The 72,089-nt window shown below is 38.7% G+C and overlaps 1 protein-coding gene and 1 long non-coding RNA gene across 2 annotated transcripts; one reads left to right on the top strand and one right to left on the bottom strand.

Annotated features, from left to right (window-relative positions):
- Positions 1 to 27,417: 27,417 nt before the first annotated feature.
- LOC141408146 (PC-esterase domain-containing protein 1B-like) lies at positions 27,418 to 34,102 on the bottom strand. The gene has a single exon (XM_074008622.1). The coding sequence runs from the start codon at positions 32,025 to 32,027 to the stop codon at positions 30,810 to 30,812; it is 1,218 nt and encodes a 405-aa protein (XP_073864723.1). The 5' UTR covers positions 32,028 to 34,102; the 3' UTR covers positions 27,418 to 30,809.
- Positions 34,103 to 36,676: 2,574 nt separating this feature from the next.
- On the top strand, positions 36,677 to 50,257 carry LOC141408222 (uncharacterized). Its single transcript, XR_012421452.1, has 2 exons — positions 36,677 to 36,761; positions 45,302 to 50,257. It is a non-coding gene; the product is annotated as an uncharacterized lncRNA (long non-coding RNA).
- The last annotated feature ends 21,832 nt before the right edge of the window (positions 50,258 to 72,089 follow it).

The raw sequence follows: 72,089 nt of genomic DNA, 5'->3' as shown, positions 1-72,089 counted from the left end.
CCTCCCCCATTCAGGTCAGGCAGCGCTCTGTTTGCTAGAGCACAGGCAAAGCTGGCTTTCAGGCGCCATCTAGTGCCAAAAGAGAGGCAGCAACCTAGTGGGGAAAAAAGAAAAGGCATTCATCAGGTAAATTATAAAGACTCTAACCAAATGTATCCAATTATGAAATAAACAAGCCAGACAGAAGAGACTGGAATGAATAACGAATCCTTCAATGCACATACATAAATGTACATCCACAAGAAACAACAGCAAACAGGGAATCATGACCTCTCCAAATGGATAAAACAAGGAACCAGTGAATGACCCTAATGAGCACTATGTAAGCTCTCTGACCAAGAATTCAACATAAAGTGAAAGTCAAGTGATAGATTTGGGAAAGTTGAGCTACAATATAAAAAGAGTTCTTAAAAAATAATAAATGTGGAAAATATATAAATAGGTGGAAATATGAACAAAATGTATGACGAGTTTTTACAAAAGGGCAAGTGCCAGTGACCTGTAAACATACGAAAAGGTTCCTAGACTTCCAAGTAAACAGGGAAATTAAAATTAAAATGACAATTATATGATTTTATACACAGCCAATTGGAACATTTAAAAATGTATTAGCCATTTGTCATAGAGATTTGCAGAAAAGGATTCTTCTATACATTGATAATGAAAATGTTGTTATAACCTCTTTGAAATAACAATCTGGGAAAATCTATGAAAATTTAAAATTCTCTTTGATCCAGTAATACAACCCCTTGGAAACTGACCCATAAATATGAAAGGGTAGATGTAAAAGAATGCTTAAAACAGCATTATTCAAAATAGTAAAGTTCTCAAAACAAAACTTCACACCTTGGAATATCATGAAGCCACTAAGAGAAATGAATTAGAACTGTTGCAATTTACTCAGAGTTTTCCATGATCAGGGACAAAAGCAAGGTGTCCAGTCACATTACATTATAATAGGTTTGAATTTTATTTTAAACAACCACCACCACAAACAAGTAAATGCCCTGTATTTTCAACTCCAGTATTTAAGATGGTTCTCTACAGGCACGCCAGGGCCTGTTCCATCACTCTTAATATATAACTAAATCATTAGAGCATTAATGATATAAAATATACACCTGAATTATTAACTAGTTATCTTGGTTTTGCCACAGCAGATGCAGATTAGAGGATATGGCAGTGTACAAGTTGAGAGAAGGATAAGAGGACAGTAAAGAATAAAGAAAATTACTACCTTGGAAAATAATACAATATAATTATCTTTACAGATAATATTATATGTGTGCATATGAAGATATGCTATTGTGTCTTCACATATTATTTATTAGAAAAAACAGAATTTAGTTAATTCCTACATATTTTTGGGTGGCCATAATATATTGTTAACTGAATAAAAGGACACCCAGGGTAATGAGAATATGATGCTGTTTTGATGTTTTATTTAAAGGAAATCAAAACCTTCTGTGTGTATATGTGGCTGTATATGCACAGGTGTATATGGGTGAGTGCATGTATAGGGTGTGTATGTGTGTGTAGGAGAGGAAATTAAGTGAGAAAAGATAAAAATAATTTTGTAAACCCTCCTTATATTGTTTATTTTGTTACAACAGATATTGCTTTTATAATTTGGAAAAGGTCAAATGAATAAATTAGAATAAAAAGCTTATTTATTTTAATTATACTTTACGTTCTAGGGTACATGTGCACAATGTGCAGGTTTGTTACATATGTATACATGCGCCATGTTGGTGTGCTGCACCCACTAACTTGTCATTTACATTCAGTATATCTCCTAATGCTATCCCTCCCCCCTCCCCCCACCCCACGACAGGCCCCAGTGTGTGATGTTCCCCACCCTGTCTCCAAGTGTTCTCATTGTTCAATTCCCACCTGTGAGTGAGAACATGCAGTGTTTGGTTTTTTTGTCCTTGTGATAGTTTGCTGAGAATGATGGTTTCCATCTTCATCCATGGCCCTACAAAGGACATGAACTCATCCATTTTCATGGCTGCATAGTATTCCATGGTGTATATGTGCCACATTTTCTTAATCCAGTCTATCATTGATGGACATTTGGGTTGATTCCAAGTCTTTGTTATTGTGAATAATGCTGCAATAAACATACGTGTGCATGTGTCTTTATAGCAGCATGATTTATAATCCTTTGGCTAAATACCCAGTAATGGGATGGCTGGGTCAAATGGTATTTCTAGTCCTAGATCCTTGAGGAATCGCCACACTGTCTTCCACAACGGTTGAACTAGTTTACAGTCCCACCAACAGTGTAAAAGTGTTCCTATTTCTCTACATCCTCTCTAGCACCTGTTCTTTCCTGACTTTTTAATGATTGCCATTCTAACTGGTGTGAGATGGTATCACATTGCAGTTTGATTTGCATTTCTCTGATGGCCAGTGATGATGAGCATTTTTTCATGTGTCCGTTGGCTACATAAATGTCTTCTTTTGAGAAATGTCCGTTCATATCCTTTGCCCACTTTTTGATGGAGTTGATTTTTTCTTGTAAATTTGTTTAAGTTCTTTGTAGATTCTGGATATTAGCCCTTCGTCAGATGGGTAGATTGTAAAAATTTTCTCCCATTCTGTAGGTTGCCTGTTCACTCTTATAGTAGTTTCTTTTGCTGTGCAGAAGCTCTTCAGTTGAATTAATCTCATTTGTCAATTTTGGCTCTTGTTGCCATTTTTTTTTTTTTTTTTTTTTTGGTGTTTTAGTCATGAAGTGCTTGCCCGTGCCTATGTCCTGAATGGTATTGCCTAGGTTTTCTTCTAGGGTTTTTATGGTTTTAGGTCTAACATTTAAGTCTTTAATCCATCTTGAATTAATTTTTTATAAGGTGTAAGGAAGGGATCCAGTTTCAGCTTTCTACATATGGCTAGCTTGTTTTACCAGCACCATTTATTAAATAGGGAATCCTTTCCCCGTTTCTTATTTTTGTCAGGTTTGTCAAAGATCAGATGGTTGTAGATGTGTACAGTTATTTCTGAGGGCTCTGTTCTGTTCCATTGGTCTATATCTCTGTTTTGGTACCAGTACCATGCTGTTTTGGTTACTATAGCCTTGTAGTATAGTTTGAAGTCAGGTAGCATGATGCCTCCAGCTTTGTTCTTTTTGCTTACGATTGTCTTGGCAATACCGGCTCTTTTTTGGTTCCATATGAACTTTAAAGTAGTTTTTTCCAATTCTGTGAAGAAAGTCATTGGTAGCTTGATGGGGATGGCATTGAATCTATAAATTACCTTGGGCAGTATGGCCATTTTCACGATATTGATTCTTCCTATCCATGAGCAAGGAATGTTTTTGTATTTGTTTGTGTCCTCTTTTATTTCGTTAAGCAGTGGTTTGCAGTTCTCCTTGAAGAGGTCCTTCACATCCCTTGTAAGTTGTATTCCTAGGTATTTTATTCTCTTTGTAGCAATTGTGAATGGGGGTTCACTCATGATTTGGCTCTTTGTTTCTGTTATTGGTGTATAGGAATGCTTGTAATTTTTGCACATTGATTTTGTATCCTGAGACTGCTGAAGTTGCTTATCAGCTTAAGGAGACTTGGGGCTGAGACAATGGGGTTTTCTAAATATACAATCATGTCATCTGCAAACAGGGACAATTTGACTTCCTCTTTTCCTAACTGAATACCCTTTATTTCTTTCTCCTGCCTGATTGCCCTGGCCAGACTTCCATCATTATGTTGAATAGGAGTGGTGAGAGAGGGCATCCATGTCTTGTGCCAGTTTTCAAAGGGAATACTTCCAGTTTTTGCCCATTCAGTATGATATTGGCTGTGCATTTGTCATAAGTAGCTCTTATTATTTTGAGATATGTCCCATCAATACGTAGTTTATTGAGAGTTTTTAACATGAAGGACTGTTGAATTTTCTCAAAGGCCTTTTCTGCATCTATTGAGATAATCATGTGTTTTTTGTCATTGGTTCTATTTATGTGATGAATTACATTTACTGATTTGTGTATGTTGAACCAGCTTTGCGTCCCAGGGATGAAGTTGACTTGATCGTGGTGGATAAGCATTTGATAGGCTGCTGGATTCAGTTTGCCAGTATTTTATTGAGGATTTTCACATCGATGTTCATCAGGGATATTGGTCTAAAATTCTCTTTTTTTGCTGTGTCTGTGCCAGGCTTTGAAATCAGGATGATGCTGGCCTTACAAAATGAGTTAGGGAGGATTCCCTCTTTTTTATTCATTGGAATAGTTTTAGAAGGAATGGTACCAGCTCTTCTTTGTACCTCTGGTAGAATTCGGCTGTGAATCCGTCTGGTCCTGGACTTTTTTTTGGTTGGTAGGCTATTAATTACTGCCTCAATTTCAGAACTTGTTACTGGTCTATTAAGGGATTCAACTTCTTCCTGGTTTAGTCTTGGGAGGGTTTATGTGTCCAGGAATTTATCCATTTCTTCTATATTTTCTAATTTATTTGAGTAGAGGTGTTTAAAGTATTCTCTGATGGTAGTTTGAATAAAAAGTTTTAAGTGCTAATATCTGAGTAAGTTAATAGGAATGAGGTTCCTAATGTGTAAATGGAGATTATATTTAGGAGATAAGAAGTCAATGTATTTTCAGCCTCAGAAATCCCTAACTGTTGTTGTCCAGAGCCTGGCATCACCAATTGCTTGCATGTCTTCTTGGCATGTTGGGGAAGCTGCCAATCAGTATCTAGGACAATTCCCACACCCCGTATGGCTAGTAGCTAGAGACCTGGACTGGTGCTAGGTGCCAGATAGGGAGAGAAGCCTGAGGCAGTTGTCCTTCTGCTTCTCCACTTCCTGTCTGAGGAAACATGGAGCTGCTGAGAGAGTCAATGAATTTGCAGAGAGACCTAATGTTAGAGAAAGGAGGGGCAGCAGACAGGAAGTTGAGACACAGACCCCAGCAGTAGATACCACTCATCACCCCCAGCCAAAGGTAGATGGGGCCTTTCAAACTCAACAGTTACCAACCCAAAGAGCAGAACAAGGGAGTTACTCTGACGCCAGAAAATGTGAAAATGCAGAGAAAAAAGCTAGGATCGGGTTCCTCTTCACCCCAGGTCATGAGGTCACAAACACCTGTATGCCAAGGAGGAAGAAAATATGTGACTGGGCACTTTACCTGCAGACACTGAGTATGTATGTGAAATACTAATTAAAGATACTGGGTTGGCCTGAGTCTCCTGGGCTGGATTCAGTCTATTCTGCCTTGCTTCAGTGGAAAGATCAAATCAGTTAATTTTTAAAAAATTCTCATATTGTTTTTATTATTTAAATGCAGTAAAAGTGAAATTGAAACCTGGTTACAGAGGTAACTATTGTAAGACAGGCTTTCTATTTTTGACAGAAGAGAGATTTTAGAGCAGGTGAGTACTGGGCACTAAGGGTGAAGGTGGGTGGGTATCTCCAATCAGGAGAGAGCAGGGAAAAGGGAATATCCAGACATAAGCCAAGTTTTTCCACTTGACAATTTGCCTTTGGCCTATCCTGTCTGTCTTTATCTGGGCTCAAATAACTAGAAGCTGAAGTCAAGAGGCTTGTCCTTTGTTCTGCAGACAGAGCACAGTCCAGCCCAAGCAAGAATTATATTACAATCTATTATGGAGAAAAGAGAGGGAGAGAGAAGGTACACTTTTGTGGAGGTGTTTTCTTTCAAAATTCTTCTGCGTGATCTTTTTTCCCAAATATAGTTCCAAGGTGTTTATGAGTTCCTTTAAAATGTTTTCTTCTTTTATTATTTCCTTTTTCTTCTTTCCTGCTCTAAGCATGCTTATTTTTATTGATTTTGGACTTCAACCACCCTGGATTTTGTGGGAAATGAAGACAGTTAGAAAAGTGAGTCAATAAATTGAGTGCTAGGACAGAGGAAAGACATTCAACAGAGGATTATTGCCAACCTATTTGCCTAAATTCTCAATTTACTGTGCTAGGGATTTGGTTTAAGTAGTGGATCAAAGTGTTCAATGATTTTAGGAACGCATGTACAGATGCCACTCACTGAAATGTGAACATTTAAAATATGGTTTTTTTTTGATTCAACAAATATTTATTGAGCAATAAATATAGCCAGCTACTAGTGAAATAGCAGTGAAAAGATAAAAACAACAACAAAGAACAGATACTGTGTACCTGGTCCCATGGAGCTTTACTTTTATGTGGGGAAGAAAAAGAATAATCAAATAAATGAAACATAATGTGGCAGGTGGTATTAACCATTATGAAGGAAAAACAAAGCAGGTTAATGGATTAGATAGTGACTACCAAGGAGGAGAGAGAGGCTGTAACCATTTTTAAGAAGTCTTCTTATGGGCCAGGCGCGGTGGCTCACACCTGTAATCCCAGCACTTTGGGAGCCGAGGGGGGTAGATCACTTGAGGTCAGGAGTTCAAGACCAGCCCTGGTTAACATGGTGAAACTCCATCTATACTAAAAATACAAAAATTAGCTGCGCATGTTGGCAGGTGCCGGTAATCCCAGCTACTTGGGAGGCTGAGGCAGGAGAATTACTTGAAGCTGGGAGGCGGAGGTTGCGCTGAGCTGAGTTGGTACCACTGCACTCCGGCTCGGGTGATGAAGCAAGACTTCACCTCAAAAAAAAAAAAAAAAAAAAGAAAAAAAAAAAGTAGTTCTTTTCTGAGAAGGTGACTATTTATTTATTTTTTGAGATGCAGCCTCAAATTCCTGGACTCAAGTGATCTTCCTGCCTCAGCCTCCTGAGTAGCTGCAGCTACAAGCGGGTACTATCATACATGGCTAATTTTTTACTCTGTTTTATTTTTACATTTTGTAGAGACAGGATCTCACTATGTTGCCCAGTCTGGGTAGGTGACATTTTAGAAGAGACCAAAATATAGTAGGGAACCAACCACTGTGATGTTTAGAGGAGCCCCTTTTCAGGCAGAGAGACCAGCAAGTACAAAGGCCCTGAGGCTAGTGTGCCTGGCAGGAGGTGCTGGAGCAGTGTAATCATTGGGGAGTGGTGGCTCAGTTGGCCATGGGCAGGTCAGAGCAGAGTCTTTGAAGCCACTAGAAGGACTTTTTTTCCCAAGTTGATATAGGATGCCATGAAGTTTTGTTGAGCAGAGCAGTGAAATAAACTGATCTATGTTTTAACCAAATTGACTTTGCTATTGTGTTGAGAATAGATTAACAAAAAACCCAGAAATTAGATTTTAAGGAAAAAGGATAAATATTGAAATAGTCAATTTGGAAAGTGGGGAGGCAAATTGAGTTGCAATGTGTAATAGGATTGTTGGAGCACCATGAACCCACTTCAGGTGGTGGTCACACATTTCAAGTCACAGAAGTCAGGATGGTTACATGTTTTGTCAATTCATGTCCAGCTTCTCATAGCCAAGCACAAAACAAACAAAAGTTGAATTCAACGAAGGTGACATTTTGTCAGGCAAGTATACAATAAAGAAGAGAGGCAGCAGTGTTAGGGGACTGTGTGAGGCTGTCATTATGACAATGAATCATATTTTAACACATTGGGTGAGCAGGGAAGTGAGAATGTGAAGAGAATGAAAGACAGGCTAAAGACAGGCTACAATCTCTTTCACCACTAAAATGAAGCATCTTTGGATGGTGTATGAAAGAGATGAAAGTGAAAATAAATAAAAAGAGGTGGTCACAAAATGGGATACTTCAAATGGAGGTTGTTGAGATCTGCACTAGGCAACAACAGGATCTAGGATATAACCTGGGAGAAGGTGGCCGAGGGAGGTGGAAACAAAATCATTGGACATCAGGAGGTCAAGGCACTGAGAGTGAGGATAACAAAAGGATTTTCCACAGTGTCAATCGACATGGATATCACAATCACCAAGAATGATCGCAGAGTAATGCTGGAGAGTCAGTGAGCTACTTGCTACATTTTCACAGAATGAGGAGATGTGACCTCAGTGTCTGCAGATGATTTCAACAAGATGGGGTTATTGATAGGAGTTTGCCACATGGCATGAACTTCGAAGAGCTAGGATTTTGTGTGTGTGTGGGTGGGTGGAAAGATGTAATACTAACTTGGAAATATCAACAAGCAACAAAGGAGAGTGTCTACCACATCTTCTGATTTATGAGATAAAAGAGAGAAACATTTCACCATTTTTAGAGATTACAAGGAAAGCACTATTGGAAGTGCAACCAGGTTTTAATTATAGCAAGAAGGTAATGGAAACATTTAAAGAATTAAGATGAGTTTTCAGGAATCCCAGAGAGCCTATTGGAAGGATTTGAGGGAGAAGGGAGGCGCGGAAGGTTGTTCCAGATTAGGGGATATTCAAAGCAGTATGAAAGAGTTCAGGTGATGAGAGATGAATTGTGGTTCTTGGGAGTGACTGAAGTAAACAGGAATGTTGGGCATGATGGGTTTAGTCCTGAAATAAGATTTTGCTATCTGCAGAAAGGATTACTCAGCCCTCTCACATGTCGGGAAGCCTCCAGGGAAGTATGGAGAGGTGAGAAGGAGGATTTAAGAGTTGGTCATAAAAATGCAAACAGGAAAGGTTTAGATTTACTCAAAATGCCTGATTACTTAACACAGAACTGCATGTTCAGTACTACAATTTACTAGTAGAACCCTGGAGTAAATGGTCCAAATAAACTTACCATGATGATGATGACCTTCATATTATCACCAGGTATTGAGTGCTCATCATGCTAAGTGATTATATCTGCTATTTCATTTAATTTCATAAACAGCATTGTAAGTTGGTACAATAATCTCTATTTCATAGTTAAAAAAAAAGTCAGCCAAAGTTTGAACTTAGAGCTCTCTGACTCCAAAGTTAATGTTGAACAATGGTGAGGGTATGGAATTTTGGACAAGTTTTGGGTAAAGATGAAGTGAAAGTCTGGTTTTGGCACTAAATTCAACTCCACAAATATCAAGTGTCCATATTTCAGCAGTGCACTGAAATGAGAAAGATAAAAAAAAATTGGTCTTAGAGAATCTTGAAATCTATTGGACAGAATAAGTACAACAAAATTGTCCATATGACTTATGCAAAGATAAAAATGCTCCTGTCCAGACAGAGTTAGTACAGAGGAAGAAATGCCTAACCCTGTATCAGGAAGGTTTTGAGGGATGAATCAGAGTTGTCTAGGCAGACAAAGTGTTAACATGATTAAAGACACAGGTGGATTCCTTAGGCTTGAATGGAAAGAGGGGCCCAACATTTTCAACATTTCAGAGGGAAAAGGGAAGAATTAGTGAAGATATAGTCATGTGTATGGAGGGGGCAATGAAAAAGCTAAAGAAATACTGTACCTTGGATTTATATAAATTGTATAATCTTTCACATAAAAGCAGAGACCAATAAGAAAAAAATTAGAACTGTTCAGAGCTTCTCCTATCTGTAATCATCACAAGTAGGTCTTATCCCCATTATACAAATGACAAGGAAAGAGACAGATGTCCAAGTATATTTGACTCAAAAGTTCATGTGTGCTCTGCCTCCCACAAAGGAGAATCTCAAATATATACTACATTGCGTATAATTCATTTGGCCAAGTTAGGAACAGTATCAACAAAGAAGCTGGGAAAGAAAAAAAATAAAAACAAAAAATGAATCACATAAAGATACAGAAGAATTCTATAGGTAAAGATACAGATTGCCAAAAATTCTCATTCATCATCATGAACACTTAGTCTAATTTGATTAAGTGCCAAGAATACAAAAAGGCTTAGAACACCCTCTATATCTTGTGTTAGAAATAGACTACATATATGAAAACAATTTGTTTATTCATTCATTATTTCACAAAAATATATATATTTATTTAGGAGTTCATATGTGCTGGACCAGTTGCTGGTCACTGTGAAATATAAAAATGAGTAAGACAGATTGCCTGCCCTGCAGGAACTCACAGTTAAGTAAAGGAGACACAAACAAGTCATAGATATATGGAAAATGCTCTAAGAAAGTTCTTAGCTTGAGGGACACTTCATACAGACTTCAGAGAGAAAAAATATGTGAGTTTTCTGGCAAATGGTAGATACTCCAAAAGGCTACGGCTCGAAGTGTTGCCCAGTGGATGTGAGTAGAAGGGAGAGTGTCTGGTAACTTTTTGGTTTCTGAGTTTTGGCCTAGTCAACTAGAAAGTCAAAAAGGAGGGATCTGGGTATGTTGACAGTTTACATTTACCTGCCCCAGGTGATTCCTCTGAAGAGACAAAATTGGGAAGCCTGAGTTAAGACAGTGGCTTTTAACCACAGGTACACATTAGAATCATTTAGGGAGCTTGGAAAAAGTGCTGCCTCAGCTCCATTCCAGTCCCATTGAACTAGAGTCTCTGGAGGTGGGTCGCATGCACTAATATTTTTAAAACACAGCCTAGGTAATTCTAATGGTCAAAATGGAAACCCTTGCGTTAACAGGATTTGCAGAGAAAAGGATAGTCAAAACAGGAGGCTAAGAAACAGCACAAATGAAAGAGGAGCCCTAGACCTGGTGGGAGATGCAAGAAAAAATAAGTTGTAACACTACAGAGCCCTCTTAAAAACATGTGGTCAACTGTTAAATGTCAGAGAAACATCAACACGGTCACTGGATTTGAGAATCAGAAAGTAGCTAGTGACCCTGATGAAAACAGATTCAAAAGATAGTGGGACAAAAGCCAGATTACAATGGATTGCAGGATGAATGAAGGAGAGAAAGTGAAGAAAGAATATAGATGATTCTTTCAAGAAAGTTGTTTTGAAAGGAAGAATGAGAGGGTGAAATTTCGAAAAGGATGAAAAGTTGGTAAATAACAGATAATTGGTAAAAGTTGGAGAACCTGAGACCTAGAGCAAGTTAGGAGAAAAGTTAAGTTCTCCCCCTAGTAAAAGGCTTATAGAAGGATGTGGATAGAGAGAAGTTTATACCTTAGGGGCAGGAGGGAAACCTGAAGGAACTCATGACTGACGAAGCCAAAAAGTGGTGGATAATTCAAAGAAGCTAAGAAGGGAATTGAACTAAAGGGGAGATACAAAGACTTGCTGAGTGCAATTAAGGACACCGCCTTAGTAAGAGATATTAAAATGAACTAATTGTGCATATTTATTCAATACATTTCTGAAAAATGGGTATAGAAGCGAAACACTGGATAAATGAATTGGTTTGGAATAGGTGAATTATGGGATAAGTAAAGCAGACAAAAGTACTATCAGCATTCTTCTCTTGTAATATTAGGTACCATATGAATGATAACAGAAGAAATCTTCCCAGAGCCAGTGCAAGAGGGAAAGTCTTCCAGGGAAAACATGATATGCAGGAAAGGAGAGTTAAAATTTTAGGCTTAAGAGAAAGCAGCTCACCCCTGTAATCCCAGCACTTTGGGAGGCCAAGGCAGGAGGATTGCTTGAGCCTGAGAGGTCGAGGCTGCAGTAAGCCATGTTTGCGTCACTGCACTCCAGCCTGGGTGACAGAGTGAGAGACCCTGTCTCCAAAAAAGAAAGAAAGACATAAAAAAGTGTCAACCTCAATGCCAATGGTGGTAGTGCTCAGACCACAAACACATCAGTTAAGCTGGCAACAGTGACCATTTTGATTAGAGCAGACCACTTATGAGCATAGAAGAGAGGAAATAGGCAAGGCCCAATTCTTGAAGGGCCTTGGGTGATGGAAAAAGGAGATCTACACTGAATTCTACCCTAACGAAGAACCACTGTTTGTTTTTGATAATGGAAAATGGTGTGCAAAGTTGCATTTTAAGGGGGTTAATTTGGCAGCAACCTGTATTGCGCATCTGCATTTTAGAGTTGGCTGAAGTTTAGATTTTTGTTTTTGTTTTTGTTTTGGCTTTCATTATTGAGCTTCTCTAATAATTTATTCTCCCATTTTTCCACAATTTTCATTATTCAGCACCTCTTAGATTATTCTCAAACTTAATTCCCTTTGCCTTCTCTGCCTCATTCCACAGCTATGGAAAATTCCTCCTCCTTAGGCATCAGTTCTACTTCCATTTCTATTTATCAGCTGGCATTTTTTCTATCCCTTTAAAACTCCCTCTTCTTTCCTTCATCCTCCTAATGCAGGTTTCCACTTGGACCCTCCGCTCCTTTTTGTCTTCTTCAGCAAGCATTTTCCTTCTATGACTCAACCACCCCCCCTATACAGGTGACCTGCATGTCTATACCTCCAGCCATTACTGCTATCCTGAGTTCCAGACCCAAATTTTCAAATTCCTATGATAAACCTGCACATGCATTCCCCATGTGCCTGAGACTCAGTGTTTCAAAAACAGAATTATCATTATTACTCACAATAGTTTCTTTTCATCTCCAGGAAAGTTTTCTCTCTTTTTAAATTTTTGTGTCTCCTAGTAACATTAAATCTGTGTTTTTGTAGTAGTCTTTTAATTGACTTTCTTGATTCTGGTTTTTCATTGCTTTGATTTGAGCTATACACCTTTGTATAGGAAAAAAACAACTGTTTTTCTCTATATTCACACTCCATGCATCAGTGACCAAACGTGTGGGATTCTCCCCATACTGAGCAATTATCCAATTCTCTGCAGACACCAACTCTACGTCTTATAATCCAATTCAATTCTGACACCAACCAGAGTTAGCATGGACCCCATGGGTTAAGAACTCAGTTTCACAAGACTTTCTTCTACTCTTCAGGTGCCAATTGCAATTAGTAAGTCCCCAGGTTACCTATAACTTCTATCTGACTTGGCTACAAATTGGATGTTCCCATGACCCTCTCCTCAGATTTGATAATTTGCCAGAGCATTTCACAGAACCCAGGAAAACAGTTTACTTACTAGTGTTAATGTATTGCAGAGGGTATTTTAAGGATACAGTTAAACAGCCAGAGGAAGAGATATTTAGGTCAAGGTCTGGAAGGGCCCCAAAACATGGAAGCCTCTGTGCCCCACCCTCCCAGCAGGTAGATGTGTTCTCCAACATGTAAGCTCTCTGCACCCCATAGTTCAGGGATTTCTATGTCGACTTCATCACATAGGCATGTTTGATTAGTCATCTCCAGCCCTTCTCTTCTTGCCAGAGGATGGGGTGCAAGAGCTGTTGTTCCAAGCTTCTAATTATAGTTTGGTGTTTCTGGTGATCAGCCCATATCTAGGAGCTCACAAAAATTGCCTCATTACAATAAATGATGCTCCTATCAGCCAAAAAATTCTAAGGGATAGAAGCTCTGTGTCAGGAACTGGGTCAAAGACCAAATATTAGAACAAAAGATACACCCAGCACCGCTACTGGTCAGGAAATTACAAAGATTTTAGACACTCTATGCCAGAAGCCAGGGGCAGAGACCAAACATTTAATTTTTGTTATGTCACAACCTTACCAGGTAAATCTTCCTGAATCAGAATTTGATTCATATTCTCCAGTTGGTCCCATCCTTAGCCTTCCTGGCCTCTCAAGCTTTAATGGACCTTCCATTGTTCATTGATTCAAGTTCAAAAGCTTAAACTTCTGACCTCTGCAATCTGTCCCCATCTATTCCTCAAATCATTTGTTCTTTAGTAGCAATAATATTTCTGTTGATCTTTATGGTTTTCTGCATTGTTTTTGTGTCCTGAATTGAGTTCTATTAACCCCTCATCTTCATTTTGTTTGCTTGTTTATTTAGTAAGTAAACAGTTTTCAACATCTCCTGTAATTCTAACAGGAGGTAAGTGATTCCCACTTGGTAATTTACCTGCCTTACAGGTAATGTGTTCTCCGTCTACCCCAAACACAAGCTGCTCCATCTCCACACCCAACTCCCAAACATGATGGTTTCCTGAAGGTAAATGTGACCTTGCTCATAAAAGTGCACTTCTTTTTATTTATAATCATTTTTTTTTATAAGAGACTATGCTCTGCTAGTACTTTTTGGTCTACTGTTTTTTTGTTTGTTTGTTTGTTTGTTTGTTTTCTTTCTTTGACATAGGCTTTCTGGGCAGGTAATCTGTGAGGCAGACTGCCATGTCACTCACTACCTTCTTACACAAATTACTGCACACATAGTGAATGGTATACTCTGGGGCCTCTCCTGGCTTCTTACCTTTCTGCTTTCACAACAGTTCAGTCTCTACTTTCCTAAGTATGAAAGGATTTCTTTATGTGTGCATGTATTTGATGCCCAAGGCCCTAGTCTTTAGCTAGAATTTTAAAGCTGGCTCATGCTTCTGTGTTATGTGAAGAAATAATTAAGGATGCACCTACAAGGTTTCTGTACTCTGCAGGGTCCGGAAAGAAAGGAAGTGCTCTGATGGAAGTCCTCCTGGGTCTGGACACCTTTCATTGCACCAAGGCTGTTGTCCTCTGAGAGTTTTATATTAAACTTTCTTTTATCCAACTCCCCTGGTTGATTTTCTAATCATCTGAGTTTTAATAAATATAATTTCCTTTGTTTGTTCTGCCTGTAAAATACATTTTTAACAATTGTTTGAGTTTTACAGCTTAAATATTTATTTTGGCCTATTCTTTCTACTAAATTTTAAACATTGTTTAAATTATCACTTTTCCTAGAAATTACATGTTGCTTCCTGAGGATTTTAATAGAGAATAAGAACATAGTAAATATGAACTAATTTGCAAAACACCAGTTGATATTGTAACATTTTATGCATACATTTTTTTTCTTCCCTTCTAACATGATTGGAAGCTTCATGTAGGTAATCATCAATCATATTTTATATACTTTTTTGTATCCATCACTAGCACCTAATTGGGCCATGGAGATAGTAGACAGTAAATATTTGTTGGCTTTTTGGTTCAGAAACACAATCAACCAGTGTTGAAAATGGACTTTTCATAACCTTCAGCTTCAAAGAAATCATACTAATTTATTGAACTTAGAATTTAACCAAACCTCATTTTTTTATTGCTTTCTATAGAACAAACTTTTGGTTCTCTCCACCTCTCCAAATTTGAATGAAATTCTGTTGGTTTGATCTTGACTATTATCTAGATCTCCACATGTTAATAGGAATGAAGTGTTAACTTGCCCTACTTATTGTTAATGATTTCATCTAGTACCATACAGCTAGGAAATAATGAATAATCTTGTCCCTTGAATGTATAATAAATACATTTCAACTATCTTCTATACAGAGGCTTATCTGTAATTTTTAGAGATCAGACTAAAGCTACAGGCTCTTTGGAAGGTGTGTCTGTATACTTTCAAAATGTTTGATTAGGGAAGTTACTCAAAAAATGTATCTTTTTGCTAATAAATAAAAGTATAATAATGAATCCTGGAAGGAAAAATTGGAGATAAATTTAGAATGTTATATATGCAACTGAAATTTTGAGTTAACAATTTAGGTAGTATTAAGGCAAAACACTTGAAAAGTCCACATGAAATCCATGTCAAATAATTGTTAGGAAATAGAAAAGGCATGTTAATATGCATGACATCTTCATGAAACCAAGTCATTTATTTTCTGATCTACTCTGAACTTCAGAATGGGGACAAGATTTAAACTTCCGAATCTGAAGCTTTTTAAAAAGCAAAAAAGTTTGCATGAAAATTTTATTTAACTTAAAGTTGAATCAATATGAAATAATATTCATTGCAAGTAAGTCAAATCATAAATATTGTAATGCCTCTGCTAATCCTGTGCTTGCTGCCATAAAGTAGACATGAAAAATAAAATAATAAGGCAAGTATTTGTTCTCACAGTTTATTCCTATTAAAGGAAAAAAAATTTTAAACACTAAAAAGTGAAATAATAAAATAAAAAAATCCCTTAAGATTAAAAACAGAAGACACATCACAGGGCAATATTTATTTGCAAACATATTCTTTGATCTAGTCCTGTGTTTAACCATATGTCATTCCCTTCTTTTTTCCCTCCCTCCCTTCCCTCCCCCAACATGGCTGAGCATCTTCTGCATGTCAGGCTCTGTGCAGGATATAGGGTGACAAAGAAGAACAAAACCCAGCTTCTGACCTCAAGTGCAAAGCGTAATTAAAATCTGCAAGAATCCTCATTTGACAGCTCAAACATCCCAACAACAAGAGCTGGAAGAAGGGGATTGTCTCTCCTCACTAATGATCTTTGGGTTCTTAGAGGACTTTTAGTCCCACCCATGGTGTCTCCCAGTCATAAAACCTGTTGATTATGGATTGTAGCCTGCCCTATACATCTATGCTGGACATCTTCATGGAACCAAGTTAATTTTTCTAATTCAGCTTGAGCTTCAGAATGGGGACAAGATTTAAATGAAGTGAACTATTTAGGAGGCAATAGGGGCATTACTTATGTAGCAATACTAAACAAGACAAAGAGGTTAAATCAGAACTCAAACTTTAGATTATGTTGTCTCAAGGTCATTTTCATTAGTCTAAAATGTTCTGAACTTCACCAATCACTTAAGTGTTGTTACTCCTGAAGTCTTGGGAAACAATGTGGATCAACAAGACTTAGAATTAAATGAAGGAAAATCTACTGTGGGTAAGGAATGTGTATCTTAAGGGAAATAATGGTACTCCCTAAAGTTATTATGACCTACATGTAAAGAAATCGTATAATTCCTGGCACACAATAAGTGATCAATAAAAACTATTAAGGGAAATATCTATGTCAAAATGATGTATAGCTTTCAGAAGGCAGATGTGGGAAACTACCTTCAAAGATATTTCCATGCCAGTGACTGTGGCCCAGTCTGAGGAGACAGGTGTCCTCTTATTTCCACACCCAGGTCAGTGTTTATATGTGTGAGGGGTTTCAAGAGATTATTGTGTTTCCATTTTTCGACTTTTATTTCAAGAATGGTATGTCTGGCTGCCTTGCTTCTCTTGGTCCTTCTGGTTCTGATATCATAAGTTGCATGAAAGGGAACTTAGGGCTCTGCTTCTACTTTCTTCCTTATTGGAAAGATTTGCCAGGTTTACTCATTAAGGGATGGTGATGTCCAGGTGGGCTGCAAGGCTAAGTTTCTTTCCTTTATCTGAAGTGTTTTTAACCCCGTCCTTGGATCCAGATTTTAAGACCACATCCATGGGAGGTTTGACATTGACACTGGAATCAAGAGTATTGCCATTCTTCTGATTCTAGTTCCTGAAATGTTATATAGTACTTTCTAAGCCTCTCCATAACCATTCTGTGCTGAAATAATGAAGGCTTTAAAGCAAAGATGCCAGCCTAGTTCAACTCCCAAACATGGAGCTCAGATTAGAGACTGTTTGAAAAGGTGAGTAACCTTAGTGCTGGTGACTTTAAATTCTGAAGTTGCCCATGAGGAGTGTCCAGAGTCTGACTAAACCTGACAGTTTGCTTATTCCTTACGAAAACATTAGGTGTCAGGGCAATGGCTCAACAGAAATGACTCTCACACATTCCTTCAAGTAGGAAGAGGAGAGACATGCAGGTTCCTTTTATGTCTTATTAGGGATATGCCTAAGAGTCCCTGGGAGGCAAAAAGGGGTCATATAGAACACAGGAGTCTCAGCTCACAGTATTATTAATTTGAAGTTTCCTTAAAACTTCCAGGAATCAAGAGTCTTAGGGGAAAGAGGCACAATTTACCCAGAAAACCAGGGCTTACTGGATGAGTGGTAAAGGGAATTGGCGAGGAAGAGACAGGCTCTGCAGGCAGGGAAGTGGACAATTGTGTATTCTTTATGGCTCCAAACCTGGTAAATGACCTTTCTTCTCTCATTCTGTAGTGTTTGTCCCTGATGTACCTTTGGGCTGGCAGCAGCCTACTCTAGCAAATTGTGTTAATTCTGGATTTGTGGGGTGGAGCTTAAACAATTATTACAGTTTGGGTGGAGCATCTGAGGAAACATGTTCCTTGATTTGAAGTTCTGGAATTCAAGTAATTTAGCTTGTTCTTTCAGCTAGAAACAGAAGCAGGGAATATTTCCTAGGTTCTATGTCTTCATACTATTTTTCACTTCTATTTGTTTGTGTTTTGATTTCTATTCCAACTGTTTGACTTTATTTAGGTTTTAATGTTGTAAATGACCTTGACATCTCTTAGGGAGTGGAGGTTAGATATAATGTGATACAATTTCTTTTTCTTTTTTTTGTGTGGTAAGTTGTGTGGTGTCATAACTAATCTGAAAAGTTAAACAGATGTCTTTGAGGAAAGAAAACTGAGATTATACTATAAGCATTTAGTTAATATTCTGGTTGCTCAGGCAAAAATCTTTGTCATGTTTGCATCCTTTCTCTTCCTCACATCCCACATCCAAATCACCAGCAAAGCTCCAGGCTTTAATCCCAAATATCTCCCAAATCAACCTTTTCTCACCACCTCCAGCAAAATCATCCTTGCCCAGGCGCTGAAAGAAAGCTGGGATTTGCAATGGTCTTCTAACTTATCACCTTCATTTCACTCTGTCTCTTCCCCATTCTCAACCCATAGCCAGAATGGTCCTTTTAAAACCTAAAGGATCATACGATTTTTTCATGTTTCTCATCTCTCTTAGAATAAAAACCTAAATGCTTATTATGGCCTATAAGGCTAGGGCTGAAACCTGATTGATCTGAACTAACCAGCTGCCCCTCCCCAGCTTGATCCTTCTGCTACTTAAAACTCATTGATGGCTGGGCGCGGTGGCTCAAGCCTGTAATCCCAGCACTTTGGGAGGCCGAGACGGGCGGATCACGAGGTCAGGAGTTCGAGACCATCCTGGCTAACACGGTGAAACCCCGTCTCTACTAAAAAAATACAAAAAACTAGCCGGGTGAGGTGGCGGGCGCCTGTAGTCCCGGCTACTCGGGAGGCTGAGGCAGGAGAATGGCGTAAAAACCCGGGAGGCAGAGCTTGCAGTGAGCTGAGATCCGGCCACTGCACTCCAGCCTGGGTGACACAGCGAGACTCCGTCTCAAAAAAAAAAACAAAAAACAAAACAAACAAAAAAAAACAACTCATTGATGACAACATACATCTACCTTGAAACATCAGGGTTTCACCCTTTTCCCCAAATATCTTCATGACTTGGTCCTTCACTTCCTTCAGCTCTGCACTAAATGTAATTTCCGCAGTGCCTTTCATGATCATCTGACATCTGATATCACCATACTCCTTGCCAAGCCACTCTGCCTCCTTTACGTTTCTCCTAGCACTTATTAGTGCTTCACTATACTTGTTAGTCTCTCTTGTTAGCAATGTCTGTAGAGACCTTTCTCACTGATTTATCCCCAGATACTAGTCAGTTTCTGACACATTGTATGTTTCAACAAACAGCTGTTGACTAAACATTGACTAAGTTAATAATCAGGGTTAGTCTTCTACAGAGAAGTAGATGTAACCACTGAGAGAAAAAAAGTTGGGTCTACTACTCTCTCCTTGTTTACTCACCTATTTTATCCAAGTCTTATTAACATGAGGTTGCATTCCACAGTTAAAAAGAAAAATTAAATACTAGTTAGCTGCCATGGTTGCTGTTCAGGAAGGGGTCCTGGACCTCTGTCAGGACAGCCATGGGACTTGTGACCAATTGGTATAAGTCATAATTCATATACAGATCTGATATATAAGCCCATTACTCCATTATAGTCTACAATTTTGCCTAGGGCTAGCCATGAAAAAAATGTGCCCTTTTGTATACAAAGTTATTGGCCTATTTCTTTCTCTAGTGCATCAAAAGTTATGAATATACACATACCCTAATCACTGGGATTATACATACTGAGATCATACCCAATGGGACAGATAAAATCTTTCTCCAACTGTGGCTATGGTAATTGTTTCTTTTCCTGGCCACATCATTTTGGACTTCTGGTTTGCTGACTCATTTCCTGTGTTTCATATTGTTCTTTTCTATAATGCTTTCTCACATCATGGAGTTTTACATTAATTGGAGAATATTTTTATTTGTATAATGGCAGACCACTAGAAGTTCAGATTTTAAATACAAATCTATCTATAGTGACTATTGCTATAGATTCAGTCATCTGTCTTCTAAATTGCCCAGACTTTGAGGTTTTTCAAAACACTGGTGAATGTTTTTCCTTGACTATAATATAAAATGGTAATAATAATATCTACCAAAGAGGACTGTAGTGAGATTTAAATTAGATAATCCCCATGGAGCTTTTAGAAGAGTAGTTGGCACAAGGTAAGCCATCTATTGTTAATTACTATTGTTTACTTCAGTAGTAAGGTGACATTGTCTGTGTTCTTTGCTTTTCTTCTCTGTATTTGAGGATGTATGTGTGTTGGGAGGAAGAGTGAGACCCTATTCTGCTTTATGGCTGGAAAAGCAATTTCTGGATTGAATCCAATCAGTGAAATGATTCCTTTTTTGGGAAATTATGATTTTTGTGGCATTTCTGTTATAACACTATTGACTAGAGGACTCATTCTGAGTGCTGCCTCAGCCTTCTTGGATTTTCATTTTAGACAGTTTACATTTTCTGTCTGCTATGCAGCATTTGTTTATGGGATTCAGTTTAGCTCCACAGATGTTCACTGATCAACTGCTATTGATTGGATGCTAGGGATACAATGGCGATTGACACAATACCCCCACCTCAGAGATCTTATAGTATCCTGGGGTTTTGCTTTTTGCCACATCTTTCTCAAGTCTGTGAACCAGGAGACCACATCATTATAACCTGGAAAAATCAGTGCCAGCTCATTGCTGGATTTGACTCAAATCAGCAACCCATACTCATTTAATCCCACATAGTTCCTAATGACATCAGTGGGAATTTTGAGGGTGTATCTGAGAAGAATTTTGTTCACTCTTTGCATTCTTTCTAAGTATAAGCATATGTACCCAGGAAGTTTGATGCTTATCTGTTCTTCCTCAGGCTTCAACATGCCAGCCACCCACTGCTGTGGAACTGTTGAGAACACTTGAGACACATGGTTCTTCAGAATGAGATAAAGAGCTAGAAGAAATTTATAAATTATTAGATCTAAAATGAACCCATGGAGATTATCCTGCTGCCAGGTTCTAGAATCTAGCTCAAACTATGCATTTGACTGATGAGTTACATTAATGAGGCTCTCAGAGACTGCTCAAGGACGCCCTGTGACATCTCAAGGGTCACCCAGCTGGCTGTGGTTTAGGCAGAACTAAGAGTTACATCTTCTTTTAACACAGTTTTTCGTAACTGTGGAGTGTCTGAGTATTTCAGTTCTCAACTTCTGTGATGCTGTCAGCTATTATTCTATTTATCTTAAAAGTCTCAATATTGGCAATATGACTTCCTTAAAGCCAGAGTTGCTAAAGAATTAGGAAAATGATTTAATTTGCCATGAAAAAGATGTGACTATTAACACCTCTTAGGGAATTTCTTTCCTCTATTAGGCTTTTACAAATGTAAAATGTATTCATTATTCAAATGTGCTATGTGAAGGTGCTTGGGAATTAGTACGCTTAAATTCTATGTCATTGCCCTAGGTCTCTTTATGCAGTGCTTGGACTCTATGCAGTCTTTGGAGGGGAGAGAAAAGAGATGGGAGTTATGGAATGGTCAGTGGATGAAGAGCTAGTTCTTTTGCAATTAAGATTCAAAAAAACAAGATGGAACTGCTTCCTGCTTTATATTTTGCCCAGTTAATTACGTATGTTCCCAAATTATAATCTAACATAACCTATAGAATTTTTCAGAAGGAGGGAGCCTTAGAGACCATTAAGTCAAAAGTTGGAAGAAAGGAGACTAACTGAATATCATCCCCTGTAGGAAGATAAGATGCTAATTTTTAGAGGCACTCAGCCTCTAAAATCAATTTTTCTTAACATTGAGAATTATTGAGTGGCTGGAAAAGCATCTTACTCTATGAAATATAGTCACTGTTTAGTGCCTTTCCATTTTATTTACTATTTAAAGCATACAACAGCTAGTTAACCAACTACTTATAAAATATATTTAATGTTTAGAGGCACTCAATGTGGTTATAAAATGATTTTTAAGGGTATACAAATGTGGTACATTAACCACATTTCATGAACTATGGTTCCCTCTGGAAAAACAAAAACGTTTTCCCTGGCATCCTGCAGCATCTCATCCTGAAGTTTGTAAATGGCCCATACTGCTCAAACTGGCTGCCTCACTGGCTTTTGATGCCAGCCACTTTAGAGCACACACCAGAAAGATCAATATAACCCCTACATAAGTGATAGAGCACCGTGCACTCAAAGGCTGTTAGACTCTCCGATAAAGAACGGCTTGACAGATGCAGTGAAATTAAGCAGCATGCACAAAACCCGAGTAAAGAGGTTGTAGGGCTGTAGTCTTTTCTCAGTGCACAGTGGATTGATGGGTGCGCCGTGACACAAGATGCATTGAGATGAGACTTGTCCCTGCCATGTGTATGCATTAGCGAGTTTACGGTCTATGAAAACATAGGGAGAGTCTAACAAAGGATGGGATAAGAATGGAGCCTTTTTCAAAGGAACCTGCTTCAGAGAATTATGATAAGCGAGACATAAGAGGACCTAGCATAAACTTAACAGTGAGGAAATGTTCAACACTATTTATTTTCAGGCAATATCCTAGTTCCCTGAAAACACTCTACATCACAATGTACTAATCTCTATCTTTCATTATTAAAATTCCATGGCATTGATTATTGAGAAAATGTGATGGAAATGTTGCTTTCAATTTCCCGTTCATGTAATGAAGCTGAATGTGTGATGATGTTCATTTTGTCTTGTTTACTTTGCATGTACTCCTGCTGCATGCAGCCTGGCAGAAGGGCTTCTACCCCAAGAATACGCCACACTATAGCTGGGGAAAGGATGCAAAGACAGAGATTTAGGGCAGACTGCAGTAAACCCATACTTTGATTTGTCATATAGAGGGGCAGTAATACTAGAAGGGGTAGTCAATGTAAAGTTCTAACCAAAGATAGTTGATGGGGAAGTAGACCAATTCTTAACCAAAAGTTTTTTTAAAAGCATAAACTATAAAGAAGTAGATAATGTTAAGGAATAAAAATAGACAATAAAAATTGTTTAGTGGGAGCTGTAGCTTACAGTGCAATGTGTTTCAGTTCTCTGGGCCACTTCAAAACGTGCTAGACGGGAGTTCCAGTTTTGGTTCAGCATGTAAGAAGCTTGGAAGTCATCACTCCATTCTAACAGTTAAAATACTGAATAAACTGAAAGGCAACAAATCTTACATCCCTCAGAGAATTGAGAACACAGGGCAAACCACTATCCCCCAAATTGGGGACAGACCGGCAAATACAGAAAGCACAACTTAAAGGAGAATAAACCTTGTGGGACCTGGTTCAAGAGAGAAAAACTTAAACTGTAATTGACTAATTGCTGAAGACTCAGTATGAACAAATCTGAATGCCAAAAACTCCAGGGGAGCCCAGTTTTTGGTGAGCACCATGTTTTCTAGGTTCTACTTTCAGGAGCTCTACCAGGTTCTCACAGTAAAAAGGAAAGAAATATTCCCTATGCGTTCTGCATGGAGAGGGAAAAAGCAGCCATTGTGAAATATGCTCAGAGAATTCTGTCCTTCCTAACAAGTGCTGCCCTCAAGAGAAACTATTTTGCTGGAACCTAATCTACTGGGGTTTTATCAGAGCCTAACTGACATCAAAGAAGGGAAGTACCCAACCCCAGCCCCCTCTAAGCCATCCTGTCCCACTAAGTGGGGGCAAAAACTTAGAAGCACTTGTGAAGATTACAGCTCAGCAATATAGCCTCATTATATGACTGAGACCTAATTACAGGATCATAGCATGCTTCCCCTCCCACCATACCTTACTACCATATAACTAAAAGCTTATTTACTGCAGTTCCTTTTACCTAGTACATCATGTCCAGCTTTCAACAAAAAACTACAAGGCATACTAAAAGGCAAACAACAACAACAACAACAACAACAACAAACAAAAACCCCACAGTTTGCAGAGACAGAAGCAGCTCAGAACCAGACTCATATACAGTAAGGATTTTGATATTATCAAGCCTGTAATTTAAAACAACTATGATTAATATGCTACGGATTCTAACAGAAAAAGGTAGACAACACTCAAGAACAGATAGGCAATTCAGCAGAAAGATGGAATTCTAAGAAAGAATCAAAAAGAACTGCAGAAGCCAAAAACACTGTGACAGAGATGAAGAATGCCTTTGATGGTGTGATTAGTAGATTAGACATATCTGAGGAAAGAATTAATGAGCTTGAGGATATGTCCACAGAAACTTCCACAACTAAAAAGCAGAGAGTGGAGTGATATAATTAAAATATTGAGAAAAAAAGAAAAAAAAACAAAAACAAAAAAACACCAACCTAGAATTTTGTATCTTGTACGTTATTCTTCAAAGTGAAGAAGTACATAGTTGATTGTATCATGCTTCACTTTATAGCAATTTGCAGATACTATGATTCTTGCAAATTGAAGGTTTGTGGCAATCCTGCACTGAACGTCTATCCATGGTATTTTCCCAACATGTGCTCACTCTGTGTCTCTGTGTGATATTTTGGTAATTCTCACAATAATTCCTTTTATCATTATTATTATATCTGTTATGGTTATTTATGATCAGCAATCTTTGATTTTACTACTGCAATTGTTTTAGAATGCCATGAACTGCACTCATATAAGAGAGCACGTTTAACTGATAAATGTCGTGTGTGCTCTGCCTGCTCCACTGACTCACCATGCTCCCATCCCTCTGCCTCATTCTCAGGCCTCCATTTTCTCTGAAGCACAATATTTAAATTAGGTCAATTAATAACCCTACGATAGCCTCTAAGTGTTCAAGTAGAAGGAGGAGTTGCAGGTCTCTCACTTAGAATCAAAAGCTAGAAATGATTAAACTTAGTAAGGAAGGCAAGTCAAAATGTGAGGTAAGTTGGAAGGTAGGCCTTTTGTGTTAAACAGTTTAGCCAATTTGTGAATGTAAAAGTTCTTGAAGAAAATAAAAACTGCTACTCCAGGGAACACATGAATGATAAGAAAGCAAAACAGTCTTACTGCAAATATGGAGAAAGTCTTAGTGGTCTGGATAGAAGATCAAACCAGCTACAACATTCCATTAAGCCAAAGCCCAATCCAGAGCAAGCCTGTAATTCTAATCAATTTTTTTGAGGGCCAAGAGAGGTGAGGAAGCTGCAGAATAAAAGTAGAAAGCTAGTGGATCTAGCAAAGACAATGATGAAGGTGGACATATTAAACAACAGATTTCCATTGTAGAGGGAAGAGCCTTATACTGGAAGATGCCATTTATGATTTTCATAGCTAAAGTCAATGTCTGGCTTCAAGGCTACAAAGGACAGGGAAAATCTCTTGTTAGGGACTAATGTTGGTGGCTTGAAGTTAAAGCCAATGATTACCATTCTGAAAATCCTAGAGCCCTTAAGAATCATGCTAAATTTACTCTGGCTGTGTTCTGTAAATGGAACAACAAAACTTTGATGACAGCACATCTCTTTACAGCATGGTTTTCTTAATATATATTTTAATCCCACTGATGAGACCTATTGCTCAGAAAAAAGATTCCTATCAAAATATTACTGCTCATTGACAATGCACCTGATCATCCAAAAGCTACAATGGAGATATATAAACAGAATAATGTTGTTTTCATGACTACTAACATAACATCCATTCTGCAGCTCATGGATCAAGAAACAATTTCAACTTTTAATTATTATTTAAGAAAGACATTTCATAAAGCTAGAGTTGCCATACATAGTGATTCCTCTGATGGATCTGGGCAAAATAAATTGAAAATGTTCTGGAAAGAATTCACCACTTTAGATGCCATTAAGAATATTCTTTATTCATGGGAAGATGTCAAAATATCAACATCAACAGGGGTCTGGAAGAAGTTGATTCTAACCCTCATCGAAGACTGAAGGGTTTAAAACTTTAGTGGAGGAAGCAACTGCAGAAGTGGTAGAAATAGCAAGGGAACTAGAATTAGAAGTGGAGCCTAAAGATGTGACTCCATTGCTCTAATCTCATGATAAAACTTGAACAAATGAGGAGTTGATTTTTATAAATGAACACAGAAAATAGTTTCCTGAGATGGAAACTTCTCCTCGTGAAGATGCTCTGAACGTTGTTGAAATGACAATAAAATATCTAAAATATTACATAAACTTAGTTTACAAAGCAGTAGCAGGGTATAAGAGTATTGATTAAATTTTGAAAGAAGCTCTACTGTGAGTAAAATGCTGTCAAACAGCATTGCATGCTACGGATAAATATTTTGTGAAACAAAGAGTCAATTGATACAGCAAACTTCAATGTTGTATTTTAAGAAATTGACACAGCCACCTCAACCTTTAGCAACTACTACCCTGATCAGTCAGTAGCCATCAATATGGAGGCAGGACCTTCCACTAACAAAAAGATTACAACTTGCTAAAGGCTCAGATGCTAACTAGCATTTTTTTTGGCAATAAAAACTTTTAAATTAAGTTATGTCTATTGGGTTCTTTAGACTTACTTCTATTGCACACTTAATGGACTATAGTAGGGTATAAACCTAACTTTTGCACGCACTGAGAAACCAAAACTTTCATGACTTGCTTTGAGACATTCGCTTTATTGTGGTGGTCTGGAACCAAACCCACAATATCTTTGAAGTATGCCTGTTAAGACTTTCCCAAACAAACAAAAATAGAGAAAATTTGTTGCCAGTAAACCTGCCTTGCAAAAAATGTTAAAAGAAGTTTTTCAGGGGCCGGGTGCGGTGGCTCAGGCCTGTAATCCCAGCACTTTGGGAGGCCGAGACGGGCGGATCATGAGGTCAGGAGATCGAAACCATCCTGGCTAACATGGTGAAACCCCGTGTCTAGTAAAAAATACAAAAAACTAGCCGGGCGAGGTGGCGGGCGCCTGTAGTCCCAGCTCCTCGGGAGGCTGAGGCAGGAGAATGGTGTAAACCCGGGAGGCGGAGCTTGCAGTGAGCTGAGGTCCTGCCACTGCACTCCAGCCTGGGCGACAGAGCGAGACTCCATTTCAAAAAAAAAAAAGAAGTTTTTCAGAGAGGGATAATAATATAGGTCAGAAATTTTGCTTTACATAAAGAGCATCAGAGAAGGAATACGTGAAGGTAAAACAAAAACTTATTCTTCTATTCTTAATTGGTTGAATATACAACAGTTTGTTAATAATAGCAGGCTGGACACGGTGGCTCACGCCTGTATCCCCAGTACTTTGGGAGGCCAAGGTGGGCGGATCACAAGGTCAGGAGATCGAGACCATCCTGGCTAACACAGTGAAACCCTATCTCTACTAAAAATACAAAAAATTAGCTGGGCATGGTGGCAGGCGCCTGTAGTCCCAGCTACTCGGGAGGCTGAGGCAGGAGAATCGCTTGAACCCAGGAGGCGGAGGTTGCAGTGAGCCGAGATCATGCCACTGCACTCCAGCCTGGGCTACAGAGCGAGGCTCCATCTCAAAAAATAAAAATAAAAATAAATAATAATAATAATAATATTATTGGTAATGGCAATAATGTATTTAGTGTTTGTAACTTACGGATAACCTTGCACTATCCATGAGGTAGTACAGTGTTACTCAAAAGTAGATTTGGATTAGATGCAAATGTATATTGAAAATGCCAGAGCAACTACTAAAAAAAGTAAATAAATAAGTAAGTATACTGTAGTTGATATGCTAAAGAGCAAAAAAAAAGGATCACATACAAAATGCTAAATTAAACCACAAAAGGCAAAAAAAGAGTGGAAGAACAAAAAACAATGAATAGAATGCAGTAACAAATAAGGAAGATATTAATCCAACAATATCAATAATTAAACATCAATTGTCGTGAACACCAATGAAAGGAGATTGTCAGAATGGATCAAAAGACCCAACTATATATTTTCTACAAGAAATGCACTTTAAATATAAATACACATCAAGATTAAACATAAAGGGATGGAGAAAGATATAATAACTCGAATCAAAAGAAAACTCAGTAGCTACATTAATTTCAGAGAGAGCAGACTTCAAAGCAAGGAATGTTATCACAGATAAAGACGGACTTTACATAATGATAAAAGGACTCAATTCTCCAAGAAGACGTAACAATCCTTAAAGTGTATGCACCGAACAACAGAGCATGAAAATACACGAGCCACAAACTTATAAAACTCCGAGGAGAAATAGATGAATACACTATTTTAGTTGGAAACTTCAACACCCATCAGTAATGGACAGATTCAGCAGGCAGAAAATCAGTAAAGACATAGTTGAACTCAACAGCACTAACAATCAACTGCATATAAATGACATCTATAAAATACTTCATCCAACAACAGCAGACGACACATTCTTCTCAAGCTCACATGGAACATTCACCAAGACAGACCACATTCTTGGCCATAAAATGCACCTCAACAAATTTAAAAATAAAAATCATACAATGTTTGCTCTCAAATCCCCCAGTGAAATTAAGCTAGATACCAGTAACAGAAAGGTAGCTTGAAGATCCCCAAGTACTGGAAGATTAAACAACCCACTTGTAAATAACACTTGGATCAAAGAAGAAATCTCGAGAGATATCTCAAAGACAATATCGTCAATATGTTAGTTCTTCCTAACTTCATCTATAGATTCAATGTAATTTCAAGGGAAATTGCAGCAAACTATTTGTGGACATTGACAGAGTGATTCTAACATTTACATGGGGAAGCAAAAGACTCAGAGTAGCCAACACAATATTGAAGGAAAACTAAGTCAGAGTACTGACACTACTTGACTTCAAGCCTTACTATAAACTTCCAGTAGTCAAGATAGTGTAGTATTGGCAAAAGAATACACAGGTCAATAGAACAGAATAGTGAACCCAGAAATAGATACCCACAAATACAGTCAACTGATATTTGGCAAAGGAGCAAAGGCAATATGATGGAGAAAAGACAGTCTTTTCAACAAATTGTGCTGAAGCAACTGGACATCTGCATGCAAAAATAAATACATAAATCTGGCACCACCTTATACTTTTCAGAAAAACTCCAAAACACTGATAACAGCAAATGATTCCAAGGATGTGGATGGGAATGCAATATGGTATAGCCACATTGAAAGACAGTCTGGCAGTTTCTTACAAAACTAAACATACTCTTACCACATGATCCAGCAGTTATAGTCCTTGATAATTATTCAAATTATATTTTATTTTAAAAAACCTGCACACAGATGTTCATAACAGTTTTATTCATAATTGCCAAAACTTGGAAAAAACCATAATGTCCTTCACTAGGTGAATAAACAGTGGTACATCCAGACAATGGAATATTATTCAGCCCTAAAAAAATGAGTTATTGGATACAAAAAACAGAAAGAATGAATAATACCTACTATTTGATAGCACAGCAGGGTGACTATAGTCAATAATAACTTAATTGTACACTTTACAATAACCAAGAGTGTAACTGGGTTGTTCGTAACGCAAAGCATGAATGCATAAAGGGATAGATACCCCATTCTCCATGATGTGATTATTCCACATTGCGTGCCTGTATAAAAACATCTCATGTACCCCATAAATATATACTCACAAAAATTAAAAATTAAACATAAATGAGTTCTCAAGCCATGGAAAGACAGGCTGGGAACTTAAATTCCTAATCAAAAGAGCCCAGTTTGAAAAGGCTACATATTGTATGTCTACCTATATATCATTTTGCAAAAAACAAAACTATGGAGACAGTTATAAATCCATGGTTTCCAGGGGTTGGTGAGCAGGAAGGATGCAGAGACAGAGCAAAGAAGATTTTCAAGACAGTGAAACTATTCTGTATGATACTATAATGATGGATGATACATGCCATTATACATTTGTCAAAACCCATAGAATAGAGAACATTAAGAAGGAACTCTAATGAACTATGGTGTTGGGGTGATAACGATGTGTTAACGTAGCTTCATCAAAGACAACAAATGTACCAAACACGTGGGATGCTGATAGTGGGGGAGGCTTTGCCTGTGTGAAATCAAAAAAGTATATGGAAACTCTCTGTACTGTCCACTCAATTTTGCTGTGAACCTACAATTGCTCTAAAAATTAAATTCTAGGTCAGGTGCCCTGGCTCACACCTGTAATCCCGACACTGTGGGAGGCCTAGGCAGGAGGATTGCTTGAGTCCAGGACTTTGAGAACAGCCTGGGCAATATGGCGAGTCCCCATCTCTACAAAAAATTTTAAAAGTTCGACAGGCATGGTAGTGCATGCCTGTGGTCCCAGTTACTTGAGAGGCTTGAGGCAAGAGGATCGCTTGAGCCAGTGCACTCTAGCCTGGGCAACACAGTGAGACCCTATCTAAAAAAAAAAAAGTAAAAAGTCTATTTTAAAAAATTTGCTAGGCATTCGATGAACTTTAAAGATCATGTTTCTAACAGAAAATAAACAACCTTGCATTAGTGAATGGAATTTTTTTTTAGGACAAATGCTATGTTGAAGCACAGAGAAATGTAAAGAATCTGTAAGACAACTTAGGTGAAAGCTTTAGATACTCGGTTCTATGAATATACGCAAAAACGAACGGTGAAATGGAAATCTTAATTGAAATGTTTAAGTTCTAAGCATCAAAATTTTTACCTTTTTTTTTGGAAGAATGTCAGTGGGAAATACTGCCTGAAGACTTACATTCGGGTATGGCTTAACTTTCTTTTTTTTTTTTCTTTTCTTTTTCTTTTTTTGTTTTTTAAGGCGAGGAGCACTTTTATGTAGACTTCATTTCTCTCTAAATGCTTAGAGGAGAACGGCCTGGTGGTCTGGGTCCCTGCTCCCTTCCCAAGAAGTGGCATGGAAGCTCTGGCAAAGAGGAGTGATGTGGCAAGCGGTTCACTGATTAGAGTAGGAAGCGTAAAAAATACCCCCCACCTTGGAAGAGTTGCTCAAGGCCAGGCCCGTGTGATAGTGGTCAGGCAGCCCACTGACCATGCTGGGGAAGACAGGACGTTCTCCCAGGTCTGGCTACTGAAGCCTGGGTGTTCTCGGGACCCCTCTGTGTGTGCGTGTGCGGCTTCGCTGGCTTAGGCGTGGCTCGCTGGGGCGCCACGGACGGTAAGGAGAATGCCCCCTCTCTCGGTGTAGGGCAGAGCTTGTGCGGATGGGGCCCGGCCGCGACCCGCGGCCAACCCTGGCGTTTTCTTCGCTTCTATGTCGGATGTGGCGCGTGGAGGAGTCGCTGGAGAAATGCCGGTCGGAGGGCAGATACGCGACCTGGCGGCGGGGAGGGAAAGGCGGTCGAGCCCAGGGAAAGAACGAAGTGGGCGGTCGGGGGGAGCGGAAGTCTCCTCTGCCCGCTCGGTCCCCTCGGCCGTGTGGGTCCGCTCGGTCGTCTCGGGGCCGCCTTCGGCCCGCCGGGGCTGCACGTCTGTTGGCGTGGCCATGCCTGACCCACCCGTCCACGGCTTCGCGGCGGGGCAGGTCCACGCCCCAAGCATCTGCCAGGTGGGCCAACAGCAGCTGGGAAAGGTGGCGGTGCGCGCGCTCGTCCCAGTGCACGCCGTCGGGGAGCCGGTGCCGCGCGGCGTGGCGGAAGTGGAAATGCAGGTCCAGCACGTCGAAGCCGCGCCTCTCCGCCTCGGCGGAGCTGTAGAAGTTGGCCTCCATCACGTCTTCGCGCAGGTGGGCGCGGCGGAGATGGCGCGCGCAAGGGAGGCAGCTTCCCGAGATGGTGTCAGCCACGGGCATGGCCGTGTTCCACAGCAAGAGGCAGGACGTGGGCAGCGCCCAGTCCAGCCGCGCAAACAGGCTCTCCACGTCACGCCGGTAGCTCCTGGGGAAGCCCCGGCCATCCCTGGCCAGGTCCCAGAGGCAGGAGTTCATGACCACCACGTCTGGGGCGGGCTCGGACCTACGCAGCTCCTCCACGACGCGTTCCGCGTAGTGCGAGTACACGCGCGTGAGGAAGTAGAAGCGCACCAGGTGGTGGCCCGAGCGGAACTGGCGCACCTCGCGGTAGTGGCGGCCGTAGTGCATGCGGCCGCTGCTGCAGCCCACCAGCAGCATGTCGCGCTCGAAGCTCAGCTCGCCCTTGGCCTTCAGCTGACTGGAGGACAGCAGGCAGTCCTTCTGCAGCAGGAGCACCAGGTCCTTGTACACGGCCAGCTGGACCGAGTCCCCCATGACCACCACGAACTTGTTGTGCAGCAGCTGCCGGACTTCGCAGGCTCGCAGCTGGGCCATGGCGGCGGAGGCAGGGCGCGCGGCTGAGCTCCCGCCTTTCTTCAGCGCAGATCCCAAGAGGATTCAGGGACCTGCAGGACCGCTAGGTGCAGGACCGCTAGGTGCAGGACCGCTAGGTGCAGGACCGCTAGGTGCAGGACCGCTAAGGTCGTCTCTGCTCAGCGCCCGGGCGTGGGCCGAGGAAAGACGCTGGGGTCGCGCCCCTGAAGGCCGCCTGAGCGCAGTTTACTTCAGCCGGGGTGTGACCTCTGAACCACGGAGGCTCCCTTGCGAGTACTGGCTCCACCTGGCGGAGGGGAGGCGCGGAACCCCCGCGGGAGCGCCCCGCTAGCCGTGGGGCGGCGAGCGCTCCATTTGGGTGGATCTGTGCTGACTTTCAAGTAGCGCCGCCGCGGACTGCGCTTAGTTTGCTCTCAGTGCCGCCTGCCCACGGCCTTCTCTTTGTTTTACCAGCAGCGGCTCGCCAGTGGAGGCCGCCGTCCAGTGTGGAGGCCGCTTCTTAGTGTTGCCTCTCAGCGTTCCTGTGTCCGGTGGAGAATGTCTTCATCACCGGCTTGGCTCTCCTTCCGTGCCAACTCCTATCCTGGGGCATTTGGGAAATGCCTCCTCTGGAGGAGGGATGCCATTCCTAGGGGTAGAGCCCGTCCTGGGGACTGACCTGGTAGGTCAGTCTGTTGGCAGAATACTCAGGGCAACCTGTACTGGACTGCTCAACTCTATTTTAGTTAAAATATTTCTTACCAGCTCATGGAGGATTCACATGCACTTATAACAAATAATACAGAGATCACCGTGTACGCTTTACCCATTTCCCCCACCGGTGGCGTCTTAAGTTGTAGTACCTCGGCGCACTCAACATACAGACTCTTTCCTCTGCAAAAGGATGCCTCCCATTGTCCTTCCAGTGCCAACCACCTTCTTCCCCCTCCATTGCCCTGATGCCTGGCAACCACTAAGCTGTTCTACACTTACAGAATTTTGCCATTTCAAGAATTCTATTTAAATGGAATGACATAATATGTAAGCTTGGGGGACTGGCTTTTTTCCCCCTGAAGCATTGTTCTCTGCAAATTCGTTCAGTGTGTTTACTTTGTAAACCCTGACCACCTGTTTTCTGTACTAGGAAGTGAGTTTCCAGTGGTACCAAGGTATCAATACTTTGTTCCCTTTTTATTGCTGAGTACTATTCAATGGTATGGATGGATGTACCATAGTCAGTTTAACCAGTTACCCGTTGAAAGGACTGGAGGGTTTCCACTCAGGCTATTACACATCGCATTGTTACGAGCATTCCTGGGCAGGTTTTTCTACAAACCTAGGTTTTCATTTCTCCAGGATAAACCCAGAACTGCAACTGCTGAGTGGTATAATAGTTATGTATTTATTTAGGGCTTTAGGAAATGCCCAGACTGTTCGCCAGAGCGGCTGTACCATTTTATGTTCCCACTAGTAATGAATTAGTGGCTAATTTCTTTGTTTCTGAGGTGTAGATATGCATATCCTGGATATGTAAAAACCCTGGAATTCTTATCTATATGGAGATGGATATGACTTTCCTGGTTGTATGAACCCTGGTTTCCTTCCTCCTTGGATATGGATGTATAAGTGTCAAGCTGTGTAACGTAGGCCTCCTTTATCTTTCGGTATGGATGTGAGCTTCTACCCTGTGTAATCCTAGCCTCTTCATCCTTGTTTAGGAATATGAGCTTTCTGCTGAATAAATCTGGACTTCTTTCTCTCCATCCTTGGTTCTGAGTGCAAAATTCTTGGACCTATTTTTAACAGAGGTTAATAAACAATCACCTTTTAAAATATTCCTTATGATTGTCCTATTTATCAGTTAAGACCTTTGTGTGAAACAGCTAATTTTGGAGCCAGTTATTGTAATTTTTAGTTATGACATAAACATTGTGAAAATTGTCAGTCAAAATGCAGTCACTTGTGTTAAAAATCTCTGACAAATAGAGGTAAGGAAAGCCATGAAGGGAGAATTCTCGTGCATAAATGTCCCAAAGGAAGTATCACAAAAGTGTCCACAAAAACCACAATCTTGCACAAAGGCCATCACAATCTTACAATCTTACACCTCTGTCAGAACATCTGCCCAGCAACTGCCTGTCCACCCTTGGACTGGCACCACCCTTGTTGTTACTGATCCTTGTAGCCAGAATAATTATCTAAAAACAGTGACACAATCCGCATTTTTCCTTTAGAAACCTCTGTCTTCCTTTACTTTCCTGAATACTCGCATAGTTAACTATGGCACATATGTTCTCACTGCAATACCTATTTCTGAATAAACATAATTTCCTTTTGCAGAATCTCCTTCTGTGTTTTCTATTTAGGTTGACAATATAAATTCATGAAAACCATAAAATTCATAAATAGACCGTTATCAAGAATTGTACTTGTCTATACATTAAGGGGACTTTATATGCTTTCATCCTTACCTATTTTATATAAATATATATATAAAATACTAGATATAAATCAATTGGTTTGGTAATTTCTTCTCATATTTTACATATTTTTAATTAGTGGGAGCGTCAAAGCCTTTTGCCTTCACTGCAAATGAAAGCATGATTTGTATTGGTTTAACAACTACTTTTTGGCCCCTAAAATCAATTGTTTGTCCTTATTGCCAAGAAAGAAAGCTGAAATTATTCACTAGTGTATGTAAGAATTACCTGAAATTTTATATTATTTCGTGAAAACAAAGTGATTTATTTGTATGTTGCATTTTAAGGGTAATAATTGAATAAAACTAAAGTCAGTTTATAATAACCTACACAATCACCTTTTGTTCAGACTACCTTAATGGACATGCTACCCTCTCTTGGGGAGATTTTGTCACCTTCAGGATAAAATGAAGAAAAAGGTTTTAAACCCAAGTTATGGTGATATAGAAGCCTCATACTGTATCTTTTTTTAAATTTTTGGACGGAGTCTTGCTCTGTCACCCAGGCTGGAGTGCAGTGGTGCTATCTCAGCTCACTGCAGCTTCCACTTCCCGGGTTCAAGCGATTCTCCTGCCTCAGCCTCCCAAGTCGCTGAGACTACAGGTGCCCACAACCATGCCCGGCTAATTTTTGTATTTTTAGTAGAGGTGGGGTTTTGCCATGTTGGCCAGGCTGGTCTTGAACTCCTGACCTTAGGTGATCTGGCTGCCTCAGCCTCCCAAAGTGCTGGGATTACACACATGAGCCATCGTGCCCAGCTTCATTCTGCATCTTTAAAATGAACATGTATGGCTAAAGAAGCATTATGTTTATTTGAATGCTATTATAATATTGAAGTTGAAACTTCAATATGATTAAAGGAAAGAAACCAATTTTAATTTCTTTTAAGGGGTTATTTTTTTTTTTTTGCAAAGATGAAGAGGTCTGTCTTAAGAGCACAATGAATAAATACTGTCATTTAACCAGTTAATTTTTACAGCGTTCTTATCTACTTGTTTATCCATATTGAGTTTTTAAAAAATCAGTTAATTTATAGATTTGTGGGTTTTTTTGTGTTGTATAAATACAACCTTAAAAGACATTGTTCTGTGTTGTAATTCCACTCTATGTACAAAGACATTTCATTTTAGGACCAGTAAATGTTAAAGCTAATAGAAAACCACGTCAACATTTACTTTGTTTAACTCATTTTCCAATATTATCATTTTAATTGTTTATTTCCAATGCCTAAAATTTGTTATTAATGATATAAGAATATGCAATATGTTCAATTTAAAGTATAGCATAATATGAACATACTTTATGATATTTTAAAGTGTTTTTTCAGTATTCTTCAGCATTTTTTCAGTATTTTTCCAGTATTTTTTTCAGTATTTTAAAAAATTGCAAATACATGACCTTAAAAATTCTAGAGAAGAACAAATAAATATTCAATCTTGTATTTACTCCTACCTGTTCTCAAAGATGTGTATCCATCCAGTCCTCTTTTTACAGTGTCACAAATAATTAAATATGTGTATATGCTTTTATATTTTTACATAAAATATCCATAGTATTCTATAACTTACTTTTTCATGTAACATTATATGACAAACATCTACCTTGAGTCAAGTACCCTAGAAAACAGAGCTTAAAGAAAAAGCTGATGTGCTCACTTATTCGCAGGCAAATCCCAGAGAAATAGGAATAAGGGAAGAAAAGAGAACAAATATGATGGGATACATTACTGGGCTGACTATGTGGGTGTCAGTTGCAACTGACTGCATGATCTCATGGGATCATCTTCCCAGATGTTGAGTAAACGGTTTCATGTCAGGACAGTTAATCTCTGAAATGAAGGGAGAAAAGTGTTATCTATTAGCTCAGTCTCCCACATGTGAAAAGTTCATTCTCTGTACAGGGCATTCAGTTCCCCTGTGATTCCAGATTACCAGTGTGTAATCTGGTAATTACTTTTACCTTAAACTTAATTGTGATATTAAGTTCTCACCAGTGTGTGAGAACTAAATGGATTCCCCTGCCACTAATAGCTCAGCAGCAACAGAAAATCCCTGGGGGCCTAAGGTGGGCGGTTATAGTAATGTCTGAGAAAGTGAATTGTCACCGTAACACCAGGGTAAAACTAGGGCCTGAACACAAGTACCATCAAAAGAATCTGATGTGCTACTATGTATTGATGACTGAAACATGCTTTTCTGGGTTTCTTGTGCCTTACAGGTATAGCTCATACCTTTAAATGGCTGAATAGTACTTCATTGAAGGAATACACTACAAGGTATTTAAATAATCTAATAATATTTGTAATGATAATAAAGGAAAAAGGAAATAAGGCAAGGAAGGATGGGAAAGGGCAAACTATTGTCTTTGGTCTTTAGTCAGGAACTTGTCAATGAATTCTTTCATCCAAAACTCCAACCTCTATTTCCTACCTCTAACTCACTCAAGATCCAATCCCATATGCATTCTTCCAATTCCTGTTGATACATATTAGCTAGGTCATGAAATGCCTTTAGCATGGGAGCTGGGATTATACTTCCGTGCACAAGTTGTGTTAAGACGTGATCTGGCTATTGGCCTAGAAGCAGTGAGAGATGATAATGTTACACCTTGAGATCATGCAAATTTACAATTTCAGTGTAATCATTACACAGTCTCCAGGCAAGCAGAAACTGTTATTCTCTGGTGAGGAGGATGAGGCTGCTTATATCAGCCAGGAAATCTCAGGAGAATCCAGGGGTTCAAGATTACAATGCTTATCCACCTAAATGTCATTATCCCAGATACTAATGGTCTCAAGATTTTCTATCTGGGTTTTGACAATGACTTGGGAGAATGCTTGCAACTGTACATTTAGTTCTGTTTACATCTCTAACAAGGCCGTAAATGGATTCCAGTCTTAATTTTTCACCACAGTCTGTCCTGAGTTTATATTAATGCTACCATAGCAATCCTCTGGCAATCAGAACATGCCTTAAGTTAGCAATTAACTGCTTTGAGCCTATCATTTTCTTTTTACAAGTTATCTAGGCCTATCAAAAGTAGCAACCTTACTCCATTATCTTTTAATTTATCATTTACCCATACTGATTACCACAAATACTTGGGCTCATTCTTTTACCTTTACATTAAACTTAATTGTGATATCATTGTGTGCCATGGGTTATTAGCATCCTACTTAACACAGTAATGGTATCCCCCTTGCCTTCCAACAAGTGGGCATTCCAACTCCAAAATCCCATTTTAAAGGTCTGTGTTCTAGAACATTTTCTGGTCTCGAATTGCTTGAGTCCTTGTATTAGTTTCCTGGGGATACCATAACAAATTACCATAAATTGGGTGGCTTAAAACAACAGAAATGTATAATCTCCTTTTTGAAGAGATGAGAAGTGCTAAATGAAGGTGGGTGTCATCAAGGCCATCTTTCCTCTGAAATCTCCAGGGGAAGATCCTTCCTTGCCTTTTCCAGTATGGGGTAGCCCTATGAGTTCCTTGGTTTATGGCAGCATAAGTCCAATTTCTGCACCAGTCTTCACATGGTTTTCTCCCTGTGTGTTTTTGTCTCTTTTTTCCTGAGGAGGACACCAGTCATACTGGATAAGGGCCAACCCCACTCCAGTATGACTTCATCTTCACTAATTACATCTATAATGATGCTATTTCCAATAAGATCACACATTCTGAGATATTGAAGGTTAGGACTTCAACACATCTTTTGGTGGGGCACAATTTAACGTATAATGGCCCTCACTCCTTCGAAAAAGAGCCTGAGCCAAGGATTAAATGTTGATGGACAAGTGTGATTCCATTGGTGAGAGAATGAGGGAAATGGGAAATGTTGGAGGGAAGACCAGGAAATAATTCACAGTCAAATATTATCATTTTAGCCACATTTCTCAAGGCACAGCGAAGTACAGTTGTTTACAAAGCAAATGTGCTTATTTATTCATGTATGATATTTTCAGATAAAGAATAAAGATAAAATTAGGCTCAAGCAAGTCAATCCCAGGGAGTCAGGAATAGAGCATAACTTTTCTGCTTGGTGCTCTTCTGGATCCTGTCTCCCATTGGTTATAATTTGCCCATTAGGGCTTTAACTCCTCTATAACTGGGTTGTTATATGTCATGTTATATAACTGGGTTGTTATATGTTAATGTCCTAGACCCTTTAGCAGCATCTTGGTAAACCCAGCTGTGTGGTGCTTTATCCATGTCTGGAAACAGTGAGAAGAGTGAGAGACTTCAGGCATGTGACCAGACAGTCATGTGAATGGGTGTTACGTGTATCTTTAGGTTTACAATTTCAGCTCCCATCGCCATTTGCTTGATATTCATGAGGGAAAGGAGTAAGAGGAGAAGTCTTCCTCTTTCAGGTATGATTCTCTAATTAATTACTCCGATATTTTTGCACAATCTATTCTTGCTCTTTGTACTTATTAACTCTGAGCATGGAAAACCTTTGAGAATTTCTTTGATATTTAGACCTCTTCTACTCAGGGCATTTGGGGCCATAGTTTCCCTGCTCTATTTCCCCCAGTGATCAGACCCTGTCTACTTCTAGTGTCTTCTCAAATTGTCATCAGAATCTCTTATTTTCCAAAACTGCAATTTTTATTTAAAAAATTATTTTTCTATGATTTCAGAGTAATTAGGAACAGGAGGAAAAAAGAAAATTGTGCTTGTTCTGCCATCTTAAACTGAATGATACCCACTTAGTTTGTTGATTGTGGAAATAAGTATCCCACTGTTCTAGTTTCACTAATAGTTCTATTGGATTTATAAGTTAGAGTTATTCTGGGTTTAAGAGTTAAAGAGTAAACCACATAGATGGTAATTAACATAAGGAGGAAAAATCAGGGCCTTAGGAAGCTACCAGACTGAAAATTTAGAGAAATGCATTATGATAAACAGATGAGCTCATTGGCCCAAGAGGTTTTTCTGACCATCCTATTTCATGTCTCCTTCCCTTTCTCCATCACTCAGAATCCACACCCTGCTTGATTTTTCTCCACAATCCTTATGGCTGCTTGAGATTTTATTATTTGTTTATTTTCTACCTATCCTCTCAGATTTCATGAGGAAATGGCTTGTTTCTGTTTGTTGCAGTATCCTCAATTCTTAGAATGATGTTTGGGTGCATGTCTGGTTCTCAATAAATACTTATTTAATGAAAGAAAGAATGAGCCATGGAGTTCGTTATTGGAAGAGATATTTAAAAACTACTTTATGTACCCATCTAAAACTTGAATTGCCTAAATAACATGTCAACTAAGCAGTCATTCAGACATGATACTATGTGTGTTTATGTTTGGTTTTGGGAAACTTTCTGCTTTCCATGATGTCCATTAGTCCTCAGAAAGTTGGACCATAACAGAGTATCTCTCTGATATTTTTAAGCATCTTTTTTTATTCCTCGAGATACTTCCATGTGGTAGTGTTTAATATATTTGAATACCATTTGGATGGCATGGTTCTCCTGAGTAGTCTTTTATACTGGCCCCTGATCTCTTCAATTATTACTACCTAGGCATGATTTCTATTCTGTGTTAGTGCATGGTTCTATATACAAATAGGTATAATGATAGAATAAGAAAGATAATTCAGAAATATGTAACCATAGGCACAGCAAGAATTTCTTTATATGAAGATAAAGTGGATTCCTGTGGGATAATGTCCCCCTTCCCTTCCAAAAGCTAGTGAGATTTGGTTCTAGGATCCTCTGTCCTGGTGGATTTGTAACTCTGCAAGTTTTGAGGGAAGAACTAGGGAAGCAAGAGTTGCCTCTTCCACTCCTAAGTCTCTCTGTTTCTTTTATCTCATGTATATCCTGTGCTCTTCTTTGGTTTGCTGACTGAGCAGTAATCTCAACACTGTCATGTTCATGTTGTCATTTACATCATTTATTAAAGCTAGACCAGCTTTTGTGGTTGGTTCTAGTTTATAAGCGTCTTCTCCAATCCTAGTTATTCTTTTCAGAATGCATTGCAAGTCAGATATGACATTCAAAAGTAACCCAAATTTTCCAGGTGTGGTCTGATCAACACAACCTAGGTTTGGATTATTACCTCCTTTGTTCAATTAATACTGCCTAAAACCTAATCCGCTTTTTTGGAGGATCTGCCATGCTCATGACTCACATTGACTTTACCTCCCACTAACCTCCCTGAGTCATTTTATAGCTGATAAGTATTGTCTTCCCTGTCCCAAACTTATGCCTCTGGCTTTTTGAATTTGAGAGCAATTCTCAAGACTTATTACTGCTAGATTTATTCTATTGTTCCAGTTGGCTAAGATCTTTTTATTCCATTGCTACAGCCTGTCAAGATCTTTCTGGATTCTAATTATTTCATCCCAGTTAGACAATGTCCTTCTCAGCAATCTGCAAACGATGCTTTAATACGTGTTCCTTTTATGTCTGCAAGTCAATAATAAAAATTCTGAACTAGATAGGACAGGGTAAAGGAATTGGGATACATACGCAACTCCCTTCAGTTTTACATTGATCCAGTTTTCAGTAGACTTTGGATATAGTTTGTTTAACCTATTATTGATCCACGTAATTATTTTGCTTCTAGTACTTATTTCTCCATCTTATACAAAGGAAAATTGTGAAATTGTGTCAAACATATTTCTTATAGATTAGGTTTACTAGGGTTCACAGATTTAACAGCATAACCTCACAAAGATGTGCAGGATGATGACTGTTATCTTCTTCCTGCTTCTCCTAATCCACTACACCCTGATTTGTGTCCCTGGAAGCTGTCCTTCGTACACTGCATTAACTAGATTCCTTTGTCCTGCACTGGCAGGAGATTGCAGGAGGGCAGGAGGAGAATGAGATCACAATATGTATTTCCCCAGATTGCTCTCTTCATAGCCAGAGATAATCAGTAGTTTAGTGTAAGTGGCTTAGTTCTTCTACCAAAGTCCACAATATCCCTCCAATGAACTCTCCAGCTGAAGATACAGCTACAACCCTCTCCAGGTTCCCATACATATTTTCCTCCTGGCCCCTTCAAATCTAAAGGCCAGGGCAGGCTGCATGGTCTTGCAAATTGTGTGGTCATATAGGGTCTCATGCTTGGTTTAATGCTAGGCTATCCCTATCATGAAATTCTTAATCAATTTTTAGTGGGGGGGGGCTACATATTATTCAGACAGTCCTTCTGTGGTCGGTACTGATTCTCCCCAGTTGCTTTACTGCCTCTCTAAGTTTCCTTTAACCCTGACCCATGCTTTTATGAGGATTCTCTTTTCTAAACTCTCCTCTAGTACATTAATTTGTTATATGTGCATCTGTTCCCTTCCTGGACCTTGACTAATACAGAAGGAAATGAGGTGAGTCTAAGATTTTTTATGCGAGTCTTTGTTGGCTCCTAGTGATCATTGCTTCTTTAGGTTCTCTATACCTATTCCTTTATATAAAAGATTCTAAAATTTTAGCTGAAATCAATGTAACTTTTACTTGTCTTAATTTGCCAAATCTTTCTTTGTCCCAGTTTTCAAAGATTGGCTGGTGTTTGCCTGTCTCCAGTTTTATTCCTCTTTACTGTTTGTGATCGTCCCTCAAAGGTCACTGGAAATGTTTGGTTTAATGATTTAATTTGAAGATTCTTTAGAGACCTTTAGAAATAATTCAGGACCAGAAGTTTAACTATGCTTCCTTCTCCAGCTAAAGCTACAGTTTCCTCTTGTAAACATGTTTTGTCTTTTCTTCAGTCCAAAGAGAGGTTTGCTTTTTCCTTGTCATTAGTCAATATATCATTGGTCCCCAACAGAGAACATTCCCTTCCTTTCCTTCTACTTGCACTCATAAAAGACTTGAAATACATTTTTTTTTTTTGGAAAAAAAAAAAAAACCAAAAAACCCTTCCTTTATTTGGTGCTACAAACATCCTGAAACTTAATTCTGTGCCACCATCTAATATTAATTATTTCCTCACTGTTTCTTTCATCAGATAGATCTTTTGAACCTATAGAGAGAACAGAGATATTAACATACAAATTCAGAGACTGAAGTCAGCCTCCACTCCCTTCCAGGTCTAAGAAGGAAGGATTCTTTACTGTTTCTGCCTCCTTAGGGCTGGAATCCTGTCATTCTGATTGGAATCCTCAGAATAGGGACATATCAGATTGATTTTCAACAGAAAAGGCCTGTAAATAGAAATGATTATAGGGATTCAAGTTTGGACTGCAAAGCAGAAAGGTTTCAGGTAAGAGTTGTAAGGAAGAATCCAGAAATATGGTAGGTGTTAGGGAGGCACTGTCATGAGGATGGCTGAGGCCTGAAAAGAGGGCACATTTTGTTTTGCTACAAACTGTCTGTTCAAGAGACTTATATAAGGATCTGAGTACTTTTCAATGCTTTTTTGGTGATTGCTGTGTTACACATATGCTAAGACCAGTTATGAGAAGGGCACTTCAAAATCTGAGCTCAGGAACTACATTGGTTTCTTTAAGATATCTGGTATTTTTCTCCCTCTGTGGCTTCATTATTTACAATTGCACAGTTAGAATTACATTTATGTGAACTCTTGAAGTCATCTTCCATCTCAGTATTTCCTGGCGTAAAAATCAAGCTTATCTAATTTTTTAAAATGAATATCCTGAAATCTTGGTCACTATTTCTGCAACTATATTCCATGCTATAATAGTCCTGGCAGATTTTATTTAGAATAGACTAAAATAAAAATATTCTGTGGGAAATGTTTAGAAAATGCTGTTTATTATATATCCCTTCCAAGATGAGTATCAAGATGAGTATAGGCACATTCACATATTAAGGATTCTGCAAAGTGTTGCTATAAAGGCATTTGCTTAACTTGGTTTAGCCAAGGAATTCCCCAACCCATTTATACCTAAGTTTATTGTCTATACTCTGCACTAACAGGACTTCACTATTTGGTCTTGTTTTACATGATTTTACTATTCAATAAACTTAGGAAACTAAAGTTGTAAATATCTTTGTTGTTAAAATCAGGACCTCACAGAAAATCTATTTATCTAAACATTGCATTTACCCTTGTAGGGGCCATAGAATAAAAATTTCTTTTTCTCTGAAGTTTTGCAGAAAATCAACTTAGAAATGCAGATGAATAGGAGAAAAGCATATAAAATTTATTTTACTTTGCATAACATAAGGGAATCACAGGAGAATGATTACCCAATGATCCAATGGGGTACAGATGCCTGTATACCCTTCTTCCTAGGGCAAAGGGAGATGGGGGAGTGTGGCAATTTGAGACATAATAAATGATTTTTAGGGGAAAATAAATGGATTTGAAGAAAATACAATGGCCTAGGACAAAGTCTTTTGATCCCACAGAACAGACAGTGACTGGTTAAATGATTCTCTTTGAAGTACTGAATGGACCAAAAAGGAAGACAATGGTTTGGACAAAAGTCTGTCCAGATCTGTTAGTATTTGTTCCTGCCATATGAATTAAGTGAATGCAAATGCAAGGAAGGGAACAGAGGTAATTGTTTTCTTCTTTGGTGGGTCTGGATTTCAGGCAGATAAAGGAACTTCAGAGACCAGCTTCATCAAGTGCTTTGATAGAGACAGAGGATTGATAGACAGGAAGGGGTAGGGGAAGGTCAAAGAGACCTTGAGGTTGATTCTTAGTTCAGTATGTCAAAGCTGCTGGGGTACCAGTTTCTGAGCCCCAATAACTTCATCAGAGTAAATATTCTCAGGACAATATAGCGTGAAAAGAATGTTTCCTCTTCAAAAATTCTGTTTGAAACCATATCCATGCCATGTTCACCAATCCTAAACAATAATTTTGTGAATCTTCTGCAGTCCTACTCTAGCTCCCACTTTGAAGGATCCACTGACCACCCCCTACATCTTATTAATACCTTCACTTTTTTCTCTGAAATTCAGATGCAACTAAGACTGTCAAAATAGCAATCTCCCTTAGCACAGTAAGCAAATAAAACTAGCTTTGCTTTATCAACAGATTATTTTCAGGCTGGTGTCAGCATTTAAGGGTCTGGTCACAGAATACTCTTTTCACATAAACTTATTTCCATCCTGGAGAACAAGTGTTTGAAGGACACACTTGAGGGGATGTAGGCTCACAGGATTGTGCAGGAGGATTCAGTCCCCAAGAAGACCTGGATTCAAGCTATCAAAAATCATCTTCTCAGCCTGGCACAGTGGCTCACACCTATAATCCCAGCACTTTGGGAGGCCAAGGTGGGCGTACCACAAGGTCAGGAGATCAAGACCATCCTGTCTAACATAGTGAAACCCTGTCTCTACTAAAAATACAAAAAATTAACCGGGTTTTGTGGCACACGCCTGTAGTCCCAGCTACTCTGGAGACTGAGGCAGGAGAATTGCTTGACCTGGGAGGCAGAGGTGGCAGTGAACAGAGATCGTGCCACTGCACTTTAGCCTGGGTGGCAGAGTGAGACTCCGTCTCAAAAAAAAAAAAAAAAAGAAAAAAAAGAAAAAATCTTATCTTCAATCAAATTGCATGATATTTCTTAAGGAAAGCATCTATGTCAACATGTTTATATACACTAAGAGGAGTTAGTCCTTCCTTCATGTATTTCTTCTATGGATAATTTAATACCAGGTGTTATGATCTGAATGTTTTCCCCAAAATTCATGCATTGACACTTAATCACCAATATGATAAGACGTGGGGTCTTTAGGAGGTGTGAAGTCATAAGGGTAGAGCCCTCATGGATGAGATTGGGGCCCTTATAAAAGAACTTGAGGGAGTAGGTTCATTCTGTCTCACTCTTCTGCTATGTGAGAACACAGTGTTCATCTCTTTTTCTCTTTCTGTCTCTTCCACATATAAGAACACCTAACCAGTACCATCTGTGAGGAACAGGCTCTCACCAGACAGCAAACTTGCAGCGCCTTAATCTTGGACTTCCCAAGCTCCAGAACTGTAAGAAATAAATTTCTATTGTTTATAAATTAGGCAGTCTCAGGTATTTTGTTACAGTAATACAAATGAACTAAGACACAAGTATGAAGAATTTTATTTTCAATTTTCATGAAATGAAATCCAATTTGTCTTTCTTCTGCATTTTTTCTTATGAAGGGTGGATCTCAAAAGTTTGTATCTGGAATTTTAAAGAGAATAGACTGAGATAAAGAGCTCTTAAAAGATCCTCCAGATGGAACTTTAAAATTTCCATTAACTAATGCAATCTAGTAAGCCTCATCTCAGTAAGGACAAGTCTTTGTCCCACAGCTATCTGGGGTTTCTAGGAAAGCTACATAATTTTAGGAATGTCTCAGTAATCTGTTCAGTAGGCTTTATACAGGGAGATGAATCTGGGAGAATATAGCCGATGAGGTATATTCCCTGTGTCTAATACTCTCATCTCTCCAGATAGCTGTCGTCTGCCATTTTGTCACCTGCTCATGTCCTGTCCTCTCTGCCATTTCCTTCTCCACTGTACCTCCTACCCCAAGCTGACCCCACCAGGTGAGGTAGGCAGAAAACAGAAGCCTAATTCAAACCATTGCACAATGTTACTGTATCTCATAGCTAAAAATATTAACATTAAAAAAGTTATACCTCTGTAACTACCTGAGCCTCACATTTTTCATTTGACTGATGACTATTATAGCAACAGTCCTTAGTACCTCAAAGGTTGTTACCATGACTAGAACATGAAAGAACTAAAAAAGTAAAGCTTTAAATGAATGTAAACCATTATTGACATGTAAAGGTGGTAATAGGTGTAGGTACTATTTCACATTAAAGTAAAAGTACAGTAATAGGAAAAATGATGGCCACTCTAAATATTTTTACTATGTTAATACGGTTTTCAGAAAAATTTTAGTATAAGGTAATGGCTGTCATTTTTGCCTATCAGCTCAGCTTTAGTTTTGAATTTAATTCATTCAGGCTAGAAAACCACAGCAGTGATCAAAGGCATAATTATAACATATTTATAGCCTATTATTGTAACATTCTGAAGTAAAGGGCAAAAATTCCACCCAGTGAACTTGTTCTTCCTGTTACTGACACAAGATTGAGATATTTAAATGCTAAGACATGGATCCCTGAGGCAGAACATAAAATATTTATAATGAAGGGAGTATGAGCCAATAAATTTCAATTATGAATGTTTTTAGCTAGAAGAAATAATAAATAACTTTCCACAGGCAATATTTCAGTTTGCATTTATTGTACCTCGTCATACCAGATTTTCAGGAAACAATAATGATTGCATAGTAGGACCCTAAATTACTCTCATGTTTAATGAACAATTAAACTGTTAAGCTTTGATTAAGATATAAGAGCCTCCCTAATTTGACTGTGAGATGTGGTTTCCTTGGAAAGGTATAGATCGTGATAATACCAATAAAGAGATTTTAATTTATATACTTTCTATTGAATAAAAGTAATTTCAGATATAAGTAAGCCTTGTAAAAGGATTACCAAACTCATAGGTTTAGGGAAGAAGGGAAAGAAGAGCATTTAACTAATAGGGAAATGAATTATGTACTTGGGATGTCTTATCTCTAATCCATTTAAACAGTTTTAAAATTTGGCAGGGAAAATGGCCTAAATTACATATAATGATGCATAAAAATTGCTAGGACAAGTCAGGCACAGTGGCTCTTGCTTGTAAACCTAGCGCTTTGGAAGGCCGAGGCTGGAGGATCACTTGAGCTCAAGAGTTTGAGACTAGCCTGGGGAACATAGTGAGCCCTTGTCTCTACAAAAAATTTAAAAGTTCACTGAGCATGGTTGCACATGCCTGTAGTCCCAGTGACTCCAGAGGCTGAGGTGGGAGGATTGCTTGATCCCAGGAGGTAGAGGCTGAAGTGAGTCATGATTGCATCACAGCACTCCAACCTGGGTGACAGAGAAAGACACTGTTCCAAAAAAATTAAAATTAAAAAAATTTCTAGGAGATATTGTGGTACGTGGGAAGTAATGCAAGATGAGAGGCAGAAGACTTAAATCAGAGTTCTGCGTTTGTAACTTACTAGCTGTGTGACTCTGTACAAGTCAGTTATCTTGCTAGACTCTCCTGTTCCTTTATTTATGAGGCAACAACAAGAAGACATACCTTGCATAGTTGTAAATATGAAGTGAGATAACTCAACCTGGGCTCTCCAGGAAGCAGAACCTGAGTGCAAGCTTGTTATCGGCATTTGTGATCCTGGAAAAAGGTAGGAATGAGGGACAGGGAAACCAGGCCAAGAAGGAGAGAGAGCCAATGAGTTGCCAGTAGACCACGGTTATAAGTGCCACCTTGCCAATCACTAAGAGATTGAGAACTGTCACATGAAATGTCAATCAGGATCACCCATCTAGGGGAAGAATAGGAGAATTTATTAACTCTATTTCCTTCCCCTGTTGATCACCCATGCGGTGTGTTATGGGCTAAATTGTTTCTGCCCCAGTCCCTGATTTGTATGTTGAAGTCTTAACTTTCAATACATCAGAATGTAACTCTATAGGGTAACTATATTGGATATAAGGCCTTTAAAGTGGTGATTAAGGTAACATGAGGCCCTTAGGATAAGCCCTAATCTAATCTGACTGGTGTTCTGATCTAAGAAGAGGAAATGTGGACATGCAGAGGGACACCATGGGGTTTGTATGCAAGAGGGGAAGACCATGCAGCCATCTGAAAACTAAGGAGAGAAGCCTCAGAAGAAACCAAACCTGCTGACACCTTAATCTTGAACTTCTCGCCTCCAAAACTGTGAGAAAATACATTTCTGTTAGTGAAGCCACCCAGCCTGTGGTCTTTTGTTACGGCAGCCTTAACAAACTGATAGAGGGTGTTAACTTTCCCACACTCCGGGTGCTACATGTGTAAATAGAGAGTAGATTTCATTCCTAGTCCCAAGCTGAGGTGCCAACAGAATAGCCCCAAGTGAGAAATGAGAGGTAGACTCTTGGGGTGAAGTGCTGTCATGCTCTACCTGAGCCCTCACACATCAGGTGGTCAAGTTGGTGTCTGCAACAGGACAGATGCAACTAAGAAAACCTGAAAAGGTGCACAAAAGGTAGTAATACAATATACAACTGTATTTTTAAATGGTAAGTTTGTTAATAATAATCAAAACTACCTTTTAGTACTTTATGGATTTATGTAGAATTCCTTAGGAATGCGTATGGCTCATGAACTCAGTTACATCACTCAATTTCACTTTAAATCATGTTCATGTACAACTTTCTGAAACCAGAGAATTGTACCAAATAGCCACATATTTATTTCAAAGAGCAAGCAAAATGTTAGAGTCTTTCTAAAAGAGTAAACAAACTATATACCTAAAAAGATAAAGCATTAGACAAAATATAGCATTGCTTTCATTGTTTTTGTATATGTGCCTGCTTCCCTTGAAATCCATAGCACCAGGATTTGGCCTTCAAATTCCATGTACCATGGTCTATTGCAAAGAATCCTGAATTGGACACACTAGAAAGATGAGTGATTTTCTTGGTCACAGAAGGCGTGCATATGGTTATAAGTTTGGTTACATGAGACCACAAAAGCTTTCTGTTATATTTGTGTAGATGTCGGGAAATATCTCCATATTTCAGGGGTAGTTAAAGGGTTTGTGGATTGGTGAAGTGAGAAGGAGTGAGAGGAAATGTGGTTTCTGTGGGTGCAGAAATGGAGTCAGGAGTCCTGAGTGCTATGACATGAACAAGTACGGAGGGATGTGCCCACACAGAAATATCGGCAACTGAAAACTTACCCGTGATGAATTTCACATTTCAACAAACTCAACATCTGACATGCTTCTTATGTACGTTCTAGTCTAAGAAGACAACAGGCTGAAATCGCTCCACAAAGATGGCACTCAGTAGGAAGTCAAACTGGTTTTCATACAGATATAAAAATGTTGCTTTCTGAGAAGCCTGATCAATGTTGGTAAGATGAAATGTGAACACTAAAATTGCAGGCTTTGCATAAGTCATCGTTTAATAACTACCTTATTTACCTAATAGTTGAACATGGGAAAACAAGAGGAGACATATGTACTTGCTCACCCACTGTTTAGCTTTGTGTTCATCTCTGGCTGGATGCCATTTCCAGGTGTTTGGCATTGAGCCAAAGACTAAAATTAAACATTTGCTACAGCTCTGGGTGAGACACAGGGGTGATATAGGAAAGCTTGTTCAATTCTTGGCCCCTGACACTACTATTAGTGCCTCACTTTTCAGGGCTGTCAAGTATACCCACTCATTTAAAGAAAAGTAGAATAAGATAGAAATGTGATTAGAAAAAAATCTATTAATCACCATATATCAAAGCAAAGTCTCCCTCATAGTACATTATTTACTTAAAAACTTTAAGTACATTTTCATTTCTTTGGAAAAAGCATGTAGGATGAGTAATGCTTTTATTCTTTTCAGGGGTTGGTCCAAAGCATATTCTAACAGTGCTCATAGATATATGACATTGTGAAAATAAAATCTGGAAAAGCAAAAGCCAGAGATTCAGACATCAAAAAATATATAGGAGTTTGCCTATAGATGAATTCATCAAGTTGTATAATTTAATTCCCAGTTTTACAGGTATGAAAACTCTATTTTGGTAGTACTACAGAGGGAACTAGATTGGTGCCACAATCAAAGGCCCAATAGAATGATATCTAATGTAAGTTAGAATGAATCTGGATTAATTTATCACTAACATGGGGAGGTCTGCTTGATTTGCTATCCATATATTATAGGACAATAGGGCCTTAGCAAGTGCTTGTCTTCTGGATAAGTATACTTCATGGCTTTGAATGTTTGTGTTGTGTATTGAGGAAAAACAAAGAAAGGTTGAGAAATGACATAAATGTAACATTAAAGAAAAGTGAAAATAGTTCAAAAGTAAAGGATCAGTGGATTTCTAATCATGGCTGACCATTCCTTCATTTTTATTATCAGAGAGTACAGATCTTTGTCAATCAGATAAGCGAAGCCATACTGACTGGCCTCTCTCCACTACTACAGAGACCCCAGGGACAGACCTGATATGGTTTTCTATGCTAACATTTTATAAAAAAGCTTTAAGAGCTCAGCAATAGCCATCAGGTGTATTGGTCATGGGTGGAATGGTCAGAGAAGCATTTGCCCAAGTATAGCTAGCTTTTATTGCATCAGAGATGAAGCCTGGGTACTGCCTACTTACTCTTTTTAATCTCCAATGTTTTCAAAATGCCCAATGTCTAGGATTCAAAGAAAGGAAAAGGGTACAGGAAGATATGCATGTTTAACATTTTGATACCTGTATCACAATTAATGGTGGCTCTGCTTTAAGATCCTCAATATGGACTGTGCTTACTTTGGTATCACACACATTAGAAAGGAAAATTGAAGGGCTGAGAGACGAATCCTTTCTGTGGATTTATGGCCTAAAATTATAACCAGAGTACCCCCTTTCCCTGTCTTGAGATACCTGGAAAGCAGGAATTTGCAATCATGAAGGTTTCTCAAAGAGCAAGGATTTAAGGCAAGGGGAGATGGTTCACCTTGACACAGGTGATGTTTTATCTCAGCCATGGGGAAGGCTGATAATGCACTTGACCCAATATGCCCATATAGTGAACATCCCTAAATTCATCTCTCAAGCCCTATACAGTCACTTTTTTTACTTTCTTGATTACTATCTTACTCTCCTATAATCTCACCTTCCTTTCTTTTTCACACACACAGCCCTCTTCTGTAGCTTTGTTAAAATAATTGATTGAATCTAGTTAAGCCCTTTCTTTTGTTTTTTGGCATGAGCAAATTCTACTATTGAATATCGCTATTCTACAGGTTGTCCATAAAAGTCTGGAATCATTGTCAAAGAGTATGTTGGCTATATTTTCAAATAATATATGAAATATGTTTTCCTTCAGCCTCCTGACACATTTTCAGATGAAATGTTTTAAAATTTAAAGCATATACCTAAATACTTAGGCATTTGTTTTTAAAATACAGTAAGCACAGTATTTTCCTTAGGTTTCTAGACTTTTTGGACTCTCAGTTCTATATTCATTGTACTTTCCCAGAGTAAAAGTTAAACCCATTGCTTGATATATCAACAGATCATACCCAACAAAATGTAGAACATATTATTTTGAAAATATAATTACCAAACAATTTAAAAATAGATTTATCCATGTTTCCCAACTTTTTAGATACCTCGTGATTCTTTTAGACAAACACTCAGGGTCACACCGTTTGAAGCTTCAAATAGAACCAGACCTAATGGTATTTACTGTCACTTAATCTTTGCTACTGACTGATTTATTACTGAGGCTCTGTCTTTTTTATTTTTTCCATGTCACATAGTCAGATTTTTGAGATAGGAATTTCAGAATTCTATTTCCTGAATAAATAATGAATGCTCACAAAGAATTCCAAATGTTCTGCCCTTGACTTTGTATAGTTTGCTCCAGAACAATTATTGTAGCACCTAAATCAGCAGGAATTGTTCATTAGAGATGTGAACTCTGGAAAACAAATCCACCATGCCTTACTTGGCAAGGCTGTTGTCAGCCCTGCATGCAGCTTGTGCCTATAATAAATAAAGAAGTAAGCAATAATAATGGCACAAATTAAATTTATGCCCCACAAAGTTAAAAATATTGCCAACGTTACTCAAAACATGTGGGTGCAGAGAAAGACTTACTATGACAAGAGAAATTAATAATAATAATAATCAGAAGAAGAAAAAATAATAAGGGGAACAGATAGTGTGTAGCATTGAGAACCACTCCAAAAGTATTTTAACACCTCAGCTGAGTTCATACTTGCAGCTTCTCTCGTGTGATACTAAGTCTTAACCAGAGTCTGGCTAGGTCTGTAGGCCTCTAGGGCAAGCCTTGGAGCTTCAGTGACTTGTGCAGGGACAACATGTGGTTGAAAGCCATGGTAATCTCTGTCTGGGCATCAGGGTCAGACAGTCTCCTGAAGCTGGTGAGCTGCTTCTGTTTGAAATCTCGTTTCTGAATGTTCTTCAGCCTGTGATGCTTACCTTCTGAAACCTGAATCTAGGGTCTGACAAGTCCTAACATACCATAGCTCCTGATACCTACAAAGTCTTTACTCAGTCTAGCCTATTGATTCCCTGAACTTGTTGCCTGAGGCAGAGAGGGAGCTAATTAAAAGAAAACAGAGCTTTGAAAATCTCTCAGAATCTCTCTGAGATGCTGCCACAAACCTCGGGAATTTGAATCACTGCCCTACCTAGGAGCTGACAACAAATCTTTCTCCATGCTGCTGAACCAGGAATGAGATGCCTTTAAAATGGGAAAAGAAAACAAAATTACAAACCTCCCTGTTCCCACCTTATTTTCTCTCTAAGATTTTAAATGAAGTAAAATATATTTTAGAGTAAAAGAAAAAGGTATGTGCATGCATGTATGCGGTGTGTGTGTGTGTATTTTGCATCACCATAGCATGTATTTCCTGGGTATTTATAAATATCAGTTAAATTTTAAAAACATTCTTTCTGTGCTATAAGGGTGGTTTATTTCATTGTATAGGTAGGAAAAATGAAACAGAGAGAAGTTAGGTAATTTTTCTTAAGTAATCTGAGTCAGCCAGAAAGACAGTTGGATGAGATTACAACTCATAGTTGCTGACACTGAAATACATGTGGAAACCACTAGACCACATCATTTTCTTTCGTTATCTTTCTTTTTTGAATTGACTAAAACAAAACAGCACTTCTGTGCTTACAAAATCCTTTACTGTTGTTTTTTCTGAAGCAGTTGCTAGGTAGACAGAAAAAATAAATCATAAAATTATCACTTACCACCAGCCATGATGACCCATCTCTTCCTTTTTGAATACATCATGACCATCAGAGACTGGGGAAAATATCTAAAGTAACACTGAGACCCTAATATTCATGGGTTACACTTACAGCCATGTTCAGATTGTATCACTTCCAAAAAGCTGCAAAGGCATTTTGCCAGGATGGCTCCTTCTTCCTAGGCAAGGGCCAGAAAGATGAAAATAGACCATAAGGCTATCATTAGATGAAAACAATAGACTGGGACTCACCATTCAGAAATCCTGAACCTGCTTCCCACATCAGATAATTTGCTAGTTGCCCGTGGAGATTCATCATCCTACATTTTGAATAAAATTACAGGTAAAGAAAAATCAGAAGACAGAAGTTTATTCCTGAACAACCAAAACAGGCCTTTTCTAATGACCAAGAATGATTCACATTCAGGATTCAAAACTCAAAATATAGGGTACATGTCTTGGTAGCATAGGGTAGGCCCCTAAAAGTTAACAACTACGGATCAATCCAGGTTCAGACTCTTGTATTCTCATTTTCCCCAGAACTAGAGAGGTGAGAAGCATAAGCTGTTATTCCAGATATAGCAGAAAACCAGAACCACCTGGAGGAAATGGGACTTTCATGTAAGATATACCAGTTATCTACAGCTGTGTAACAAAACATCCCCACACTTGCTTTGTGAAAACAAACAAATTTATTATTTATCATGGTTCCGTGGGTTGGCAGTTTGGTTCATCTGCTGCTTTGCCTTCTTGGCTCATTCAGGCAGCTGCATTCTACTAGCTGGTCAGCTGGACTGTCCAAAGTGGCCTCATTCTCATATCTGGCAGTTGGTGTTGGCTGTCAGCTGGGTCACATCGGGTCTCCATGTCTTCTGCTTCTTCAGTAGGGTAGATTGGCTTTCTTACCTGGAAGTTTTAGGGCAGTTTCCCAAAACGGCAATAGTAGTGCTTAAAAGTTCCAAACAGAAACTCTAAATAGTGTTTTTTAAGGAGTCACTTTTAATTAGTACATGACAAAAGAGAGGAGAGTATGATGACAATTTTTAAAAAGTACAATTAATAAAGCTGTTGTTTTTAGGGCTACAGCTTGTCTCAGTGCTTTTGGGAGAGACTAATTCTGTGGCGATTGAGGTTTTACATTTCTACGCAGTTTCCATTTAAAGAATGCTTGAGAAAAACGTGTGAAGATCTATAATTTTGGTTTTAGAAGCTTCATTGTTGAATTCCAGTTATTGGACTAATGTCATTAGAGAACTTTCAATGTGACCCTTCTGTTTGAATGATTCAATTCATATCTGTATCAATTTCTTTTTCTAAATCTTGGATTTATGCAACCTAAACACACTGCTGGAAGGAATAAAAATGGTGGTGAGACAAGGAATACAACCTAATATAATGGTTTTGTCAGGGAAAAAAAATAGAGGTTGTTTCTGTAAGAGTTCCCATATGTCCATGGTTAGATACATTATTATCTGGGAAAGAGAGTGATGGGCATGGGGGTTGGGGTGTCAGATAACATGGAGAATTGGAAAAAATAGTGCTTGTTTCCAGATCAAACTTCAGGGGTTAGCCTTAGTGAAATGTTGTTTAGTTTTTCTTTATGGGGCAGACAGGCTCTTGTGAAATGAATGAGAATTTAGAACTTTGTTATGCCTTCTATGGCTTTAAAACTTCCTTTTCTCCAGCATCTCTCCACCTGTGCCCATGGAAGTCTGAGTGGCAATATTATGACCCTCCAGTATGTGTTATCCAGACCAGCAGTCCCCAACCTTTTTGACACCAGGGACTGGTTTCGTTCAATTTTTCCAGGGCCAGGGTTGGAGGATGGTTTCAGGATGAAATTATTCCACTTCAGATCATCAGGCACTAGTTAGATTCGCATAAGGAGCATAAAACCTAGATCCTTCATGTGCACAGTTCACAATAGGGTTTTCACTCCTATGAGAATCTAATACCACTGCTGATCTGACAGGAGGCAGAGCTCACATGATAATCTTGCTTGTCTACCACTTACCTCCTGCTGTGTGGCCCAGTTCCTAACAGGCCACTGACCAATACCGGCACCATGATCCATGGGTTGTGGACCCCGATCTAAATCATAAAGCTCAGGAATGGTCTCAGCTGAGGAATAATATTGGCAGTAAGAAAGTTTGTGCGTGTGTTCTAACTGTTATTGTGCTAGCCAGCCTTTACTAATGTCTTCTTCAGCTGAATAATTGTTTGTTATCTAGTTGGAGGAGATACAGAAGAAAGTGTTAAAGATAAAAGTTTTCATTCTCTTTCATTTCATTTAGTTTCCTACCTCTGGAAGGGAAAAGAAAGTTTAAATTTTAAGGGATTTGATGTCGTTAAATAAAGACATGGTGTACAAATTGGCATATGCTATCACAATATGGTGCTGGAGGAGTCATGGAATCGGAATATATTAGAATTTTTTAAAAATCTCAACTACATTCCAGTACAGATAACCACTGCTTGGGTGGATGGTTTAACTTCTAGTGGTATAATGTTCACTATTGTGAGACAGCTAGTTTCACTGTTGGATAGCATAAATTGTCAAAACTAATTTTTATATTGAATCAAAATATGCTAACACTTTCATTCGTTGGACCTGCTTTGGCCTAGTGGGTTGAATAAAACAGTTGTATTATAATGATCATCTGTGTAGCATATATTGTTTTAAATGTTTTACATATGATAATTTATTTAACCCTCACAACCCTGTAAACTAGATACTTTTATTAAACCCACTTTACAGATGTGAAAACTGAGGCATTGAAATACTACTTTGAGTTTCCCAAGGTTGTGTAGCTATTAAAAAGCAGGATTGGTATTTGAACCCAGGCAGCTAGGTCCCAAGGCCTTTGCTATTAACAAGTACAGATACATGTCAAACTGCTAACAACTGCCAACAGCAATATTTAGTAATTGATATAAGAAAGTATACACATCAGCAGCTGTTGCAACCAATAAGCATTTTTTTACATTCCCAAGCATCTAATTCTGCAAAGTCAGAAAGCAATTAGCCATAATTCACTGAGAAAAGCACCGAAGTTTTTAATGCTTATTCCTGTAGGTAGTCCTTGAATACTTGAGACAAATGCCCTGCATTCCTTAAGATTTCTTTACAGGCTCAACATCACTAGTTCTTAATAATACTAATATGTCATGTTCATCTTCAGCCAGAAAATACTTGTTGAGCACATAACTTTCCCCTAGACACTGTGCTAGGCACTGTATAAAAATAAAACACCTACAGATTCATTTCTTGAGCAGCTTATGGGTTTGGGGGGAAAGAAAAATAAGTTTCAATTTTTTTAATGTTAAAAAGAATTATAATAGAATTAGGCTGAAGGTTCTTTGGTAACAGAGACACCTCTAAATACTACTGAGGCATTAAGGAAGGATTTCCAGAGATGGTTATACTTTAATTGAGACTTGAAGGATTGGCAGGAATAAGATAGGAGGGAAATACTAAACAGCAGAAGAAACAAATGGGCAAAGCCTTGGCAATATGACAATATGATTTGTGCAGAGAACTGCAGTTTAATAAATTAAATAAAATGTACAACTAGGGAGATGGCTGGAGATGAGAGGCCAACTGGGTTTTCTATTCTAGATTGAGATGGAAGGAAGCCATTGTGATAAGTTTAGTTTGCAAGTGATTTCATTCAACAAATATTTGTTGGGTTTGTACTATATTTAAGCTGTGCTAGACATTTGGTATTTGTTGTGAGCAAGATAGAAATCATCCCTGTCTTCTTAATACTTTTAGTCAATTGGAAAATGACAAGCGATAACGATAAATGTGGTACTATGACAAGGGACATATAGAAAGCTGTAAGGGTACACATTTCCAGAATCTAATTTGTTCTGGAATAAGGATCCCTCTCCCTAAGTGAGTGAAAGTAATTAATTTGGAAGGTGATTGGGGAAGAGTGGGAAAAAAAGATTAAGAAAATAGGAAGCCCAATATGGAATGCATTAATGACCAGGTCACGTATTGGAACAATGGGGGATCAGTCCTACTATGGAACTCTGGAAGACTGTGTAGAGCATGCCTCAGAACTTTTATATCTGAGGAGTGAAGAAGCCAGGATATTTATCTATCAGATCCAAACTATAATTGATTGAAGGTCATTCTTAAAGATGTCAACTCCCCAACATTTCCAGATTTACCAGCATGTAAGTTGAGTGTAGGTTTGCAAACTCCTATAGCCAGAGAAAGCTCTCATGCAGAGTCATGGTGCTTGAAGTAAAATGTATTCAGGTATAGTGTCCCATATTGAGTCTTTTGTTTTATCAGTGGATAGGTTGTTGGTCACAATCTAAAAAAATATAATGGGATTGATAATGAGATGAGCTATTATCTCTGTTGCTCTATCTGGTTCCAAGGCCAAATTTGAAATATATCATTTGCGCTTTCTACCAATCATTCTGGATTTCCCTCACCTTGTCAGCGCTTTCATTGATCTAAATTGTTTGCCTGGTGAGATTGCTCAGAACATCTTCTTTTCATCCCTGAGTGGTCTGAACTTTTAGTTCTCCCTTCACAGGAAGCTGATGACCAGGTGCACTGTTCAGTTTGCCCTTGCCATCATCTTTCATGGCCACCCATGAGTTGGGCTGAGTGCAAAAGCAGTCACCTGATTAATGGCTTGCCCCAACATATAGAACAAACCTATCAGGATATAAGGAATGTACCATGGGTCTATATGTGTGACTTGAAGAAGAAAGATTGATGACTTGGGGATCTGGGCCACCTCTTCACATTAACTTATCTGATCTGGAGTTTTTAGAACACAATCCCCATTTCCACTGTACTCTGAATTTTTACTGTTTTAGGGTAAACAGCGAAGGATCTGAAGATGGCTAATTCCTGATGGGCATTTTCAGTTTTCTTGTCATTTGATATCTCATGGCCTTGCATTTAGCATCTACCAGGGCCCATACAACTAGTTTCTACTGGTAGCTTGCCAGAACTTCTCTTTTATTTATTTTCTTCTGCACATGAGATGACCTTACTCAGAAATCTTAGATTCTGCCAAACATTTTAATCTGCCTTATATATCTCTACCAAAATGAAATCTGATGGGTCAGATGGCCAAATGGCAGATCTTTAATCTGCTACAGAATCCTCTCTTTACCTAGTCTCTAAAAAATTTGGGAGTGTCAGTATTACCCCCTAAATGTGTAAAAGCAGTAGTTCCAAGTGTAGTATATGCTATATCTAAAATATAAGGAGGTCTATTAAGGGCTATTCTTTTTTTTCTTAGTGGCAGAAGGGGCAGGGTTTGTGAATTTGTCCCGTAACTTTGAGGGTATATTCAAGCATTCCTCCAGGCAATAAACATCTAAAACTTTACCAATATGTCAGGATTTTGATTTATTTTGGGGGTTATTTGTCACCAATGTACATATGGATATTACTAGTGGCACATGTATTTGCATTTCTTGCTCTCCAGCAATATCAATACGATGCAGAAGCTTGATGTTTGTGAAAATTTTAAGATTATCCAGAACTATATTATGACAGAGAGCAGAAGAATTACCTTAGCTAGAAGCAAAACTGTAAATATGTACTGATGTTCCCCCCAGGTAAAAGCAAACTGCTCTTAATCCCTCTTTTTTTCATGGAGATGGAAAAGAATGCCATCTCTAGATGAGTAATCTCATATTAAGTTGTAAAGCCCATGCTCATCTGTTCTAGTTAAGATACTTCATCTGACTAAATGTCTGCAATTCAGTCTTTTACCTTCAGACCTTCTTATGTCCATCTGGTTGTGTAGGTTAATGCCAGTGAATTAAATGGAGATAAGGTGGGCACCATTACGTCTGCATTGTTTAATCTTTGAGAGTCCTACAATTCTTTGCTATTCTGTCTGAAATGTAATATTGCTTTTAATTTATTATCTTGACCTGGGGGATGAATCGTTTCAAGGGTTTTCACTAGGCCTTTATTATCCAAAATGGCTCTAACGCCATATGTCAAGGAACCATTGTGAGGATTCTTCCAGCAAGCAAATATATCCAGAAAGATTATACACACATGATTCTAGTAAATGATCACAGGGTCAGTGGACTCTCAGTGAGATAGACTTTGACCAGGACTCTATTTGTTGCCTGACCTCTGTATGCTTTCACTTTAACAGTGGACCATTGAGACACGTTGGGTCCTATATTAGTCTATTTTCATGCTGCTAATAAAGACATACTCAAGAATGGGTAATTTATAAAGGAAAGGGGTTTAATTCAGCATGATTGAGAAGGCCTCAGGAAACTTACAATCATGGTGGGAAGGGAAGCAAACATGTCCTTCTTCACATGGCAGCATCAAGGAGAAGTGCCAAGCAAAAGGGGAAAATCCCATTATAAAACTGTCAGATCTCGTGAGAACTCACTATCACCAGAACAGCATGAGGGTAACCACCCCCATGATTCAGTTATTTCCCACTGGGTTCCTCCCACGAAACATGGGGATTATGGGAACTACAATTCAAGATGAGATTTGGGTGGGGACACAGACAAACTATGTCAGGTTACCTCATATCAGTATCAGTTTAGACCTTGTATTCAGTGGCTTTCATAGAATTTAAGTATTTTCCCTTCCTAAACATATAGAGACTTTGGTAAATGGCCTTAGATCATTGTGAGAAAGAATTAGGGTGATGGCTATTGTATATATTTGCTGTGACCTTATGGAGTCCTTCTTCAAGGCAACAATCATGTCATTCATTTAAGGAGTCCTGTGTCTGAAAACTGACTCAATCATAGGAACTGCATGAGAGATTATAATCTTCCATTGCAGTAATTGATATTAGCTTTTCCCTTACCAGTTCTAGATCTTTTTGTTGTTGTTGTGATCATGTCACATACTCTTTGGCTAACCATTAATATCCTCCCTAGAAACATCAATAATCTATTTGCAATTACCTCAAATATCTGTAGGTCAAGCCCCATGGTTGTTGATATGATTCAACTCTGTGTCCCCACCCAAATCTCATCTTGTAGCACCCATAATTCCCACATATTGTCAGAGGGGCCCAGTGGGAGATAATTGAATCATGGGGGTGGTCTTTTCTGTGCTGTTCTTGTGATAGTGAATACATCTCACGACATCTGATGGCTTTAAAAATGGGAGTTTACCTGCACAAGCTCTCTCTTTGCCTGCCACCATCTGTGTAAGATGTAACTTGCTCCTCCTTGCCTTACCCCATGATTGTGAGGCTTTCCCAGCCATGTGAAACTGTGAGTTTTCCATTAAACATCTTTCCTTTGTAAATTGCCTGGTCCTGGGTATGTCTTTATCAGCAGCATGAAAACAGCCTTGATGTTATTCACTGTAACTGTCAACATCTGACTTGCTATTACAGAATCCTAACGTCTCCATAGACACTCAGTCCAGCTCCATTGCAATATCTCCTTCCTTCATAAACACTGCACTATAGAGAACATCCATCCATGAGCTTTTCAATAATGCTGGTGCTCCATTCACTACTGCACTTCCGATTCACTACTGTTTCAATGAAAAGAGGGTCTTCTTCTATACTTCTACCCTCAGTGGGGAACACAGAAAACTGCTGGGCTTTCTCAGGTTATGTAGTAAATTCATGCCAGCATAGCCACATCTTTAAGAACTTTTACATCCTCTTCAGTACTTTATCAAGGCTGTTTTAGCAACTCTACTTCATTTACTATAGGCCATTGTTATTTCTTTGATTCAAACTGACATTGTGGTGTAATATCTACACCGTCTCCAGGCACTCTTATCAGGATATTAAACTAGAGGCACAGAAGAGATCTCTATCATTCAGCTTATCCTTCCCCCAATTCCCATCATTACCCTAAATATCAATCCCCAGGTATGTTCTCCTAGTTCTTGCTTTAGCCAGGTCCTCCCATTCTTTCAGTGAATACTTGCTTTGCTCCTGTGGTAGGAACAGTACTTCCCTGCTCTGATGATACTGAGATTCGACCCTAATTGCTTGTCCAGAAACAGTGAGTTGAGGCAAATACAGCTCCTGAGAAATGAGCATTCTCTTGCAAATCCTTTGTCTTATGGCAGGGGAGAGATTTTCCATAGACTTCAGGCAATAGGAGCCTGCCCTCCTATAACAAGTGAAGTCACTTTTGCCATCCCACAGCATTCTGGAGGTTCAAAATTCTCAAACATATTTACTCAGATGTCTGCGTTCTACATCATAGAATCTAATTCCTTTCCTGACAGAGACTTTTAATTCAGTCTCCTTTGTAAGTCTTTCACCCCTCCAATCAAATTTTGGGGCGGATTAAAGCAATGTGTACTCCCTGGCAACAAGTGATAAAGATTTTGTTTAAATGTTGCCATGAAGACATTCTTGCTGTTACCCTGAGCCCTGTTGACAATTGTTGACCTAAGAGTGTCATTTTCTTCCTTCAGAGGTTTTATGGCTGTTAACCATACCCAACCAATTTCACAGACTTTAAGATCATGTGTTGCCTTCTTACTTCTACCTGATCCAAGTTCATCAAAGATGAAATCTAAGAATTTGCTTAGTAATAGTGATGCTATTACCTACAGCATGCTACAACTTACCACCAGCCCACATGTTACCAGCAATGGGACCTTGTTGCTATCTGACTGGTGAATAATCAATTCAAAAATACAGTCCGAAGTTTTGCTTTTTAGGTCTATTTTAGCACTAATTGTCTTAAGTTTAGTTCTTTCAAAATCAGAACTTGAGATAAAAGATCTGAGTGAAAGCAGTTTGAGAGGTGGGTCTGAAAAAGCTTTTGTAGGTAAGGGAGGAAGAAAGACAGAAGATAACAAAGTCAACACAGGGTGCATTAACAGAGCAAATCACAACTTAGGAAACTAGTGCCTAATCCCACCAGAGACCTCTGAAAGACTATGCAGAGCATTCTTCAAAATTGTTCCCCTCAAAGTGTGAGGAAACTGGAAGTTTATTTACAAATTCCCATTCATAGTTTGTCAATTGCTGCTCCTGGGTATGCTAACCCCCCACCATGTCTGGCCTGCCCTACATGCTAGCCAGGCATACTCTTGTAACTGGAGAAGGTGATTGGGCATAGTCACAGGTGTCTACACTATGAATATGTCAGCCTGTACAGAAATGGTGAAAACTGACCAGATATGGAAGAGGAACGAGCATCTGCTATAATGCATCAAATATTAGTAGCAGTATGGGGAATTACACAAGGCCAGTTATAAACTATTTTAAAAATGGATACTTTTTTATGTTTTTTAAGAATGTAAGTGTTTTCTTCTCCTTCTTCTGGAATCAAGTATATTGCAACTAGGACAAAGAAAAGAGACAGACATTCTTAAAATAACAAAAGATAATGAAAGTCCACAGCACTGTGAAAATTCTGATCATCTTGCAGGTACCATTCAAGGAGAATTGGCCAGTGTGAGATTGCCTTTCCCTGTATCTCTTCTCCATCTGCATCTAGAAAAAACTTAACAGAACTGACAACTAACATGAGAAGAGGTATGACCCTGAGAATGAGGAAAAAATACTTGTTAAGGGAAAAGAGGACACAATGTTCAAGAGCTAAACATTCCTGAGGCTGGCTATTTTGGCGGTGAAGTTAGTAGAGTGGAATAAAGGGACTTTTCTTGAATTTCCATACCTCCCTTTTGGACCTTCTAATGCTTTTGAGTAACTACAACTTTAGCCTGAAGTAAAATATTGTTTTATAAAGGCTCCTAGATCCTTTTGTGTTCTTGACCCAGAAAAATAAGAGCTTTGGGGATCATGAAGTCTACTCCTCCTTCCCACCCCCATTTTATTTAATATTAGGGAAGTAGTACTGAGGTTACCAAGGTATTCTAACAGGGGACATGAACAGATTTGCATGTCTGGAAAATGACTCCTTGCTACCATACCTTGTGAAACTACGTTAAATAAAGAAAGAAAAAATGGAGAAAGGGAAATTCATCAGAAGGTTGTCACTATAGATCAGGCAAGGAAGTGTAATGGTTTGATTTAGGACAGTGGCATGAGGACAAAAGGAAGGGTGGAGTTTTGAGATATGTTTAGGAGGTGGTGACTTAATGATTGATTTAATTTGAAGCAAATAGGAGGAAATAATGGCTCCTTTGGCAACGGGGTAGATACTAGTGCTATTTCATGAGATATTATGTAATTTGAGGAAGAGAAGGATAATTGGAGATAGATGCATATAAGGAATTTAGTTTTGAGTTCGAAGTGTTTAGGACACATTCAAATGGAGATGTCTAGTAGGAGTTAGATGCGGAGCTCAAGATATGAGTTTGGCTGGAAACAGAGTTTTGGTAGGAGTTGTAAGATAGAAAGTATTTGGAGTCATGTAAGAGCACAAGATGGCTTGGAAGTAAAATGTAGTGGGAGGAGTAGGAGACCTAACTTGGAAGTTACTAGGGATTAGGTCAAGCAATGAGCAACCAATATTTGCATGTTTTGTCTATGAAACACTACAACAAATAAATATTATTTGGTAAAGAATTTAGAATTTTCAAAGTATTTTGTTGTGGAAAGAGATACTCAGAGATCGCAGCTGAAGGCGCCAAGAGGGGATTTCAAATGTGGCCATTTGGATGAAGGAAAAAGGGATTGAGGTAAGAATCCATACTCTGGTGATAGCTGGGTGGGCTAAGAACTAACTAAAGTAACAACTGGTGGGTGGCAAAGCATTCCCCTTAATCTGAAGGTGGCAGCTCAGTGGAAATTCTGTATTGGTAACTGCAGGAGGATTGGCGACCATCTCTGAGTAGAGTAATGGGCCTGACACTGTGGCCTGGGGCAGTATGAGGATTGAGAAGTGTAGGAATATTGTACACATGAGGATAGGACCCTACCTGTCTTATGATGAGATTTGCATTTTATAAAGATTACTCTGAAAGGTGCAGATGATAGATTCTGGAGGTGCAGCCTGGCTCCAGGGGGACAATTTAAAAGGCTACTGCAAATGCCCAACAGAAAAAAAATAGGTCCTTAAATTAAGGCAGCGGCAGAGGGAGTGAAGAGGAATCTGCACACATGAGAGATACTCATGTAAGGGAATCTCTAGGACAAGCTGGCTGATGAGATGCAGAGGATGAAGGGCAGTGGTGGCAAGGGACAAGTGTAGGATGGCTTACTATTTTTGACTTGCTGACCAAGTAGAGGGTGGTGTCAACATCTGGAGTAAGTCATGAAGCAAGAGGAGAAGATTTTGGAAGGAGGGGGAGCAGAATAAAGATTCTCTTTTAAAGTTGTTGATTTTGAGATGCCTTTCGGAAATCCTGCCAACAATGCCAAGTAGTCATTTGGCTCCAGAGATCTAGTATTATAGCTAAAGACGTGGGTTTGAGTTAATGGATGTATGAATCATTAGAACATAGATGTCTACTAAACAATGGGTATGGGAAGGACACTGGGAAAGACTAAGTATATGAGAAAAGGAGTGGTTGAAGATGGAACACTGGGTCACATCAGCATCATGGGGACAGATGGAGGAGGCAATGAAGGCTAGAGAGATCAGAGCAAAAGGTAAAAGGAAAATCAAGAGAGTAATGTCACAGATGAAATGCAAGACAGTTTCAAGAAGAGAAGAGTTGTGTAGATTCTCAAATACTGCAAAAAAAAAAAAAAATCAGGAAATCGCTCATTGGATTTGATAACATGAAGCTCAGTCATGACCTGAAGCAGAACAAATTTTGAGGAGAACTGCAACACGATTAAAAATGCGTGGATAGAAAACTGATAGGAGGACCATATCATGCTCAGAAATCGATTCCAGATGGATTAAGGGATTAAATGTGAAATCTTAAAAACTATTAGAAAAAGAAATATAGGAGACTATCTCAGGTCTTTTGGTTAATGAAGGACTCCTTTAAAAAAGAAACGAATAGTGTTAACATAGAACAAAAGGCTTAAATTTAACTACATTGGATCGAAAAGCTTCTGTTCATCAAAAGGTACATAAATAAAAGTTTCCAAGTAACTAAGACAAAATTTACAACACATTTAACTAATAAAAGATTAGTTTCATAAACACACACACACACACACACACACATTTTTAAAACCCTTATAAATCAATAAGAAAAACAAGTAACAAAATAGAAAAATAAACAAATAACGTGAATACACATAAAACAAAATGAGAAATAAGTGGGGAAGAAAAGATGCTTAATCTCTTTACTAATCAGAAAAATGTAGATTAAAAGCATAATTGCATATAATTTTATAATGACAAAAATCAAGAAATCTGACTATATCAAGTATAGAGAAAGATGAGGAACTATGTTAAAGTTTATACAGTGCTGGGGGTTGGTAAATTTGTGCAATAACCTCAGAAGGCAATTTGACATTTCCTTGAAAAGTTGGCCATTTGCATTTCTTTCTTTTCTTTTTTGTTCTTTCTCCTTCCTTCCTTCCTTCCTTCCTTCCTTCCTTCCTTCCTTCCTTCCTTCCTTCCTTCCTTCCTTCCTTCCTTCCATCCATCTTTCTTTCCTTCTTTCTTTCTCTTTCTTTTTCTTTCTTTCTTTCTTTCTTTCTCTTTCTTTCTTTTTCTTTCTTTCTCTCTCTCTCTCCTTCCTTCCTTTCTTCCATCTTTCTTTCCTTCTTTCTTTCTCTTTCTTTCTTTCTTTCTTTCTTTCTTTCTTTCTTTCTTTCTTTCTTTCTTTCTTTCTTTCTCTCTCTCTCTCTTTCTCTCTCTCTCTCTCTCTCTCTGTCTCTGTCTCTGTCTCTCTCTCTCTCTCGACAGACTCTTGCTCTGTTGCCCAGGCTGGAGTGCAATGGTGTGATCTCTGCTCACTGCAAGCTCCATCTCCTGGGTTCCAGCAATTCTCCTGCCTCAGCCTCCTGAGTAGCTGGGATTACAGGTGACCACCACCGTGCCTGGCTAATTTATTTGTTTTTAGTAGAGACGGGATTTCACCGTGTTGGTCAGGCTGGTTTCAAACTCCTGACCTCAGGTGATCCACCCACTTCAGCCTCCCAAAGTGCTGGGATTACAGGCATGGGCCACCTTGTCGGGCCTGCATTTCTTATAATGAAACAACTGCGGTTTTCGATGTATACTCTAGTTTGTGGTATTTCCAAACTGATAATTTCCTTTTTATGTACCTCATGTTGTAATACGTTTTTTAGTGAATAGGAGGATTGTCAACCAATGTAGACTACACCTTTTAAATGCTTAAGTATGAAGAGAAAGAAATAGATAACTTATGGGTTTCTAGTTGTGTTTCTCTGGTCTTTCTTGGACATATGCCTTTTCAACCATGACTCCAGAATTGGTACATGGCTCTCTTGTTCCCAGTTTGTTTTCATTCTTGTACAGTGTTCACTGTCAATGTAGTCAGTAATTACCTTTGCTTTCTGAACTGCTCCTTCCTATTTGTCTCATATTGAATTTGTGGTCAGTTTTTGGGCCAACCCAAGAATCTGACCAGCATAGAAAGTGTAGTTTCTATGGATAACAGGAATTCTGGACTTTCATAGCAACTTACAATTGCAATAATAGAATAGTGAATAGTGAGGTCCAATTTACTGATTTATAGAGCTTTCTGACATTCCTGGAAAATAACTCAGTTTATTTAAGGCCTTATGGAATTAGAAAAATAATCCTAGATAAGGATGATGTTGTTATTTATAGAACTTTATAGGCAGCATTCCAAGTGTTTCTCAGATGTTATAGCTGTCTGGAAGAGACTCCACAAACAGTATTGCCAACATTATTTTTTATTTTTAGTAAATAAAATTCAGTATAGGCTGAATCAATGTCCCATTAAAAACACTTTCAGAATTGGGTCTGAGTCATCTTGGTGTTTTCTTCTCTAATTCATTTGTTTTCTAGACAGGGTGATTGAGTGGTTTCTTGATTGAGTGATTTCCAAATTTGACTCAAACCAACTATCATATGCTAAGCCTGTAGGTTGATTCTATCAAGTACAGTGAGCAAAGTGAGCACAGCTCTAGAGATGGGAATCCTTCAAAGCTCATCATCATCAAAAGGCTCGGGTTGAATCTATAGCTGTCCATGGCACTATGCTGTGTTAGTAGTGTGCAGTTTCAGAAAGGCTGCTGATTCTTCAGAATAGGTAATGAGTAAATATCCTAAGGAAAAATAACTTAAAGAACACGTTACAGAATATGCAGTCTGAAGTTTCCACCATTTGTGTTCACTGAAATTTCTATTATTTTCCTTTCATATATGCTGCATATTTCAATGCATAAAAGGCTTTTGTATATACTTTGACTTTAGAATCCAACTGTGATATAAGCAAAGGGCTAAATTATCACTCCCATTTTAAAGATAAAAAGATTTAGATTTAGGGGCAGTAAATGGCTTGCACAAAGTTACAGACATAATGAATAATGGAGAAGGGGTTTGATCTCAGCTACATCTTTTGATTCCAAGTTTAATGTTTTCTCAATTGTACAACACTACAGAGTTGTCCACCAGGTATGGTAAAATGCAGTAAAATGATCATGTTCTTAAATTCTAACTAGATATGTTTTCGTTTCTTTCTCCATGTGGCTGTGTTTACTTAGCTGGTCATTAATTCCAAATGATGATTATCATAAATTTAATGACATAAAGTTATTATATTTAGCTTTGTAAAAGTAACTCATAAGAAGGTCATTTATATATTTAGCTCTGAGCTATTTTTTGAATTGCAGGTTAAGTTTATATGCTCAGTGGCAGGGGTATTACAAAATTTCATTTCTGCAATCTCATATAGTCCTAAAATTCTGTGATATGATTTTTAAAACTCGACTGTATATTTTGCACTAGCAGCATTAATATAAATAAAGCCATTGGTTATATGCCTAAGCTGTATTGGTATTTATTAAATGCTGTACAATTTGTGAATAGGTACTATTATTGCCTTTTACAAATACTAATACAGAATTTAGGATCTGAGTAATCTTAGTTCACCAAACTAATAAATATGCTAAGGTTTGAACAATCTGCCTTATTTTGCAATTTTTACTCATACCCCCATGTTCTACTGCAGAACTTTGAAATTCATAAAAGTTTGAAGTCTGGGAAACAGGTATCAGGCAAAACTAGATGCAATGCTTGATGATGCATATGAAAATTTGGGGTCAAGACTTTCGACCTCGTGGGGGAAAATTCAGGCTTTTTGAGTTGTACTACTCTTTAAATGAAGATCAAATACGAACTTCATAAGGTCATTATAAAAATTAAGCTAAATAATGGATGCAAAATATTTGATATGTAGTATGACCTCAATAAAGTGAGTTTTTCTCAGGCTTTTCTTCTACAATATGTCACTTAGAATCTTTTTTATTTAAAGAAGCAGAAAATCCAATGAAACATATCTGAGAAAATAACTTACACAGCAAGAAAACCAAAGGTAGGCAATTCTGGGTACCATTAAATAACACAGAGATTCAACAATGTTCCATGCACCCAGGTTCTCTCCTTTTTGCTCAGCAGCTCTATCTTGTTCTTTCATGGTCACTGGATGAGTCAATTTGCCAGATATTCCATGTAGACACTGCTATATCCAGTAGAAAAAGTGGAAATCTTTCTTCCAGGACTTCAGACTGCCATCAGATAAGAATTTTGACACATCCTTTTCCAGAACAAATCACTGTCCAGGGAAATAGAATTTGCGTAACTAGCTTTGACTAAGTAAATTCCCCTCCTAGGGTGGGATGGGGCTGACCACCCCTCAAAGCATATTGTCACTGGAGATCTGAACAGAATTGGGGTTATATTAACCAGGAAGAAGAAGGTAGGAAATGGCTGTGAGGTAGGCAGTTATAAGTGTATAATACCATACCTAAGAAGAAAGTGAAGTATGAGGTAAAAACCTCATTTCTAGAGTGATCAACAAGAATTGTTAGAAATAAGTCAAAGTGAAAACTCGAAATAGAATAATTGGAATGAATTGAGGTTTAAGTCGAGGGCTAGGCCACAAGGGATAGAGCCAGAGCCCAAGAACTAGGACCAGTAACAAAGTCAGCAAGTAGCAGAAAGCAATGAGGGTGACTTCAGACTCCGACAGTAGCCTAGAGCTTGTGGCATTTTCTTTGGACAAAGAATTAGTCGAAGAATCTAGGGTGATAACTGAACATATAGATAGGATCCAAAATGGACCCAGAACTCAGCTCTCTCAGCTTGCCTTCAATCTGTTTTCTTCTACTGGTTTCTTCCTTTCAGACAATGAATATGCTCCTTTCTCCAACCCTTAAAAACAAATCTTTCTTTACCTTATTTCAGTAGAATTCTTCTCCTTGACTGCCCTTATCAATTTCCTGGCTGCTCACACCCCCATTTCTACTTAGAATCCAGATTTTCATTATCCATTCTGCTTCACAATGTACTTTATCTGCCTTCACAACTGTGTTATAGTTGCTCTGTGAAGTAATTAATGTCATCCTAATTGTCAGTGCCAATCGTCACTTTCAGGCCTTTTTCATATTCAACTTCTTTATTGAGCAAGTTCTCTCAAGCTTATTTAATATACTTTATAAGGGAAAAATCCACAACCCTTCGGCTTTCATAATAAGGCTCTCTATGACTCTCTCTGAGCTTTTCAGACCAACCTTTCTCTATGCCTTTTTGAGCCCCTCTTCCTTAGCTCACCCTGTGATGTTTCTGAAGGTTCTGATCCTAAATCCACTTAAAAATTGTTTTTTACTTAATGAGATAGAGAAAACCATCTGTTAAAGTTAATAGAGCAAGATAAGAGGATAGAACTAAATTGTTGAAGCAAGAAAAGCTATCCTTTCCCCCAACATTTTTTTATTTTGCCGACATAGAAATGACTGTCTTATCTTGTGTCAGCCCAGCATCTATCATTTTATATTGAGTGCCAACTTAAATCAATTGAAACTCATCAAACTCCTGTGGTAGTGTGGTGATGTAACATGCAGGAGTAGTATGCCAGAAGGCTCCTCTTTGTTAAAACAAAGCAAAACAAAACAAGCCATGATTGTTGGCTGTCAACCTGACATATTCTGGCACCAAACCAAACCAACCCTGGGGCCTTTAGAGGATTTCAAGGCTGTGAAAATTGTCTTAATTGTAATATGCTGTGCTTCCATAGATATGTTTTTAAGAGGATCTCATGTAGCCTAATCCACAATCTCATGATTAGCTCCTGCATGGTTATGTAGTATAGAAGAGTCAGCATTAGGGCAGAGTGACAAAACAAAGTAATCTAACATACTCAGAAGCAACAATGCTAGCAAAAATAAGGGAAAAAGTCTGCATTCTTCACTCTAACTGTGGTGCAATAGTGGAGTCAATAATTTCTTTCCCTTAACCCTCCTACCTACTCATCCCTGACCCTAACACGAGGTTACAAAATAGGCATTTCATGAATCTGGGTGCTCCTGTATTGGGTGCATATATATATATTTAGGATAGTTAGCTCTTCTTGTTGAATTGATCCTGTTACCATTATGTAATGGCCTTCTTTGTCTCTTTTGATCTTTGTTGTTTTAAAGTCTGTTTTATCAGAGACTAGGTTTGCAACCCCTGTCTTTTTTTGTTTTACATTTGCTTAGTAGATCTTCCTCCATCCCTTTATTTTGAGACTATGTATGTCTCTGCATGTGAGATTGGTCTCCTGAATACAGCACACTGATGGGTCTTGACTCTTTATCCAATTTGCCAGTCTGTGTCTTTTAATTGAAGCATTTAGCCCATTTACATTTAAGGTTAATATTGTTATGTGTGAATTTGAGCCTGTCATTCATTATGATGTTAGCTGGCTCTTTTGCTCATTAGTTGATGCAGTTTCTTCCTAGCATCGATGGTCTTTACAACTTGGCATGTTTTTGCAGTGGCTGGTACTGGTTGTTCCTTTCCATGTTTCCATGTTTAGTGCTTCTTTCAGGAGCTCTTGTAGGGCAGGCCTGGTGGTGACAAAATCTCTCAGCATTTGCTTATCTGTAAAGGATTTTGTTTCTCCTTCGCTTATGAAGCTTAGTTTGGCTGGATATGAAATTCTGGGTTTAAAATTCTTTTCTTTAAGAATGTTGAATATTGGCCCCCACTCTCTTCTGGCTTGTAGAGTTTCTGCTGAAAGATCTGCTCTCAGTCTGAGGGGCTTCCCTTTGTGGGTAACCTGACCTTTCTCTCTGGCTGCTCTTAACATTTTTTCCTTCATTTCAACTTTGGTAAATCTGACAATTATGTGTCTTGGAGTTGCTCTTCTTGAGGAGCATCTTTGTGGCATTCTCTGTATTTCCTGAATTTGAATGTTGGCCTGCCTTGCTAGGTTGAGGAAATTCTCCTGGATAATATCCTGCAGAGTGTTTTCCAACTCAGTTCCATTCTCCCCATCAATTTCAGGTACACCAATCAGATGTAGATTTGGACTACATCTACATCTCAATATGGGACTTTTCACATAGTCCCATATTTCTTGGAGGCTTTGTTCACTTCTTTTTACTGTTTTTTTCTCTAAACTTCTCTTCTCACTTCACTTCATTCATTTGATCTTCAATCACTGATACCCTTTCTTCCAGTTGATCAAATCAGCTACTGAAGCTTGTGAATTCATCACATAGTTCTTGTTTTCAGCTCCATCAGGTCATTTAAGAATTCTCTGCACTGCTTATTCTAGTTAGACATTCGTCTAATCTTTTTTCAATGTTTTTAGCTTCTTTGCAATGGGTTCGAACTTCCTCCTTTAGCTCGGAGAAGTTTGATTGTCTGAAGCCTTCTCTCAACTCGTCAGTCATTCTCTGTCCAGCTTTGATCCATGGCTGGCGAGGAACTGCATTCCTCTGGAGGGGGAGAGGCACTCTAATTTTTAGAATTTTCAGCTTTTCTGCTCTGTTTTTTTCCCCATCTTTATGGTTTTATCTACCTTTGGTCTTGATGATGGTGCACTGTCAATATTAGAC

The sequence above is a fragment of the Macaca fascicularis genome, chromosome 12 (genome assembly GCF_037993035.2).
Source record: "Macaca fascicularis isolate 582-1 chromosome 12, T2T-MFA8v1.1".
Classification (NCBI taxonomy): domain Eukaryota; kingdom Metazoa; phylum Chordata; class Mammalia; order Primates; family Cercopithecidae; genus Macaca; species Macaca fascicularis.
The sequence above is the reverse complement of the archived record's forward strand: the minus strand, read 5'-3'. Positions and strand labels throughout refer to the sequence as shown.

What these genes read in the sequence shown, in the direction of transcription:
- LOC141408146 (XM_074008622.1), bottom strand. Translation starts at nt 32,027, where the DNA reads ATGGCCCAGCTGCGAGCCTGCGAAGTCCGGCAGCTGCTGCACAACAAG.